This window comes from Balaenoptera physalus (genome assembly GCF_965194825.1).
Source record: "Balaenoptera physalus genome assembly, contig: HAP1_SCAFFOLD_1429, whole genome shotgun sequence".
In the NCBI taxonomy this organism is placed as follows: Eukaryota; Metazoa; Chordata; class Mammalia; order Artiodactyla; family Balaenopteridae; genus Balaenoptera; species Balaenoptera physalus.
The window spans coordinates 140,123-194,282 of record NW_028125367.1 but is presented as its reverse complement, the minus strand read 5'-3'; the positions used below and the strand labels follow the sequence as shown (position 1 = coordinate 194,282).

General features: G+C 45.3%; 1 protein-coding gene across 1 annotated transcript; it reads right to left on the bottom strand.

The window, feature by feature from the left end:
• Positions 1 to 29,758: 29,758 nt before the first annotated feature.
• Positions 29,759 to 46,134, bottom strand: LOC309653904 (NUT family member 2G-like; the record flags this gene model as incomplete). Its single annotated transcript, XM_082478662.1, has 8 exons — positions 29,759 to 30,801; positions 31,323 to 31,439; positions 31,831 to 31,971; positions 36,650 to 36,750; positions 37,204 to 37,376; positions 38,423 to 38,551; positions 39,505 to 40,281; positions 45,983 to 46,134. The coding sequence occupies 8 exons, from the start codon at positions 46,132 to 46,134 to the stop codon at positions 30,007 to 30,009; spliced, it is 2,385 nt and encodes a 794-aa protein (XP_082334788.1). The 3' UTR covers positions 29,759 to 30,006.
• Between the last annotated feature and the right edge of the window lie 8,026 nt (positions 46,135 to 54,160).

Below are 54,160 nucleotides of genomic sequence, written 5' to 3'. Positions count from 1 at the left end.
ATTTGTTTTGACCCCAGGGGCACAAGCCCTGGCCATAGATCAAAAAACAGCAATTAGTGCATTACCATCTCCAACCGCAAAGAGGCAACTTCGAGGCTTTCTCAGGATGGCTGTGTTCTGTTGTGTCTGGATTCCAAATTATGGCCTTATAGCAAAACCCCTATATGAGGCTCTAAAGGGAGAAGAAAGAGAACCCCTTTAATGGAATAAGGACCACCAGTGGGCCTTTGAGACTCTAAGGACTCAATTAAGTAGAGCACCAGCACTGGAGCTTCCAAATTTGGACCAACCCTTTACCCTATACATTCACGAGAAGTCAGGGATAGCACTAGGAGTCCTGACCCAAAAGCTGGGACCAGATCAGAGAACAGGGGGCTTACTTTTCAAAACAACTGGACTCAGTGGCCCTGGGATGGCCAAGCTGCCTGCGGGCAGTAGCAGCCACAGCCCTGTTAGTTAATGGGTCTTCCAAGCTCACCCTGGGACAACATTTAGATGTGTTAACCTCTCATCAGGTACAATCTGTGCTGGAAGTCAAAGGACATTGGTTGACTGGAGGAAGGTTAACAAAATAACAGGCCCTCCTAATGGACGCCCCCAACATTACCTTAAAGGTGTGTCAAACCCCAAACCCATAAACTCTGCTTCCAGTGGTCAAGAGTGGAGACTTATTGCATCAGTGTATAGAGACCATAGAACAAACTTACTCCAGAAGGTCTGATCTTCTAGATGAGCCTCTAGACAGCCCTGAGGTCGAATGGTTTACTGATGGGAGCAGTTTTGTAGAAATGGTAAACTGATAGGTGGCGTATGCCATAGTTAGCCTAGATGAAGTCATAGAAGCCAAGGCCCTGCCACCCCAGACATCAGCCCAAAAGGCTGAACTAATTGCCTTAACGAGAGTTTGCAATTAGGGAAGGATAAGAAATTAAATATTTTTACTGACTTTAAGTATGGGTTCCATGTTCTCCATGCTTATGCTGCCATTTGGAAAGAAAGAGGAATGGTAATCGCTAGAAGTTCCCCCCTAAAACATAAAGATTTGATTTTGACTCTTTTAGAAACAGCACAGCTCCCGACCTAGGTAGCAGTAGTCCACTGTAGGGGCCATCACAGGGAGGGGCCTTTTGTTAGCCAAGGGAACAGCAAAGCTGATCAAATTGCAAAACAGACAGCTCGACTGCAGGAGCCTGAACAAGTTATGGCCCTAGTGATTGGCCCCCTGAACTCCCTAGCTCCCCCACTATTCCCCACAGGAACGAGAAAATTCTGAGAAATGGAGCTATGAGCAAGGGAGCACAGGCTGGTATAGAAAGGAGGATAGGGTGCTAATCCCTGAGGCCCAACAATGGAAACTCACTAAGAGCTTACATGATGCCACCCACTATGGGAGGGGTGCACTATGGGACTTGATGCAAAAGGCTTTTTCAGGGAAGGAGCTTAAAAGAACAATAAAACAAGTAATGCTTGCCTGGAATTTATGTGCCCCTAATAACCCACAGACCTATCTACTCCCCACTTCGTTACTCAGGCCAGTTCAATGCCGGGGGACATGCCTGAGGGAAGACTGGCAGTTAGATTTCACGCAAATGCCCTCACGATCAGGATATAAATATCTTCTGGTGTCTGTTGATACTTTCACAGGATGGGTTGAAGCCCTCCCCACCCGACCTGAAAAGGCCATGGAAGTGTGTAAGTCCCTTTTAGAAGAAATAATTCCTCAGTTTGGATTTCCAAAGTCCCTCCAGAGTGATAACGGGCCCTCTTTTATAGCCAAAATCACACAGGGGCTCACAACGGCCCTAGGGAAAGACTACAAGCCACTTCTTGGCACCCTCAGTCTTCAGGGAAGGTAGAGAAAATGAAGAATACTTTAAAGAAAACTTTAGTGGCATTTCCCTGGTGGTCCAGTGGTTGAGACTCCTTGCTCCCAATGCAGCAGGCCTGGGTTCAATCCCTGGTTGGGGAACTAGATCCCGCATGCCACATCTAAGAGATTCCCGCATGCTGCAAAACTAAAGATCCTGCATGCCACAGCAAAGATCCCGTAGGCAGCAACTAAGACCCAGCACAGCCAAATAAATAAATAAACAAATAAGTAAATAAATAAATATTTTTTAAAAAATAAAGAAAACCTTAGCAAAGGTCTGCCAAGAAACTCATGAACCCTGGACCAACTTGCTTCCTATTGTACTCTTCAGGGTCTGTGTAGCCCCCAGGAGTGGTCTGAAGCTTAGCCCATTTGAAATGACCTATGGGAGGCCTTTTCTTACTACTGATGTTCTATCAGATGAGGAAGTGAACCAGACCCTGAGATATATTATTAATCTAGAACAAGTTCAGAAGGCAATCCAGGATTATGCTCACAAGGCACTGTCAGCTCCCACTAAAGATATAGAGGAAGGAGCAGTTCCTTCACAAATAAACCCTGGGGACTAAGTTCTTCTTAAAACATGGAAAGAGGGGTGCCCCAAAGACCAACAATTGCCAAGATGAAAGGGCCCTTCTAAAGTAATTTTAGCCACCCCTACTGCTGTCAAACTTCAAGGGATATATATCTAGTTGCGTATATTTGTCCAGACTAAAGTTTTACCTCCAGAAACCCCACAGGTCACAACCGAAGAACAATACACCTCTGAGTCAGTGGAAAATCTGAGATACCTATTCAAAAGATAGGCACCATCGACAGGTAAGTAAAATGATGTAGTGGGTTGGACTCCTATTTGAAGCCTTAACAAGACTTGGAACCTCTCTTTTTTCCTTGGCTGATGCGGTTCTTGACAATTGTCTGGCTTTTGTCTTGCAGAACAAGATGCAGCTTGTGCGATAACTAATACTTCCTGCTGCACTTGGTTAACTAATACTTCCTGCTACACATGGATCAATGTGACAGGACAGGTAACAGTTAATATTAAGGAAATATACACCCAGGCAGAGTGGCTTCACAATTTCAACAGGGGCGATATTGCCTCCACTGTCTGGTCAACAGTTAAAACAGAAGAAGAAGAAAAAAAGAAGCCCTCCCAAAGTTAACCTGGTTCCTTCCCTTTCCAGACCCTTTAGTGGCTATTGTTGTTCTTTCTAGCCCTTGTTTGTTTAACTTTTTGGTTAAGTTTGTGTCTTCTAGGCTCTAACAGTTTGAAGTAAGACTCATGAGGGCTCAAGGAATTCAGCCCATTCCAGTGGAGAGTGGCCCAGCTCCCTACAGGTCGTTGGAACAGTCAGCAAGGGATTTCTATACCTCTAGGGTAGGCTAGGGTCTGCAGACCCTGTCCAGCAGGAAGAAGTTTCAAAAGAAGAGACTTTTGGCCCCTCACCCCTTAAGAATAAGGGTGTAGAGTCTCTCAGGGGGAAATGAGACAGGCTGGGACCTGGGACCCTTTGCAGCAGTGCCGCAATGCTTGCATCTGGACAAACATTTCCTCAAGCCAAAAAATACAAAGAAACTATAAGGGACTAAAAATAACTGCGTGCATGCTCAGTTGGGACAAATTATGGACAAAAAATACAAAAAGACCAAAAAAGCCCAAATGCCACTTCTGAAGAGCCAGGAGAAAAAACAGGGGGTTGGGAGCAAAAACAGGGTACTGTGCATGCCCCCTGCACACAACATCACAAAGGGGTGGGCAAACCACCTAAGCCACCCCTCTGGCCCAACCCCTGGACACACCCTTACCCTCACCCCCATATAAGGAACCAGCTCACCCCCCCCCCCGCCTCAGGGAGCAGGTTAACAAGGGAAACTGTTGTTTGTTCTGGCTCCCCCCTTGCTGCAGCAGGGGCTCCAATAAAGCCTTGCTTGAATTTCTTGTCTGGCCTCTTATCGTTTTCTATTGATTAAGGAGGGCAAGAACCCTGGTCGGTAACACTTTCACTTCTCTACTTCTTTCTTTTCCACTATATACATTTTTTTATTGTGCCCTACTAATTCCTTTGTTGATTTTGTAGCTGTATTTTCAGTTACTTACATAGTGGTTGCTGTATTAGTTGGGGTTCTCCAGAGAAACCGAACCAATAGGAATCAGGAGAGAGGGAGAGAAGAGGGAGAGAGAGAGAGTGATTTTTATTATGAGGGGTTGACTCACATGATTATGGAGACTGAGAAGTCCCATGATCTGCCATCTGCAAGCTGGAGACCCAGGAAAACCGGTGGTATAATTTCAGCCTGAGTCTGAAGGTCTAAGAACCAGGGGAGGCAATGGTGTAAATCCCAGTCTAGGGGCAGAAGAAGACCAATGTCCCAACTCAACCAGGCAAATAAGAAAGAAAAAAAGGCAAATTCTTCCTTCTTCTGCCTTTTGTTCTATTCAGGCCCTCAACAGGTTGGATGATGCTCACCCACCCTGGGGAGGGCAGTCTACTGAGTCCACCGATTCAAATGCTGATTTCATCCAGAAACACCCTCACAGACACACCCAGAAATAATGTTTAATCTGGGCACCCTGTAGTGCAGTAAAATTGACACAAAGATTAACCATCATAGTTGCTATAATCATTACACTGTGCATCTTAATTTACCCGAATCTACTTTAGATTATTAAGTTTGGTAATAGAGAAACTCATCCAATATAGTTCCATTAACTTTCCCTCCTTTGTGCTGTTATTGTCATTTTTATTACATCTCTATGATATATCATCAATACAATATTTTAATTTAAACTTTATACATTCTTTAACCTTTTTAATTCAGTTAGTAGAGGATAGGGAAATATATTTATGCAGTCTTTTACAGTTACCCTTATATTTACCATTTCCTTGCTCTTTATTTCCTCCTGTAAATTTGATTTAACATCCTATATCCTTTTCTTTCATATGGAAAGACTTTCTTTAGTATTTCTTATAAGGCAAGATTGCTAGCAATGAATTATCTCAGTCTTTGTTAATCTGAAAATACCCTTATTTCAACTTCATTTTGAAGGATAGTTTGACTGGGTATGGAATTCTTGGTTGACAGATTTTTCCTTTTAGCACTTTGAGTATTTTATCTCACTGTCCTCCAGTTTTTTTCTTTTTTTTCTAATGAGAAGCCAGCTATTAATTGGAATGTTGTTCCTTTATGTAAGATAAGTCTTTTTTCTCCTGCTGCTTTCAAGATTCTCTCTTGGTCTTTATCTTTGATTTGATATGTCCAGATACAGATTTCTTTGATCCTACTTGGTGTATGTTGGGTCTCTTGAATTTTAGATTAAATTTTTTAACATCTTTATTGGAGTATAATTGCTTTACAATGTTTTGTTAGTTTCTGCTATATAAAAAATTGAATCAGCTATATGTATACATATATCCCCATATCCCCTCCCTCTTGTGCCTCCTTCTCACTCTCCCTATCTCACCCCTCCAGGTGGTCACAAAGCACCTAGCTGATCTCCCTGTGCTATGCAGCTGCTTCCCACTAGCTATCTATTTTACATTTGGTAGTGTATATATGTCCGTGCTACTCTCTCACTTCATCCCAGCGTACCCTTCCCACCCCGTGTCCTCAAGTCCACACTCTATGTCTGTTTCATTATTCCTGTCCTGCTCACAAGTTCATCAGAACCATTTTTTTTTTTGGATTCCATATATATGTGTTAGCATACAATATTTGTTTTTCTCTTTCTGACTTACTTCACTCTGTATGACAGACTCTAGGTCCATTCACCTCTCAGAAATAACTCAATTTCATTTCTTTTTTATAGCTGAGTAATATCCCATTGTGTATATGTGCCACATCTTCTTTATGCATTCATCTGTCGATGGACAATTAGGTTGCTTCCATGTCCTGGCTATTGTAAATAGTGCTACAATGAACACTGTAGTACATGTCTCTTTTTGAATTACAGTTTTCTCAGGGTATGTGCCCAGTAGTGGGATTGCTGGGTCATGTGGTAGTTCTATTTTTAGTTTTTTAAGGAATCTCCATACTGTTGTCCATAGTGGCTGTATCAATTTACATTCCCACCAACAGTGCAAGAGGGTTCCCTTTTCTCCACACCCTCTCCAGCATTTATTGTTTGTAGATTTTTTGATGATGGCCATTCTGACCAGTGTGAGGTGATGCCTCATTGTGGTTTTGTTATATTATTATTTTTCATCAAATTTGAAAAAAATTTGGCTGTTGTTTCTTAAAATTTTTTTTACCCATTTCTTCCTCTGCTTTCCTTCTGGGATTCCCATTATGCATATATTAATATGTCTGATGACTCTCTGAGAGTCTGTTCATTTTTCTTCATTTATTTCTCTTTCTATTTTTCAGATTGGATAATTCCTATTAATCTATCTTCAAGTTCATTTATTCTTCCTTCTGTCATCTTGAATCTTCTGTTGAAATTACTGAATTTACAAATTTTCATTTTGGAAGCCTTCAACTACAGACTTTCTACTTGGTTCTTTTTAAAAATAATTTCTATCCCTTTATTAATATTTTCTATTCAGTGGGTCATTACCATCATACTTTTCTTAAATTCTTTAAACATGGTTCCCTTCTCTTTTTTTTAGACATATTTATAATAGATGTTTTCAAGTTTTAGTCTACTAAATCCAATATCTAGAGCCCATGCAGTTTCTATTTTATGGGTTTCAATTTCTTGTCTCTTAATGTTTTTTGTTGAAAATTAAGCATTTTAGAAACAATATTACAGCAATTCTGTATTCTGATATGCCTCCTCCTACCTCTCAGATTTGTGGCTGTCTCTTCTTTTCAAAAATATGCCTAAATCAATTATATGATATCTGTCTCCCTGCTGATGTCTCTGTTCGGATTTTTAGTTTTTAAAATTCTTATTTTTATGTAACCCTATCTTTTTAGGGGTTAACCCTGTGTCAGCATAGCTTAGTAGTCAATTGAAAATGTTTACACTAAAACACTTTCCGTCAGTAAGGTTTCCACCCTTTCCCAATGTATCTGTATGTGGGTTGGAGAATGTATTAAGAATTCAAGTTTGCTAGCTTTTGCTAGTCTTTCTAGCTTTTATTTTCTATTGGACACCACCCTGTCTCCCCCATGCCTGCACATAAGCTTACATTCAGTCAGGAATGTGTAGATAGCTAAGGTTGTCTCCAATTTTTTCCCAGCATGTATGCAGCCTTACACATGTGTTCACACATCCAGACCACCAAGGACATGTGGGAGTTTATTATGGCCCACCCTAGTGGTCTCATTTTGGGGATTTTTCCGTGAAATTTTTGGTTAGTCTGCCAGTCTGCTGTTAACCTCAACTAACATCATGACTTCATACTACCTGCAATGTTGCCATTCCTCCTTGGTTTCCACCAAAATTGCTTTCTGACAATGACCAAAGGTATTGGGTATCTAGAGTTCTGTTCCAAATCAAGTCAGACCTCTTCAGCAGTAAACTTCTGATTTTCACAGCTTGCCCCACCCTGGCAGAACTACTGTTGCTCATGGAACCAGGGAAGGGGGTGTTGGTAAGAACTGACATAGGCAATAATGCCACAGCCTCCCACTGTTATTGCTCAAGGTTTAGTAGGGGTTTTTTTGTTATTTTTGTTTTTACTTCAATAAGTACTTCTCAATTTACTGATACCATAGTCAGTTTTTAGAGTCCTGGAATTGTTGCTTTTGATAATTTTGTCCAGTTTTATCATTGCTTTTCAGGAAGAGGATTTGATAAGCTCCTCATGCCATTATTCTAGAAATATCACCAATATTTCTTTCCAATAAACAGTACAAAAAACTATCAAGAGTGAATATGTTTAAATACCCCAATACAGTGCTTTTTACTTCCTGGAATAATTAGTCTTCTGTACGGAATTCCAATTAATTTCCATCCTTTAAATGTAACTTGTGTGGGCATGATCTGGCCAGTTTACCTCCGCCAACACAAAAAGAAAGCACTGCAACCATAACCAATTATTTGTCTGAATAAGTTCATTGAAAGTAAGATGCTCTGGGGAGGACACCATCTGATCACTACAGCACAGTCCTATTTTTGTGCACCACACTCCTTGCTCTAGCACTCTTTTACCCTTTCAGTATTTAACTCTCTTTTTCTTACATAACAACATATATATATATGTTTAAATTAATGGTGTGTTTTTGTCTCCTGATTATATTCTGAATGACATAAGATGAGAGAAAGGTAAGTGTATGGGAGGAAATTTATTTCTAGTTACCATGGGCATGTCTGTTGACACATGGAGCTGACTGGAATCAAGTTGGAAAGAAAGTTAAAGTGAGTAAGATTTTTGTCAGAGTCAAATTATTAAAAGAGGTCATCAACCTGTGCTAAAAAAAAAAAAAGCATTTATTTTGAGACATAAAACAATCCTTGTGCCCCAACCACCTATGTGCAGGAAATTGGCTGAGAAATCTCATTACTCCAAGAAGCATAAGGATATATTACCTGATGCCTTTTTAAGAAGTGGCCAAAGATAATGGATATCATCAAAAAGTCTATAAATAATAAATGCTAGAGAGGATGGGGAGAAAAGGGAATTGTACACTGTAGATGGGAATGTAAATTGGGGCAGCCACTATAGAAAAGAGTATGGAGTGTCCTTAAAAACTAAAAATAGAACTACAAAAGATCCAGCAATTCAACTCCTAGGTATATATCCAGAAAAAACGAAAATTCTAATTCAAAAAGACACATGCACCCCAATGTTCATAGCAGCACTATTTACAATAACCAAGACATAGAAGCAACTCAAGTGCCCATCAGCAAAAGACTGGAGATTTTTGAGAAGATGGCGGAAGAGTAAGATGCGGAGATCACCTTCCTCCCCACAGATACATCAGAAATACATCCACACGTGGAAGTGCTCCTATTGAACACCCACTGAACGCTGGCAGAAGACCTCAGACCTCCCCAAAGGCAAGAAACTCCCCACGTACTTGGGTAGGGCAAAAGAAAAAAAGAAAAAACAGAGACAAAAGAATAGGGATGGGACCTGCACCAGTGGGAGGGAGCTGTGAAGGAGGAAAGGTTTCCACACACTAGAAGCCCCTTCGCAGGCGAAGACTGCGGATGGCGGAGGGGGGAAGCTTTAGAGCCACGGAGGAGAGCACGGCAACAGGGGTGCGGAGGGCAAAGCAGAGAGATTCCCGCACAGAGGATCGGTGCCGACCAGCACTCTCCTGGAGGAGAGGCTTGTCTGCTCACCCGCCGGGGCGGGCGGGGGCTGGGAGCTGAGGCTCGGGCTTCAGTCGGATCCCAGGGAGAGGACTGGGGTTGGTAGCGTGAACACAGCCTGAAGGGGTTAGCGCACCACAGCTAGCCTGGAGGGAGTCCGGGAAAAGTCTGGAGATGCCGAAGAGACAAGAGACTTTTACTTGCCCCTTTGTTTCCTGGTGTGCGAGGAGAGGGGATTAAGAGCGCTGCTTAAAGGAGCTCCAGAGACGGGTGCGAGCCGCGGCTATCAGCGCGGACCCCAGAGATGGGCATGAGACGCCAAGGCTGCTGCTGCCGCCACCAAGAAGGCTGTGTGTGAGCACAGGTCACTATCCCCACCTCCCCTCCCGGGAGCCTGTGCAGCCCGCCACTGCCAGGGTCCCGTGATCCAGCAACAACTTCCCCGGGAGAACGCACGGCGCGCCTCAGGCTGGAGCAACGTCACGCCAGCCTCTGCTGCCGCAGGTTCGCCCGCATCTGTACCCCTCCCTCCCCCTGGGCCTGAGTGAGCCAGAGCCACCAAATCAGCTGCTCCTTTAACCTTGTCCGGTCTGAGCGAAGAACAGACGTCCTCAGGCGACCTACACACAGAGGCGGGTTCAAATCCAAAGCTGAATCCCAGGAGCTGTGCGAACAAAGAAGAGAAAGGGAAATTTCTCCCAGCAGCCTCAGGAGAAGCGGATGAAATCTCCACAGTCAACTTGATGTACCCTGCATCTGTGGAATACCTGAATAGACAACGAATCATCCCAAATTGAGGTGGTGGACTTTGGGAACAAGATAGATTATTTTCTCCCCTTTTCCTCTTTATGTGAGTGTGTATGTGTATGCTTCTGTGTTAGATTTTGTCTGTATAGCTTTGCTTTAACCATTTGTCCTAGGGTTCTGTCCATCCGGTTTTGTTTTTTTTTTTTTTTTTTTTTTAATTTTTAAAAATTTTTTTAATAATTTTTTTTATTTTAATAACTTTCTTTTATTTTACCATCTTTCTTTCTTTCTTTCTATTTTTTCTCCCTTTTATTCTGAGCCGTGTGGAGGACAGGCTCTTGGTGCTCCAGCCAGGCGTCAGGGCTGTGCCACTGAGGTGGGAAAGCCAACTTCAGGACACTGATCCACAAGAGACCTTCCAGCTCCACATAATAACAAACGACGAAAATCTCCCAGAGATCTCCATCTCAACACCAAGACCCAGCTTCACTCAACGACCAGCAAGCTACAGTGCTGGACACCCTATGCCAAAATACTAGCAAGACAGGAACACAGCCCCATCCATTAGCAGAGAGGCTGTCTAAAACCATAATAAGGCCACAGACACCCCAAAACACCACCAGATGTGGAACTGCCCACCAGAAAGACAAGATCCAGCCTCATCCACCAGAACACAGGCACTACTCCCCTCCACCAGGAAACCTACACAACCCACTGAATCAACCTTAGCCACTGGGGACAGACACCAAAAACAACGGGAACTAGGAACCTGCAACCTGTGAAAAGGAGACCCCAAACACAGTAAGATCAGCAAAATGAAAAGACAGAAAAACACACAGCAAATGAAGGAGCAAGGTAAAAACACACCAGACTTAACAAATGAAGAGGACATAGGCAGGCTACCTGAAAAGGAATTCAGAATAATGATAGTAAAGATGATCCAGAATCTTGGAAATAGAATACAGAAAATGTAAGAAACATTTAACAAGGACCTAGAAGAACTAAAGAGGAAACAAGCAATGATGAACAACACAATAAATGAAATTAAAAATACTCTAGAAGGGATCAATAGCAGAATAGCTGAGGCAGAAGAACAAATAAGTGACCTGGAAGATAAAATAGTGGAAATAACTACTGCAGAGCAGAATAAAGAAAAAAGAATGAAAAGAACTGAGGACAGTCTCAGAGACCACTGGGACAACATTAAACGCACCAACATTCGAATTATAGGGGTCCCAGAAGAAGAAGAGAAAAAGAAAGGCACTGAGAAAATATTTGAAGAGATTATATTTGAAAACTTCCCTAATATGGGAAAGGAAATAGTTAATCACGTCCAGGAGGCACAGAGAGTCCCAAACAGGATAAATCCAAGGAGAAACACGCCAGGACACATATTAATCAAACTATCAAAAATTAAATACAAAGAAAACATATTAAAAGCAGCAAGGGAAAAACAACAAATAACACACAAGGGAATCCCCATAAGGTTAACAGCTGATTTTTCAGCAGAAACTCTGCAAGTCAGAAGGGAGTGGCAGGACATATTTAAAGTGATGAAGGAGAAAAACCTACAACCAAGATTACCCAGCAAGTATCTCCTTCAGATTTGATGGAGAAATTAAAACCTTTACAGACAAGCAAAAGCTGAGAGAGTTCAGCACCACCAAACCAGCTTTACAACAAATGTTAAAGGAACCTCTCTAGGCAAGAAACACAAGAGAAGGAAAACACCTACAATAACAAACCCAAAACACTTAAGAAAATGGGAATAGGAACATACATATCGATAATTATCTTAAATGTAAATGGATTAAATGCTCCCACCAAAAGGCACAGACTGGCTGAATGGATACAAAAACAAAACCCATATATATGCTGTCTACAAGAGACCCACTTCAGACCTAGGGACACATACAGACTGAAAGTGAGGGGATGGAAAAAGATATCCCATGCAAATGGAAATCAGAAGAAAGCTGGAGTAGCAATTCTCATATCAGACAAAATAGACTTTAAAATGAAGATTATTACAAGAGACAAATAAGGACACTACATAATGATCAAGGGATTGATCCAAGAAGAAGATATAATAATTGTAAATATTTATGCACCCAACATAGGAGCACCTCAATACATAAGACAAATACTAACAGCCATGAAAGGGGAAATCGACAGTAACAAAATCATAGTAGGGGACTTTTACACCTCACTTTCACCAATGGAAAGGTCATCCAAAATGAAAATAAATAAGGAAACACAAGCTTTAAATCATACATTAAACAAGATGGACTTGATTGATATTTATAGGACATTCCATCCAAAAACAACAAAATACACATTTTTCACAAGTGCTCATGGAACATTCTCCAGGATAGATCATATCTTGGGTCACAAATCAAGCCTTGGTAAATTTAAGAAAATTGAAATCGTATCAAGTATCTTTTCTGACCACAACGCTATGAGACTAGATATCACTTACAGGAAAAGATCTGGAAAAAATACAAACAATGGAGGATAAACAATACACTACTTAATAACGAAGTGATCACTGAAGAAATCAAAGAGGAAATCAAAAAATACCTAGAAACAAATGACAATGGAGACACGACGACCCAAAACCTATGGGATGCAGCAAAAGCAGTTCTAATGGGAAGTTTATACCAATACAATCGTACCTTAAGAAACAGGAAACGTCCCAAATGAACAACCTAACCTTGCACCTAAAGCAATTAGAGAAAGAAGAACAACAAAAAAAAAAAAAACCCAAGTTAGCAGAAGGAAAGAAATCATAAAGATCAGATCAGAAATAAATGAAAAAGAAATGAAGGAAACGATAGCAAAGATCAATAAAACAAAAAGCTGGTTCTTTGAGAAGATAAACAAAATTGATAAACCATTAGCCAGACGCATCAAGAGAAAAAGGGAGAAGACTCAAATCAATAGAATTAGAAATGAAAAAGGAGAAGTAACAACTGACACTGCAGAAATACAAAGGATCATGAGAGATTACTACAAGCAACTCTATGCCAATAAAATGGACAACCTGGAAGAAATGGACAAATTCTTAGAAATGCACAACCTACCGAGACTGAACCAGGAAGAAATAGAAAATATGAACAGACCAATCACAGGCACTGAAATTGAAACTGTGATTAAAAATCTTCCAACAAACAAAAGCCCACGACCAGATGGCTTCACAGGCAAATTCTATCAAACATTTAGAGAAGAGTTCACACCTATCCTTCTCAAATTCTTCCAAAATATAGCATAGGGAGGAACATTCCCAAACTCATTCTACGAGGCCACCATCACCCTAATACCAAAACCAGACAAAGATGTCACAAAGAAAGAAAACTACAGGCCAATATCAGTGATGAACATAGATGCAAAATCCTCAGCAAAATACTAGCAAACAGAATCCAACAGCACATTAAAAGGATCATACACCATGATCAAGTGGGGTTTATTTCAGGAATGCAAGGATTCCTCAATATACACAAATCAATCGACGTGATACACCATACTAACAAATTGAAGGAGAAAAATCATATGATCATCTCAATAGATGCAGAGAAAGCTTTTGACAAAATTCAACACCCATTTATGATAAAAACCCTGCAGAAAGTAGCCATAGAGGGAACTTTTCTCAACATAATAAACGCCATATATGACAAACCCACAGCCAACATCGTCCTCAATGGTGAAAAACTGAAACCATTTCCACTAAGATCAGGAACAAGACAAGGTTGCCCACTCTCACCACTATTATTCAACATAGCTTTGGAAGTTTTAGCCACAGCAATCAGAGAAGAAAAAGAAATCCAAAACAGAAAAGAAGAAGTAAAGTTGTCACTGTTTGCAGAGGACATGATAATATACAGAGAGAATCCTAAAGATGCTACCAGAAAACTACTAGAGCTAATCAATGAATTTGGTAAAGTAGCAGGATACAAAATTAATGCACAGAAATCTCTGGCATTCTTATACACTAGTGATGAAAAATCTGAAAGTGAAATTAAGAAAACACTCCCATTTACCATCGCAACAAAAAGAATAAAGTATCTAGGAATAAACCTACCTAAGGAGACAAAAGACCTGTATGCAGAAAATTATAAGACACTGCTGAAAGAAATTAAAGATGATACAAATAGATGGAGAGATATACCATGTTCTTGGATTGGAAGAATCAACATTGTGAAAATGACTCTACTACCCAAAGCAATCTACAGATTCAGTGCAATCCCTATCAAACTACCACTGGCATTTTTCACAGAACTAGACCAAAAAATTTCACAATTTGTACGGAAACACAAAAGACCCCGAATAGCCAAAGCAATCTTGAGAACGAAAAACGAAGCTGGAGGAATCAGGCTCCCTGACTTCAGACTATACTACAAAGCTACAGTAATCAAGACAGTATGGTACTGGCACAAAAACAGAAACATAGATCAATGGAACAGGATAGAAAGCCCAGAGATAAACCCATGCACATATGGTCACCTTATCTTTGATAAAGGAGGCAAGCATATACAGTGGAGAAAAGACAGCCTCTTCAATAAGTGGTGCTGGGAAAACTGGACAGGTACATGTAAAAGTATGAAATTCCAACACTCCCTAACACCATACACAAAAAGAAACTCAAAATGGATTAAAGACCTAAATGTAAGGCCAGACACTATCAAACTCTTAGAGGAAAACATAGGCAGAACACTCTATGACATAAATCACAACAAGATCCTTTTTTGACCCAGCCCCTAGAGAAATGGAAATAAAAACACAAATAAACAAATGGGACCTAATGAAAGTTAAAAGCTTTTGCACAGCAAAGGAAACCATAAACAAGACCAAAAGACAACCCTCAGAATGGGAGAAAATATTTGCAAATGAAGCAACTGACACAGGATTAATCTCCAAAATTTACAAGCAGCTCATGCAGCTCAATAACAAAAAAACAAACAACCCAATCCAAAAATGGGCAGAAGACCTAAAGAGACATTTCTCCAAAGAAGATATGCAGATTGCCAACAGACACATGAAAGAATGCTCAACATCATTAATCATTAGAGAAATGCATATCAAAACTACAATGAGATATCATTTCACACCAGTCAGAATGGCCATCATCAAAAAATCTAGAAACAATAAATGCTGGAGGGGGTGTGGAGAAAAGGGAACCCTCTTGCACTGTTGGTGGGAATATAAATTGATACAGCCACCATGGAGAACAGTATGGAGGTTCCTTAAAAAACTACAAATAGAACTACCATACGACCCAGAAATCCCACTACTGGGCATATACCCTGAGAAAACCACAATTCAAAAAGGGTCATGTACCAAAATATTCATTGCAGCTCTATTTACAATAGCCAGGACATGGAAGCAACCTAAGTGTCCATCAACAGATGAATGGATAAAGAAGATGTGGCACATATACACAATGGAATATTACTCCGCCATAAAAAGAAACGAAATTGAGTTATTTGTGGTGAGGTGGATGGACCTAGAGTCTGTCATACAGAGTGAAGTAAGTCAGAAAGAGAAAAACAAGTACCGTATGCTAACATATATATATGGAATCTAAGGAAAAAAAAAAGGTCATGAAGAACCTAAGGGTAAGACTTGAATAAAGACACAGACCTACTAGAGCACGGACATGAGGATATTGGGAGGGGGAAGGGTAAGCTGTGACAAAGTAAGAGAGTTTCATGGACATATATACACTACCAAACGTAAAATAGATAGCTCGTGGGAAGTAGCTGCATAGCACAGGGAGATCAGCTAGGTGGTTTGTGACCATCTAGAGGGGTGGGATAGGGAGGGTGGGAGGGAGGGAGACACAAGAGGGAAGAGATATGGGAACATATGTTTATGTATAACTGATTCACTTTGTTATAAAGCAGAAACGAACACACCATTGTAAAGCAATTATACGCCGATAAAGATGTTAAAAAAAACAAAACTAAAAATAGAACTACCATACGACTCAGCAATCCCACTGCTGGGCATATACCCTGAGAAAACCATAATTCAAAAAGATTCATGTACCACAGTGTTCACTGCAGCTCTATTTACAATAGCCAGGATATGGAAGCACCCTAAGTGTCCATCGACAGATGAATGGATAAAGAAGATGTGGCACATATATACAATGGAATATTACTCAGCCATAAAAAGAAATGAAATTGAGTTATTTATAGTGAGGTGTATGGACCTAGAGTCTGTCATACAGAGTGAAGTAAGTCAGAAGGAGAAAAACAAATACCGTATGCTAACACATATATATGGAATCTAATTTAAAAAAATGGTTCTGAACAACCTAGGAGCAGGACAGGAATAAAGATGCAGATGTAGAGAATGGACTTGAGGACACGGGGAGTGGGAAGGGTAAGCTGGGACGAAGTGAGAGAGTGGCATGGACTTATATACACTACGAAACGTAAAATAGATAGCTAGTGGGAAGCAGCTGCATAGCACAGGGAGATCAGCTCCGTGCTTTGTGACCACATAGAGGGGTGGGATAGGAAGGGTGGGAAGGAGACACAAGAGGGAGGATATATGGGGATATATGTATAAGTATAGCTGATTCATTTTGTTATACAACAGCAACTAACACAACAATGAAAACAATTATACTCCAATAAAGATGTTTAAACACAAAACAAAACAAAAAAACCCCAAAAGATTGGCTTAATAAGGTTATTGAGTTATTGAGATGTTAACTAGACGTGGAACACAATTCAGTTCTAAGCTACTTTTGGATAGTAGACAAGAACTTTCTTTCTCAGTCTACTCATGTTGACTTCTGAATAATAGAAACAAAATGTAATAAAGAGGTAGTACACGAAAAATAATATACCTATCCCAATGCAAAAACGTTTTCTATTATAGTTCCCAGTAAGAATGTTAAATCAAAGGGTTATCGTGACTAGGAAGAGGGATTCAGGTTAAAAAGTTATTTGTAAGATTGTAGGATGAACTTCAAACATTAAATGAGACAGAAAGAGAAGATGAATCTCTCCTGAGACAAAGAGAGAAGGAAAGATATCTTTTGCTCTGGTTTTCTTCAGCATACACTTATGGTGCTTACTATGTGCTGGGCAAGGTTCTAAGTACTTTGCTTAGAATATTACTTTGTTTAGTCTGCATTAACAATCTTTGTGGTCTAGGCATTATGTTACTCATGCTCACTTGAGGAAATAGATGCACACAGACATTAGGTATTTTTTTCTGAAGTCACAGAGCTGGCCCAGGGCAGTATCAGGCTTCCAACCCAGGCTCATAGTCACTATGCTGCCCAGCCTGTTTTCCTTTCTAGAACCACATGCAATCGGCCAATGTCAAAAGCATTGAACATACTTTCCCTTCAAGAAGAAACATATCCATGAAATTCTCTCCCTGTACTTGCATGGAGCACTCAGTTCTCTGCAGCCCCTGAGCCCTTCTGCCTATCTGCATATCCAGGTAGACCAAAGAAAGCCTTAGAGATAGAATACATATATAGATATATATCATATATATGTATTGTACACTAAACACACCTAAATCTCCATTTCCCTAAATCACACGTATACACGTACATTCTTGGTCTCTATGAAGGCTAAGCCATTGTGTAGTGGCTTTGGGTTGGCTACTGAACCTTCTAAGTCTGTTTCTGTACCTATAAACTAAGAATAAATGCACTATCTACCTCACTGGCTGAACAGAACTTATATTTTCCTCCTACACACGTACATCTTGGTGCTTCTCATTCCTTAGAAAATTCAGCTGTCACTAACACATTCCCTATTCTTAACATGAAACACTTCTCCCTCTACTCCAGACACAGATGACTTGATCAGGGCACATGTATTCAGAGGAAGTGTGACCTTATTTAGGCTGAACATATTAGAGACACCGAAATCTAGAACCAGAGATACCAGGACCGAGATGGTCAGAACCAGAAGGTTAAGGAACTCCTGGAGTGAAGGCTGCATTTTAGGGACTGTCCTGCTGGGGTCATGAGCAAGTAAAGGGAACACGTGGAACCAGGAGGAAGTGGCAGCTGTTCTGAGAAGTAGAGATGGTGCTTCAGGCAGCTCTGAAGGTACAGAGAGGGTACCTTTAGGTCTGAGACATCATTCTGCTACTCCAAGCATGGGCAGGCTATCTCTGTCACTTTGTCTCCTAGGAAACCCCTCTGCTTTTGGCTTCAGACAGTGTGCATGAGATTGTGGTCACTTGCAATCAAGTGATTTCTAAACTTGTGGGCTTATTGTAAAGATTAAATGAAATTAGACAAGGAAGCACCCCCCAAGAGAGTTGTAAGGCAAGCAAAAGCACCATCCTCTGACATCTGATGCAAATTAAAACAAAAGGAGCAGAGAGCAGGCCACCCTAGGTTCCTGGAGCATGGGCCCATGTGTGGTGTGGTGAGTCCAAAGGGACAGGGGGTGGGGCCAGACCTGATGGGCAGCACAAAAGGTCTGCAGACTTCTCTAGAGATGAGCAGAGGGAGTGAGTCTGTGTTTGGGGAATGGAGAGGAATTGAAGTCATATGTTAAATTCACCAAAACTATTAAAAGATAGTTTGCTCCAGCAGAACCCAGCAGAGGTGGAACCCAGTGGAGGCAGAACCCAGCAGAAAATAATGACCTTTTAGGTTTGGAGTGTCCTTATTCACAAAAGAACCACAAAGGTGGGATCTTTGTTCACGAGCCGGGGGTCAGGCCAAAGCTCCTGCAGTGGGAGCTCTGAGTCCAAACCACTGGACTAACAGAGAAGCTCAGAACCCGTGGAATATTCATCAGAGTGCGGTCTCACAGAGGTCCTCATCTCAGCACCAAGACCCAGCTCTACCCAACAGCTTACAAACTCCAGTGTTGGAAGCCTCAGGCCAAACAATCAATAACAGAGGAACAAAATCCCACTCATTAAAAAAAAAAAAAAAAGTGACAGCAAAAAAATATGTCACAGATGAAGGAGCAAGGTAAAAACTTACAAGACCAAATAAATGAAGAGGAAATAGGCAATCTACCTGAAAAAGAATTCAGAGTAATGATAGTAAAGATGATCCAGAATCGTGGGAATAGAATAGAGGTATGGATTGAGAAGATACAAGAAATGTTTAACAAAGATCTAGAAGAACTAAAGAACAAACAAACAGAGATGAACAACACAATAACTGAAATGAAAAATACACTAGAAGGAATCAGTAACAGAATAACTGAGGCAGAAGAACGAATAAGTGATCTGGAAGACAAAATGGTGGAAATAACTCCTGAGGAGCAGAATAAAGAAAAAAGGATGAAAAGAATTGAAGACAATCTCAGAGACATCTGGGACAACACTAAACGTACCAACATTCTAATTATACTGGTCCCAGAAGAAGAAGAGAAAAGGAAAGGGTCTGAGAAAATATTGCAGAGATTATAGTTGAAAACTTCCCTAACATGGGAAAGGAAAAGGCCCTGGGTGTGTGTGGGGGGGTGTGCTGGGCCTAGGCTCAGTGTGACCAGAACGGGCCTTGTCGTGTGGAGCGTCAGGCCTGGGATCTGCAGGCTCCCCGAGGCCCACTGGGTGGGGGGAAATGCAGGCCGCATTTCCTTCTGGTCCTCCAATCCCCTGAGGGTCTCTCCCTGTCCCTGTTGTTCCCCTCGTTGTGAATGGGCCCCTCTGTGCATGGGAATCCCTCCCCTCCTCCAGCTGCCCCTCAGGGGCACCAGTCCCATCTGGCCTCCACTTCTCCTTCCCCTTCCCTCCCCCCATGTCCTACTGGGTCACTCAGGGGTTCCTCCAGTCCTCTTAGGTGTCCGAGGTCCCCCACCAACACCTGGTAGGTGTCCTAGCTGTGAGGAGACGCCAACTCTGCATCCTCCTACTCTGCCACCTTGACTCCAGCCCCCCAGCTTTTTTTCTGATGGAGATTTCCTTGAAGTCTAGGAGCTGAAATAATAAATAAAAACATGTAAAAAGAGGGAACAGCCACCACCAATTACGGCAGATTGGCTCTGTGCTGGGGTCCTTGTTCACCACTTAGCTAGGCTTGCTCTGAGCCTAGGGATTAGCCTGAGGTGAAAGCTTGAGGTCTTCTCAGGACTTTTCTGAGCATGTCATGCCTGGTCCTGCATGTGGCTTTCTAAATTCCCCTGCATACAGGCTGCTTTGAAAGTCCTAATTTCCCAAATAGTCTCACTTCCAGCTTCTACCTTGGGCTTTAAATGGTCTATTATATTTCTCCACCCAGAATCTCTTGACCCAGGCATCAGTTCATTTACAGTTGCCTTGTAGCTTTACAAGTAGCACCTGCCATTTTTCTGTGTTCTGTGTTATGCAAAACAGACAAGAGCATCTTGCTTCAGGCTTTCAGGCTTTCGGGTTTCCCCCTGACAGGTTGGAATAGTGGTACACAATAATTTGTAAATAAGGTCTACTCTGCTCCAACCAGTTGGAATTGGAGAACTGGAAACCAGGCTGCTGCTGGCTCAAGACTAAGACCACTGTTATGTTGGGAGGAGTGGAACAAGAGTAGGTAAATGGCCACACAACTTTCCTATCTCTTTGGAGATGATTTTTTCCAATTGGGCATTTGCTTGGTTGTGGAAACCTTTGATGATTTTCCAGAGCTTTTACAGAGTTGGTTTAGAAGCTTCTGATTGGTTTTTGTTTTGAATGTTTCTGTAGGGAAACGAGAGTTTGAAACTTCCTAGACCATCATTTTGCTGCCATCTTTCTTCCTTTAACTTTTGATATAAATTTTAGAATAAGCTTGTCTATTGTGACAAAAAAAAAAAAACCTGTTGGGAGTTGATAGGAATTGCATTTAAACCTACAGATCAATTTGGGAAGAATTAATATTTTACCATATTGAGTCTTCCAATCCATGAAAATAATATGCCTCTGTACTTTGTTTTTACCACTTGTTTAATTGTTTTCATCAGAGTTTTGTAGGTTTCATTATACAGATCTACATTTTTTAAACATTTATATTAAACATCTCAGTTTGAAGGCAGTTATAGTATACATTTATTTATTTATATTTATTTGTAGCACTTTTTATTTTTCTTAAACTGAGGTATAACTGACGTACAACATTATATTAGTTTCAAGTGGACAACATAATGATTCAATATTTCTATATGTTGCAAAATTACGACCACAATAAGTCTAGTTAACATCCACCATCATATATTGCTACAATTTTTTTCTTGTGATAAGAACTTTGAAGATTTATTCTCTTAGAAACTTTCAAATATGCAGTACAGTATTTTTAACTAGAGTTGCCGTGTTTTACATTACATCCACATGATTTATAATATTTATTTTATAACTGGAAGTTTGTATGTTTTGACTACCTCCAGCCTTTTTGCCCACCTTCCTCACGCCCCACTTCCAGCAACCACCAAACTGTTCCCTGTATCTGTGAGTCTGTTTTGTTTGTTTTTCATTATTCCATATATGTGAGATCATACGGTGTTTGTTTTTTTGTGTGTGACTTATTTTGCTTAGCATAACACCCTCAAGGTCTATCCATGCTGTCACAAGTGGCAAGATTTTATTCTTCTTTATGACTGAATAATATTCCATTATATATATATATATATATACCTCACATTTTCTTTATCCATTTATTCATCACTGGACATTTTGGTTGTTTCCATAGTTTGGCTATTGTAAATAATGCTGCAATGAACATAGGGTTGCATATATCTTTTCAAGTTAGCATTTTGATTTTCTTTGGCTAAATACCCAGAAGTGGAATTGCTGAATTATATGGTAGTTCTATTTTTAATTTTTGAGGAAACTCCATGCTGTTTTCCATAATGGCTACACAAATTTACATTCCCACAAGCAGTGCACAAAGTTTCCCTTTTCTCCCTATCCTTGCTACCACTTATTATTTCTTTGCTTTTGATAATAGCCATTCTAACAGGTATAAGGTGATACCTCATTGTGGTTTTGATTTGCAATTTCTTGATGACTAATGATGTTGAGCATCCTTTTGTGTACCTGTTAGCCAATTGTATATCGTCTTTGGACAATGTCTTTTCAGATCCTCTGCTTATTTTTTAATTGGAATTTTTTTGTTTGTTTTTGAGTTGTATGAATTCTTTACATGCTTTGGATATTAACCCCTCCCGTTATTGGATAGATGATTTGCAAATATTTTCTCCTATTCACTAGGTTGCCTTTTCACTCTATTGATGGTTTCCTTTGCTGTGCAGAAGCTATTTAGTTTGATGTACTTCCACTTGTTTACTTTTGCTTTAGTTGCCTTTGCTTTTGGTGTCAAATCCCAAAAAGAAAAAAAAAAAAAATCATTGACAAGATTGATATTAAGGAGCTTACTGCCTATGTTTTATTCTAGGAGTTTTTATGGTTTCAGGCCTTACATTCAAGTCTTTAATCCATTTTGAGTTGAATTTGTGTATGGTGTAAGATACTGGTCCAGTTTCATTTTTTGTATGTGGCTGTCCAGTTTTCCTAACACCATTTATTGAAGAGACTGTCCTTTATCTATTGTATACTCTTGGCTCCTTTGTTGTAAATTCATTGACCATATATGAATGGGTTTATTTCTGGGCTCTCTGTCTTTTTCATTGATATGTGTCTCCCTTTATACCAATACCATACTGTTTTGATTACTATAGCTTTGTAATATAGTTTGAAATCAGGGAGCATGCATTTTCCAGCTTTCTTCTTCTTTCTCAAGATTTTCAGGGCCTTTTGTGGTTCCATACAAATTTTAGAATTGTTTGTTCTGTTTCTGTGAAAAATGTCACTGGAATTTTGATTGAGTTTTATTGAATCTGTAGATTGTTTGGGGAGTATGGACATTTTAATAATATCAATTCTTCCAGTACATGAGCATGGGGTATCTTTGTGTCTTCTTCAATTTATTTCATCAATGTCTTATAGTTTCAGTGTACAGGTCTTTCACTTCCTTGGTTAAATTTATTCTTCTTTTATTCTTTATGATACAATTGTAAGTGGGATTGTTTTCTTAACTTCTCTTTTGGTTAGTTTGTTATTAGTGTGTGGAAATGTGACATACTTCTGTATAATGATTTTATATCCTGCAAATTTACTAAATTCATTTATTAGTTCTGACAGTTTTTCGATGGAGTCTTTAGGGTTTTCTATATATTGTGTCATGTCATCTGCAAATAGTAACCGTTTTACTTCTTTCTTCCCAGTTTGGATGCCTTTTATTTCTTTTCCTTGCATAATTGCCCTGGCTAGGACTTTAGTGGTCGTCTTTGTCTTGTTTCTGATCTTAGAGGAAAAGCTTTCAGCTTTTCACTGTTGAACATGATGTTATTTGTGGGCTTGTCATACATGGTCTTTATTATGTTGAGGTATGTTCCCTCTATACCCACTTCATTGAGAGTTTTTATAATAAATTGATGTTGAGTTTTCTCAAAAGTCTTTCTGCATCTATTGAGAGGATCATATGATTTTCATTCTTCAAGTTGTTAATGTGGTATATCACATTGATTGATTTGCAGATATTGAACCATCCTTGCATCCTAGGAATAAATCTCACTGGATCATGTTATATGACCATTTTACTGTATTGTGGAATTTGTTGTTTACTTTGCACATGTTTGTGAATTTTCCAGTTTTCTTTTTGTAATCAATTTCTAGTTTCATACCATTGTAGTCAGAAAAGGAGCTTGATATAATTTAAATCTTCTTCAATTTGTTAAGATTTGGTTTTAGCTTTACATATGATCTATCCTGGAGAATGTTCCATGTGTACTTGAGAAGAATGTATATTCTGTTGCTTTTGGATGGAATGTTATATATATATGTTAAATCCATCTGATCTAACATGTCATTTAAAGCCAATCTTTCTTTATCGATTTTCTGTGTGGATGATATATCTGTTGATGTAAGTACGATACTCAAGTCCCATACTATTATGGTATTGCTATTTCTCCTTTAAGGCCTATTAATATTTGCTTTATTTATTTAGGTGCTCCTATGTTCGATGCATAAATACTTACAAATGTTATATACTCTTATTGGATTGACCCTTTTATCCATATGTAATGTCCTTCTTTGTCTCTTGTTACAGTCTTTGTTTTAAAGTCTATTTTTTCTGATATAATTATAGATAGCTACCCCAGCTTTCTTTTGGTTTCCATTTGCATGGAATATCTTTTTCCATCCCTTCAATTTCAGTCTGTGTGTGTCTTTAGCTCTGAAGTGAGTTTCTTATAGGCCACATATAGATGGGTCTTCTTTTTTAATCCGTTCAGCCACCCTATGTCTTTTGATTGAAGCCTTTCCTCCATTTACATTTAAAATAATTATTGATAAGTATGTATTTATTGCCATCTTGTTAATTGTTTCCTGGCAATTTTGTGATTTCTCTGTTCTTTTCTTCTCTTGCTCTCTTCCTTAGTGGCTTAATGACTTTCTTTAGTTGTATGTTTAGATTCCTTTCTTGTTATCTTTTGTGCATCTACTCTAGGTTTTTGCTTGGTGGTTATCATGAAGCTCACATATAACAACTTATATTTTAACAGTCTATTTTAAGTTGATAACAACTTAAGTTTGAATGCATTCTATAGGTCAAAGTTTTTACTCCTCCCTCCTCACATTTTTTGTTTTTGATGACATATTTTACATGTTTTTATGTTGTATATCCCTTAACTAATTATTTTAATTATAAGTCTTTTTACGAGTTTTGTCTTTTAACCTTCATACAGCTTTATAATTCATTAATCCACTACCTTTACTATATACACTTACCTTTACTGGTGAGATTTACACTTTCATGTGTTTTCTTGTTACTAATTAGCGCCCTTTCTTTTCAGCTTAAAGAAGTTTTTTTAACAATTCTTGTAAGGTTGAGTTAGTGGTGATGAACTCCTTTAACGTTTAGTCATCTGGAAAACTCTTTTATCTCTCCTTCAGTTCTGAATATAACTGGGTGAAGTATTTGCTGGGTGAAGTATTCTTGGTTGGAAAGATTTTTCTTTCAGCACTTTGAATATATTGTGCCACTCCCTTCTGAGCTGTAACATATCTGCTAAAAAATCTGATGATAGTCTTATGGAAGTTCTTTTGTATGTAACAAGTTGTACTTCTCTTGGTGATTTTAAGATTCCCTTGTTATCTTTAACTTTGACATTTTAATTTTAATATTTCTTGGTATGGATCTCTTTAGGTTGATCTGCTTTGGAGCTCTCTGGGCTTCCTGTATCTGGATGTCTGTTTCTTTCCCCAGGTTAGGAAAAGCTTTCAGATATTATTTCTACAAATGTTTTCTGCCCCTTTTTCTCTTCTCCTTCTGGAGTTCCTATAAGGTGAATGTTATTCCATTTGATGTGCCATAAGTCCCTTAAGCTATATTAATTATTTTCATTCTTTTTTCTTCCTTATTCTCTGATTGGATGAGTTCCTCTGACCTGTCTTTGAGTTCACCTATTCTTTCTTGTGCTTCATCTTCTGTATTTCTAACTTCAGTTATTGCGTTCTCCAGTTCGGTGACTTCTATTTGGAACTTTCTTATATCTTCTATTTCTTTGTTGAAGTTCTCACTGTTTTCATCCATTTTCCTTCTGAGTTCAGTGAGCACTTTTATGACCATAACTTTGAACTCTTTATCAAGTAAATTACTTATGTTCATTTCATTAAGATTTTTTCCTGAGGTTTTATCTTGTTCTTTTTTTGGAGTATAGTCCTCTCTTTCTTCATTTTGCTTGACTCTCTGTGTTGTTTTCTATGCATTAAGTGAAATAGTCACATCTCCCAGTCTTGAAGAGCTGTGTGACAGATGAACCTTGCCATTTAACACTGTCTACTCTTGGTTGCCTCTCAAACCTTTGTGATTGTCTAAGCAGTTTATTTTTAATAGACTTGGCACACCCTCCCAGCAGTTGAGGGTGTGCCAAGACCAGTGAGCATCCCAAACTGGAGGATCTCAGTCAGCACCTAGATTCAGGTTGATAGGAAACCAGACAATTTGGTAACAGCTTTTAAAGAATACAAATATATTCGGTCCTGTGAGATTGCAAGTGTAAGCCTTGCTGGGCCCCAGAAGCAAGCAATCTGAAGATATTCCCTGGGGAGCAGCCACAAGAAAACAGGGCTTCAGATAAGTGTACAAGCTCCATTCTGGGAGATACCAGTGAACTGTAGTAAGGCAGAGTGAGGGTGGAAAGATGGTACCCCCAGCCTACCTTCCTTGAGAGCACATCCGTAGCCTCTAGATGTGTGCTGAACCTGAAGCCTGCTCTTAAGTCTTGTCCCTACTAGCAAATAGGCCTTTTTCATGTAAAGGCTGGGACTGTGTCTCAGTCTGATGTGTAGTGGTACATCCTGGGGGTGGTATCCTGCCAAGAACTGTCTCTCCAACTGTTACAGTCCCATGGGATGCAGAAAAGAGATCCCTCCTGGCCTCCAGAGCCAGGTGATCAAGGAGCATCCCCTGAGTGGAGACCACAAAAATGGGATCTCCCACCTTGGAGATTCTGGCTCTCTGGAGCACATCAGAAGGAAAGTGTGAAGATGATGCTTACTGGCTGGAGTGAGGCGGTGGGAAGAGTGCAAAGATGACACCATCTGAATGAAGGGGAAAAGGGAAAAGAAAAAAAGAAAAAGAAGAAAAATATATATATATAGCAAGACAGAGGAAGAGCAGGGAAGAAGGAGCCAGCTGGGTGGAGCACAACGTTGTCACCTGCAGGAAAGGAAAAAGGGGGGAAAAGATGGCACCTTTCAGCTTTATCAAGGCAGAGAGAGAGCAGGAAGATGGCACCCGCCAGCCTCTGTCCCTGGGGAGTATTCCAGCAGGCCCCTGTTCCTCAGATTAATGCTTTAAAATTGGGAAGTGAGTCTCTTTCACAAAAAGTCAGAGTGCTTTTCAAAGGGCTGCTTCTGCACTTGGCCCTGGGGCAGGTGAGTCTGTGCACAGGCCCTTTAAGAGCTGTTCCTCAGTTCACCACAGCCCTGTGGGTCTCATGGGATGTGCCTTGTTGGTCTTCAAAGTCAGATGTTTTGGGGGTCTATCTCTCAGGTGCCAGCCTTAAAAGGTGGAGTGCCCAATGTGGGGTCCAAACCCTTCACCTCTCAGGGAGAAGCTCCAGGTTTTGAGCTCCTTCCTGATTGTGTGTCTCCACACCAGGGATGGGATTTATGGAAAAATTGTGTCTCAGCCTTTCCTACCTGTTTTGATGTGGTTTCCCTCTGGTTTTCCTGATGTGAAGGGGTTGCTCCACCATCTTTTAGTTTTTTTCAGAGGAAATTTTTCCATATGTAGCTGTAGATTTGGTGTGTTTGTGGGAGGAGGTGGGTTCAGGATCTTCCCATGTTGCCACCTTGAACTGGAACCTATTTACTATGTTTTAAATTTTGGTTTTCAATCGTTCGGTTTGTTACTAGTATATGGAAATATGATCAATGTTGTGTATTAATGTTTACATTAATGTAAACAATGTACAATGTACATTGTTTACATGTAAACAATGTAATGTAAACAATGTTTACAATGTTGTGTATAGATCTTATATTCTGAGATCCTGCTAAAGCAATTTATTATAATTTATTATGAGTTTTCTTATACATTCCTTGGAATTTTCTATGTAGACAATTATGTCATCTGTAAATAATGACAATTATATTTCTTCTTTTCTAATATGTATGCCTCTTTTTTCCTTTTCTTACTGTACTACACTAACTAGAATCTAAAGTACTACATTGAAAACTAAGAGATGAGAGTGGACATTCTAACCTTGTTTTTGAACTCAGGGAAAAACATTCCTTCTTTCACTATTTCATGTGATGTTAGAAGTAGGTTTTTTGTAGACGTTCTTTATTAGGTTGAGGTAGTGACCTTCTATTCCTAGTTTTCTGAGCATTTTTAATATGAATGGGTGTTGAATTTCGTTAACTGCCTTTTCTGTATTAATTGGTGTGACAGTATGTGTTCCTTTAGACTCAATATGGTAGATTACATTGATGATTTTTTACCATTGAACCAGGCTTGCATCCTGGAATAAATTCCACTTGGTCATAGTCTGTTATTCATGTGGATTCTGATGATAGGTATTCTTGTGGATTTCTTCTAGTAGGGTAAATTACGGTTCCCCAAAAAGGTCCGTGTTTAACCCCTCCTATGACAATATGTGAATGTTACCTTGTATGGAAAAAAGGACTTTGCAGCTGTGACTAAGTAAAAATCTTGAGATGAAGAGATTATCATAAATTTTCTGGGTGGGCTATATATAAACACAAAGATTTGTATAGGAGGGACACAGGAAGAGTCAGAGTTGGAGAGACCATGTGATGAGGGAAGCAGAGATTAAAGTGATGCACTTTGAAGATGGAAGAAGGGACTAATTCCAAGGAATGCAGGCAGCCTCTAGAAGACAGAAAGGGAAAGGAAGCAGATTCTCCTGTAGGGCTTCAAAAGGAACAAGCCCTGAGACACCTTGACTAATAGACTACTGAGCTGCAAAAACTTTCTTTCACAAAGGGTCAAGGAGGGCTGGGAGCACATATGTGCTGCCCACCTGGACAGAGGAGGACCTGTGAGGCTGACCTACAGATTAGTGGAGGTGGAGAGACATGAGCCCCTTTCTTCTCCAAGCTCTTTGCAGGGTCCAGCAGAGAGCCATGCCACCTGCGGAAGCCTGCGGCCCCAGTTTTGCATGCTGATGGTGTAGGGGTCATGTTCAGGGAGTCCCTGTTGTCCTAACCCCTGCCTGGGTCCTGGGGAAGGAATCAGAACTCAGAACCTGGAGAAGAGCCTTTGGCCAGCAGGGAAGGGGGGTGAGGCCCAGAGCAGGTCTACAAAAGATCAGAGCATCTGAGTGCTTTAGGAGGAAGGGGCTTCAGAGGTGGGCCAGCACAGGCTGTGACGGAAGCTAAGCAGACTGGGAGGGGGGGCAGTTCGGGGAGACAGCAGGGGTCTGCTCCCTGCCCCTCATTGTTTGCTCGTCTCACCCTTATGAGCGGGTCATTTCCCCTGCTCTGATGATTCAAAGTCTCTGCTGGCAACCGCAGGACGGTGACTGAGGCCTCTACACTCCTCAGCATGGATCCCAGCTCCCACCCAGATCTGGGGCCACAGACACCTCTCCCCCACCCCTGCTGCCCCTGTGAGCAAGCTGTTCTTGTGAAACACCGTCATAGTTTGTCAGGAGGAACTGTTTTCTATGGGAATACAAATCAGTGTTGATACCAATACACACACATGTCCAGCCATGGGTGGAAAGGGAAGGGACAGTAGTTCTGGGGTGTCTTTGCACACCCCTAGGCCCCTAAGGCCAGTCCCCACAGCCACAGCCAGCTGGGTCTTCCTCCCTCAGTTGAACGAGATGCTGCTGCACAGAAATCCCACAAGTTCCACAAAGGGGCCCAACTGTCGTTTCCCTTAGACACACCTGTAACAGGTGCCCCATGAATTTCCCCACGCCCAGTCCCCTCGTTGCATCCTCACTGGGATTAAGAGGTAGCTGCCTCAACCACTCTCCACATTGCAATAATCCCAGTGGGACTAGAGAACGCTCCCGCTATGACGAGGCAGACAGTCCTGTCCCCATGGCCAAGACTTTTCCTCTCTGGTCAGGCCACCCACACAGGAAACCCTGGATGAGCGGAGGGTCACCCCAGCGCCATCGCCTGGCCACTTCAGGGAAGCAGAGAGCAGCTCCATAAAGACAAGGGCCGTCTCCAGGCTCCGTCCTAGAAACTGGTTAGTGTCCAGAGGGCTGAGAGGCACAAAAGCAGCTCTCCCTCCCCAGACGGTTCAGGGATGCAGAAGATGCTACAGATGCCCCAGAAGGCCCCTAGCCAAGCAGGCTTTAGAGAAGGGCATGATGAGGGGGTCCCTGGGGAAAGTGAGAGCTATGCGTTCCCAGGGGCAGCCTGAGGAGTCCTTGTCTATGTGGAGGAAAGGTTTGGCCACCTGTAGATCCATAGCTCCTGTGACCTCCCTCACCCTTCCTTCCTCTCAGGATCGCTCTCTGTGGAGCAGCTCCACACGAAGAAGATGACAGTGGCCTGAGAGCATTTCCCACCAAAACTATCTTTATTCACAATTTTCATACATCACTCCAAAGGTCCTGCCCACACCCACCTCCCCCACCTCCCTAACCCCCCACAATCCCAGGATCAGCACTGGGGTGAGGAGGAGCCCCTAGGCTCCCCTGGGGGCCGCCCTGGGGGGCTCGCCCTGGAGGGCCGGCCCGGCTGTTCCCTACTGGCTGCAGTGCTTCCTCTTCCTCTTCCTCCTCTTCCCTGTGACAAAAGGGTCACGCTTTCTCTTTCTCGGCTGTGAGGGGCGAGCCAGCCCCAGAGCCAAGGCTGGCCTCGCAGAGACCCCGTGGCCAGCCCCGGGGATGGGCAGCTTCTCAGCAGCGGCTGGGCGCCCACACAGAGCCCGCTTCCTCGACTTGGGAGCGGCTGGTGGAGTTGGGCTGGGGCCTCTTCTCTGAGGGGAGGGGGCCTGGGGAGCACTCTGGGCCCCCCAACCTCCAGGGGAGGCCAGGCCTGAGGCAGGGGCAGGACTCTGGGACAGCCGGCAAGGCGGCAGGCTCTGCGGAGAGGTCAAGGGGGAGGCCAGGCTGGGGAGCGCCTCCTCGGCCTCACTGGACGCGTCCCTGGGCACTCGGGCCTCCGGAACAGGAGACGCCTCTCTGAGAACAGACGCATCCCTGGGTCCCAGTAGAGGGCCAGTGCGCCTTTGACCCTGGGGAGGGGAGAGCCGTCCGGCCCAGAATGGAGAGACCTCCTGACGTCCTCGAGAGGGAACAAAGACTTTGGGCCTGAAAGGGCCAGTGTCTGCTCGGATGGGCCTATGAAGAGCCTCAACATCAATCTCTGGTGGGCAGGCTTCATCACTGACCCCTCGATGGCGGTCTTGGTCGTGCCTCTGGGCACCTTGGCCGGCGTGGGACTCAGAAGGACTTGAGCCCATTCCGGGTGCACTGTGGCTCGGGGCTGCCGGCCCACCCTCGTCCTCTTTCAAGGCCAGGAGTCGTTTCTGCACCAGCTGGTAGGAGGGAGGAGGACAGTGACGGCTCCACGCGCACGTGTGAGAGGAGGAGCACTGGGCAGTGGGACAATGGCCCTGGGGGGGAGGAGGGGACGGGGGGCCCCAGGACTAGACTCCAAATACAGACACGGTGGCATTCCTGCCATCCTCCTGCACCTTATTCCCAGCTGTGTGTCCTTCCCTCCGCTCCCGGCTCCCCATCCTCTCCTTCCTATCACCCTGCGCTGCACCCACCCCAGAGAGGGCCCTTCCCCATGCCAGGCCTCCGAGGCAGGGAAGGGATGGACAGAGCCATGTGGGCCTCCTGCTCTGGGGCCCTACCTCTCTCCTGCTCACTGGGGTCCCTCCGTGCCCTGGTCTTCCTGGGTGTCCCTTGTCTCCCCTGTTCTACCTGCGATCCCTCCCTCCTGTGGCTCCCCTGGGCCACCTGGTTTCCCCTGTCCCCTGGATCACCTGGGGTCCCCCCTCCCCTGGAGTCCCCTGGCTCCCTAAGTGTCCCTCTCCCTCCCCTGGCTCACTTCTTCAGGGGTGAGTCCTTCCTCCTGCTTCAGCTCCTCAGCAAGGGCCAAGACATCCAGCTGTGGCTCTGGGGAAAACAATTCTGCCGGGAATCGAGGATGAATGACTGCCTCCACCTCGGACAGAAAGAAGAGGCTGTGAGCATCCTTGGCCAGGAGTGGCCTGTGACACAAGAAGACCAGGAGGGAAAGTGAAAAGCAGAGACCCACCCCCACTCTCCTCCACAAGGCGGGGATGGTCAGCACACACACACACACACACACACATGCACATACACAGTCACACACAAAAGAGCACTTATACAGATGCACATACACAGACACACAAAGGCATACACACAGACACAAACATATACACACATACATCTGCGTAAACCTCCCCTAACACCAGGCTCAGGAACAAGGAGCTGAGCTTAAGTCCCATCGGCCTGAGCAGAACCCAGATCTTGGGTGCTGAGAGTTCCATGCCCTGGCATCTTGTAGACCCCAGGCTCCAGGCCCAGCTTACCTTGGTGACAGAGTGTTCCCGGGAACGCAGCTCGTCAGTGTAGCTCAAGAGACACGGGTCCAAGTAGGTGTCGTCCTCTTCCTGCTTCAGCTCATTTCCGTCCTTTCCACATTCTGCATGTGACTTGCCTGGGGCTGAGTGGACGGGCCCCACCATCGCCTCCATCCTGTCCACATACTCCCTCACAGTCTCAGGGGGAATCTCCTTGGGCGCCTTGGTCTCCGGGGTCCGCTGGGATCTGTGTGGCTTCGGGTGCGAGGGCTGGGCCCTGGGGCCGGACATCCTGGGAGCACAGGCTGAGGCAGAGCAGGAGGAAGGGAAGGAAGGTGAGGGACTCCCGGTCCACCTCCTGACCACCGAGCGCATGTTGGTGAGGGCATTGTTTGGGGGACGTTGATGTGGGTGTGGGAGGGGTCAGGACCATCTGAAGCCTCATGCACAGTTGGAGAGGGGAGGTAAGGGGGTCATCTAAGAGAGTCACAAGTAAGGAAGTGGGGAACCTCCAATTTTCTAGGGGTCTCCCCATCAAGCCCACTTCTTAGGCAGATTTCGTGTGGGGTCCTTTGACAGGGAGGTGTGAGAGGAGTTACAAAACTGACCAAGTCAATACCCCGTAGTGACAAAGGGCAGCTGAGACCCCACCCCTCCACATCCCGCCTCGGTGGCTGTTTTGGTTGAAAGACCAATGCCCCTGTCTTGAAAGGAAAGGATCCACGTGGGGACGGTGGCCAACCCTAGGCCCCTGTTACCTGTGCCTTCAGCTCCAGTGGGAACCTGGGTGCTTGGCTGAAGGTGCACTTTCGGGGCTGGGGGCCCCCGAGGATCCAGCTTCGGTGGGGCTGGAGGAGGCACGTCCTGCGCGCACTGCATCCACTGCAAATGCTGAATGTGCATCTCCTCCTCGGCCGCAAATTCCATGAACCTGGGGGGTGACGGAGGCACAGGCCACCCTGAGAAAAAGACCTGGGTTCTGGAGCCCAACAAAGGCAGCCAAGAATGAGGCACTGGGAGAGGTTGTGCCTTGGGGCCGTCAAGGCCCTGTGAGGTGCTGTCCACAGCAGAGAGCTGCTCCTGGAAGTGATAACAAGATCTGGGACCCTTCCTGCCTCACCAGCACTGGAGGGCATTCAACAGCATAGACCCAGGTCGCTGAATTGAACCAGGTCAACTGGACACATGGCTGACCCAGGGGCCACCCTCCTCATGCCCCCGTCCCCGTCCAGAACCACATGAAGGGCTGACAGCCAGAGGCTGGAACAGGCATGTGTTCCCCACAGGGGTCCCTGACCGAATCCAGGACCCTGGGCTAGGACTGAGAGTCCTGGAACATAGACCTGGAGACAGGGCCCAGGAGAGGCTGGACGATGTGGATGCTGAGCTTAGAGGAGAGGCCTTCCCTTCCTCTGAGAGGCGCTCGTTTGTTTGCTTTTGTTTCTTAAACCAAGGGGATTACCATGGAGCAAACACTGGAAGGGCCGGAGACCCTTGGGCCGACGACAGCTGGCTTCCCCAGCCTCTTCAGGGATGCCAGGGTACCCACTCAGGGCACTTTTCATGAGGAGAGGTGGTCCCAAATCTATGTTAGTGGCCGCCAGCCACCCACCACTAAGGAAGCAGCAGGCTGGCGGGTGGAGCTCTTTCCCCGGCCCAGCCCATATGGCCGGAGTTGGACCCCTACTGGACTCACAGCTTCACCCTGCCCCGTCCTGAGACCTTCATGTCAAGGCAAGGGTAGGTCAAAATCAGGGGAAGGCAGAGCTCCTGGTGGAGGAAGGACAGAAGTCTCAAACTCTCAAGGTGAGGGAGGGGTTTCTGGGGGACAGTAGGGCCCCTGGGCTGCGGGGCCCCTGTGCTGGGTGACAGCCCTTCTCCTCTGTCCTCTCTGATGAGCATCCCCACGGCCAGACCCTGCCCTCACCCACTCGCCTCACCCTCCACGCAGCCCCTGGGCCCAGGACGCTGACTCACTTTTCCGCCCTCTCGTAGTAGATCATCCGGTCAAGGTTGCTCAAGCGCCGCCATTCCTGCACGGCCCTCCGCAGTCCCTCCTCCAGCGGCATGTTGGGATTCAGGCGGGCCACGGATCGAAGCACTGGACTGTAAGCACTCGGGGTCAGTCTCCGGGCCCAGCCCAGCCCCCACCTGCCTGACCCCACCCACCCATGTGGACCACACATCACTCAACCCAGAGTGACTGAGCAACAGGAGGGTGAGAGGCGGGCGTCTGGGAGGGCAAAGACAAGCCTTCCCGGCCACTGCTGTCACCGCCTCACACTCACTCAAGGACGACCACCCACTCCCAGGCTAGAGCTCGGACATTGTGCCTTGGGGAGCTCTTTTCCTCCTCAAGGCTGTATTTTCATAATAAAAATCATCATCGTCAATGAGGCGTGGCATGTGCCATGCAATCTGCTAACACTTCATAGATTAGCCCAAGGCGTCTTCTGCACAGTCCTCTGAGTGAAGTGTAATTGTCCCCTTTTTACGAGGGACCGGAGGTTTAGGATGGAAATTCCTGCCAGGCTCACAACTCTAGTGGGAGAGAGCCCACGCCCTTAGGAGATCTCTACCATCACCCTGTTCCTAGTGGAATTCTCCACAACGAAGTGGAGGCATGCATAAAGCGCTCTCCTGGGCCCCGCGCTCCTCCTCCTCCTCTGAAATGACCTCCCCTGGCCATGTACACTCAAGTCCTGTATGAAGGACACGGCACCACAGGAGAGTGCGGCATCCACTCCTTGGCTCCTCACCTTACACCACGACCCTCTCTGACTGCAAGTCTTCAGTCCATATTACCATGAGAATCATGGAAGAGCAAGCTGGCCAGACTCACAGGGTGGTGGGACCCGTTGAGATAGGGCACATTTCAGTCCTGATGTCACGGACTGGCAGGCCCACCCATGTGACCGACAATGTGCCTTCTCATAGCATGGACATCGCCCTCACACCTTCCTTCCAGTAGCCCTAGAAACCTAACGTGCGAGTCCATCCCCAGTTCCTCTTTATCTAAAAGCACCCATAAGCTCAGGACCCTCTGAGCGTTCACTCACATGAGAAAGCAGGAAAAAGCTTCTGCATCAGGACTCAGGTGAAAGTGTCTCCGGGCCAGGGGCTTGATGTGCTGCCAACGTAGGAAGTTACTGTACTCTCTCTGGGTGTTAGAGGAGCCATCCTGCGAGGCGTTGGGCTGGTTGGTGGCCAGGCGGCCCTCCCTGGAAGTGCCATGTGGCCATGGCCCAGAGTTCCCTGGGCGAATGATAGGGGCCAGCTGGGCAGCTTGTGGTGGAGCTTGAGGAGGAAAGCCTGGGGTCCAGCCTCCCTTGCCAGCCTGACGTCCTCGAGAGGGAACAAAGACTCTGAGCACGAACGGGCCAGTGTCTGTTCGGATGGGCCTATGAAGAGCCTCAACATCAATCTCTGGTGGGCAGGCTTCATCACTGACCCCTCGATGGCGGTCTTGGTCGTGCCTCTGGGCACCTTGGCCGGCGTGGGACTCAGATGGAATTGAGCCCACTCCGGGTGCACTGTGGCTCGGGGCTGCCGGCCCACCCTCGTCCTCTTTCAAGGCCAGGAGTCGTTTCTGCACCAGCTGGTAGGAGGGAGGAGGACAGTGACGGCTCCACTCGCACGTGTGAGAGGAGGAGCACTGGGCAGTGGGACAATGGCCCTGGGGGGGAGGAGGGGACGGGGGACCCCAGGACTAGACTCCAAATACAGACACGGTGGCATTCCTGCCATCCTCCTGCACCTTATTCCCAGCTGTGTGTCCTTCCCTCCGCTCCCGGCTCCCCATCCTCTCCTTCCTATCACCCTGCGCTGCACCCACCCCAGAGAGGGCCTTTCCCCATGCCAGGCCTCCGAGGCAGGGAAGGGACGGACAGAGCCATGTGGGCCTCCTTTTCTGGGGCACTACCTCTCCCCTGCTCACTGGGGTCCCTCCGTGCCCTGGTCTTCCTGGGTGTCCCTTGTCTCCCCTGTTCTACCTACGATCCCTCCCTCCTCTGGCTCCCCTGGGCCACCTGGTTTCCCCTGTCCCGTGGATCACCTGGGGTCCCCCCTCCCCTGGAGTCCCCTGGCACCCTAAGTGTCCCTCTCCCTCCCCTGGCTCACTTCTTCAGGGGTGAGTCCTTCCTCCTGCTTCAGCTCCTCAGCAAGGGCCAAGACATCCAACTGTGGGTCTGGGGAAAACAATTCTGCCAGGAATCGACGGTGAATGACTGCCTCCACCTTGGACAGAAAGAAGAGGCTGTGAGCATCCTTGGCCAGGAGTGGCCTGTGACACAAGAAGACCAGGAGGGAAAGTGAAAAGCAGAGACCCACCCCCACTCTCCTCCACAAGGCGGGGATGGTCAGCACACACACACACACACACACACATACACATGCACATACACAGTCACACACAAAAGAGCACTTATACAGATGCACATACACAGACACACAAAGGCATACACACAGACACAAACATATACACACATACATCTGCGTAAACCTCCCCTAACACCAGGCTCAGGAACAAGGAGCTGAGCTTAAGTCCCATCGGCCTGAGCAGAACCCAGATCTTGGGTGCTGAGAGTTCCATGCCCTGGCATCTTGTAGACCCCAGGCTCCAGGCCCAGCCTACCTTGGTGACAGAGTGTTCCCGGGAACGCAGCTCGTCAGTGTAGCTCAAGAGACACGGGTCCAAGTAGGTGTCGTCCTCTTCCTGCTTCAGCTCATTTCCGTCCTTTCCACATTCTGCATGTGACTTGCCTGGGGCTGAGTGGACGGGCCCCACCATCGCCTCCATCCTGTCCACATACTCCCTCACAGTCTCAGGGGGAATCTCCTTGGGCGCCTTGGTCTCCGGGGTCCGCTGGGATCTGTGTGGCTTCGGGTGCGAGGGCTGGGCCCTGGGGCCGGACATCCTGGGAGCACAGGCTGAGGCAGAGCAGGAGGAAGGGAAGGAAGGTGAGGGACTCCCGGTCCACCTCCTGACCACGGAGCGCACGTTGGTGAGGGCATTGTTTGGGGGACGTTGATGTGGTTGTGGGAGGGGTCAGGACCATCTGAAGCCTCATGCACAGTTGGAGAGGGGAGGTTAGGGGGTCATCTAAGAGAGTCACAAGTAAGGAAGTGGGGAACCTCCAATTTTCTAGGGGTCTCCCCATCAAGCCCACTTCTTAGGCAGACTTCGTGTGGGGTCCTTTGACAGGGAGGTGTGAGAGGAGTTACAAAACTGACCAAGTCAATACCCCGTAGTGACAAAGGGCAGCTGAGACCCCACCCCCCCACCCCCCGCCTCGGTGGCTGTTTTGGTTGAAAGACCAATGCCCCTGTCTTGAAAGAAAAGGATCCACATGGGGACGGTGGCCAACCCTAGGCCCCTGTTACCTGTGCCTTCAGCTCCAGTGGGAACCTGGGTGCCTGGCTGAAGGCCCACTTTCGGGGCTGGGGGCCCCCGAGGATCCAGCTTCGGTGGGGCTGGAGGAGGCAGGTCCTGCGCGCACTGCATCCACTGCAAATGCTGAATGTGCATCTCCTCCTCGGCCGCAAATTCCATGAACCTGGGGGGTGACGGAGGCACAGGCCACCCTGAGAAAAAGGCCTGGGTTCTGGAGCCCAACAAAGGCAGCCAAGAATGAGGCACTGGGAGAGGTTGTGCCTTGGGGCCGTCAAGGCCCTGTGAGGTGCTGTCCACAGCAGAGAGCTGCTCCTGGAAGTGATAACAAGATCTGGGACCCTTCCTGCCTCACCAGCACTGGAGGGCATTCAACAGCATAGACCCAGGTCGCTGAATTGAACCAGGTCAACTGGACACATGGCTGACCCAGGGGCCACCCTCCTCATGCCCCCGTCCCCGTCCAGAACCACATGAAGGGCTGACAGCCAGAGGCTGGAACAGGCATGTGTTCCCCACAGGGGTCCCTGACCGAATCCAGGACCCTGGGCTAGGACTGAGAGTCCTGGAACATAGACCTGGAGACAGGGCCCAGGAGAGGCTGGACGATGTGGATGCTGAGCTTAGAGGAGAGGCCTTCCCTTCCTCTGAGAGGCGCTCGTTTGTTTGCTTTTGTTTCTTAAACCAAGGGGATTACCATGGAGCAAACACTGGAAGGGCCGGAGACCCTTGGGCTGACGACAGCTGGCTTCCCCAGCCTCTTCAGGGATGCCAGGGTACCCACACAGGGCACTTTTCATGAGAAGAGGTGGTCCCAAGTTTATGTTAGTGGCCGCCAGCCACCCACCACTAAGGAAGCAGCAGGCTGGCGGGTGGAGCTCTTTCCCCGGCCCAGCCCATATGGCCGGAGTTGGACCCCTACTGGACTCACAGCTTCACCCTGCCCCGTCCTGAGACCTTCATGTCAAGGCAAGGGTAGGTCAAAATCAGGGGAGGGCAGAGCTCCTGGTGGAGGAAGGACAGAAGTCTCAAACTCTCAAGGTGAGGGAGGGGTTTCTGGGGGACAGTAGGGCCCCTGGGCTGCGGGGCCCCTGTGCTGGGTGACAGCCCTTCTCCTCTGTCCTCTCTGATGAGCATCCCCACGGCCAGACCCTGCCCTCACCCACTCGCCTCACCCTCCACGCAGCCCCTGGGCCCAGGACGCTGACTCACTTTTCCGCCCTCTCGTAGTAGATCATCCGGTCAAGGTTGCTCAAGCGCCGCCATTCCTGCACGGCCCTCCACAGTCCCTCCTCCAGCGGCATGTTGGGATTCAGGCGGGCCACGGATCGAAGCACTGGGCTGTAAGCCCTCGGGGTCAGTCTCCGGGCCCAGCCCAGCCCCCACCTGCCTGACCCCACCCGCCCATGTGGACCACACATCACTCAACCCAGCATGACTGAGCAACAGGAGGGTGAGAGGCGGGCGTCTGGGAGGGCAAAGACAAGCCTTCCCGGCCACTGCTGTCACCGCCTCACACTCACTCAAGGACGACCATCCACTCCCAGGCTAGAGCTGGGACATTGTGCCTTGGGGAGCTCTTTTCCTCCTCAAGGCTGCATTTTCATCATAAAAATCACTATCATCAATGAGGCGTGGCATGTGCCAAGCAATCTGCTCACACTTCATAGATTAGCCCAAGGCGTCTTCTGCACAGTCCTCTGAGTGAAGTGTAATTGTCCCCTTTTTACGAGGGACCGGAGGTTTAGGATGGAAATGCCTGCCAGGCTCACAACTCTAGTGGGAGAGAGCCCACGCCCTTAGGAGAGCTCTACCATCACCCTGTTCCTAGTGGACTTCTCCACAACGAAGTGGAGGCATGCATAAAGCGCTCTCCTGGGCCCCGCGCTCCTCCCCCTCCTCTGAAGTGACCTCCCCTGGCCATGTACGCTCACGTCCTGTATGAAGGACACGGCACCACAGGAGAGTGCAGCATCCACTCCTTGGCTCCTCACCTTACACCACGACCCTCTCTGACTGCAAGTCTTCAGTCCATATTACCATGAGAATCATGGAAGAGCAAGCTGGTCAGACTCACAGGGTGGTGGGGCCAGTTGAGATAGGGCACATTTCAGTCCTGATGTCACGGACTGGCAGGCCCACCCATGTGACCGACAATGTGCCTTCTCATAGCATGGACATCGCCCTCACACCTTCCTTCCAGTAGCCCTAGAAACCTAACGTGCGAGTCCATCCCCAGTTCCTCTTTATCTAAAAGCTCCCATAAGCTCAGGACCCTCTGAGCGTTCACTCACATGAGAAAGCAGGAAAAAGCTTCTGCATCAGGACTCAGGTGAAAGTGTCTCCGGGCCAGGGGCTTGATGTGCTGCCAACGTAGGAAGTTACTGTACTCTCTCTGGGTGTTAGAGGAGCCATCCTGCGAGGCGTTGGACTGGTCGGTGGCCAGCCGGCCCTCCCTGGAAGTTCCATGTGGCCATGGCCCAGAGTTCCCTGGGCGAATGATAGGGGCCAGCTGGGCAGCTGGTGGTGGAGCTTGAGGAGGAAAGCCTGGGGTCCAGCCTCCCTTGCCAGCCTGACTAACTCCAACAGCTGAAGCAGTCACAACGGTCCCCATCACAGGGGTTGCTATGAATACGGGTGCAGGACATGCAGCACTCCTGCTGAGGGCCCCTGGAGCGCTCCAGTTGAGGGGGGCCTGAGTAACGACAAAGGTCTGAGACTGGGGGGCCTCCACTGTCCTCCCTTGTGACCTCACTTGGACCGTGAGGTTGCAAGCCCCAGGGGCACTGGGGCCACGGCCACCATTAGCCACCATAGGCGTCCTGGGGAAAGCTGGCAGCAGCAGGCTGCTGCCAGGAGGGAATGCTGGGGTGATGGGACGTGGCAGGTGCTGCTGCCAGGGTGGCCGGTGCTGGGCGCCAGGAATGGGTGGAGGGAAGGGCACTGCCGTGAAAGTAGACAAGGAGGCACCGGGGTTCATGGTCACATCCGTTCCCAGCACTGGACATGCTGTTGAGGCAAAGGAAAGGAGTGAATGGAGGAGGAGAATGGGCAAGTGGGACTGAGGCTTTCTGTGGCATCAGAGTGTAAATCTCCACAGGTGAGGGACACTTGGACAAGGGAAACTGTGCAGCGTGCAAAGGTCTTCAAGTGATTTTCATGCCCTGACCTCCAGTTGAGAATTATTCCACTGGTGACCCCGCGCCCATCCACCAAGGTCCCTGACCCCTGTCTGCCGAGAAGAAATCACCTCAGCAAGCACTGACTTGGAGAGCCTCCCTAAGGCACCCCCTGGCACCTAAGCCTCACAGGCTGTCTCCCAAGATCTGGAACTGTGTGGACATCTGCTCTGTGAGAAATGCCCCTCAGCCGGCGTACTAGCAGGTAGGGACCTTCTCCAAGGTAAGTTCTAGGCACCCAAAAGCCCTTTGTGGACAGGTATTGTGTAAAATATTAGGGCCCCACCTCCTCCTCAGTCCTCCTTTTCCTGATGCTCAGTAGAAATCCCCTCTTTCTTTCCTAGCCTCACAAAACAAAACAAAATGCTGGAAAATATCTCTCTAATGGAATCCCGATACAAACCCATAACACCTGCCCAGAATGCACCTGCATCTCAGAACAACCCACAGCAGACACGTAACATGGGCCAGGTCCTGCCACCCCCTCCCCAGTACCCAGTCACTGTCATCACTCAGGGGTTTTGTTCCTAAGAGGCGGGGGTGGGGGGAGTGGTGTGTGAGAAGTTGGCGCGTGTCCCTTAGATTCTGTCATTTCACAGCCAGTGATGGCTGCAGAGGATTAGACAAGGGCCAGGGAATTGTCATGTTACATTGGTCATGGGAGTACAGACCGCCTGTGGTCCTTCCCCCTCCAGCTCCCAATAACGGAAAGACAATCTGAGAAGCAGGCAGAAGCCAGTTGCCATGGCGATCAAGTTGTCTGGATCACATCCTTGTTCATGAGAACAAGGTACACACCACGGTGCACCTAATTAACCAGAACAGGTGTCATAGGACGTTTAATAATAACACAGAAGATCGTCTTCCTGCCCCTGGGCTACACTCCTTCCCCCTTTAAAAGAGGAAGCAGCCTTCACAGACATTCCACCCGAAACAACCCCACTCCACATCTGTCCCCTGTCCATGAAGGAGTGACAGGAAATATGAACAAACTCTTCCTCTCAAGGCAGCCTGAGGGTCCACCATGAGATACTGGACGAGGTGAAGTAGGTCTGAAGTACTGCGATTCCACAAAAGGAAGAACAATTCAGAGCAACTCAGGAACCTGAGCCCTCTTTTGGCTGAAGTTACACGGTTGCCCATCCCCTGTTGAATCCAAAGCAACAGTTGCCTGAACTGAGAAGTGAGCTTTGGGCTGGGAGGAGTGGACGAGGTGTGGGCTGCGGCAGTTAGAGTAACCTCCTGCCTAGCTCTCGGAGAGGGCACTTCACTGCAGGTGTGGCCACACACAGCCCCACTGAATAGTTTTCTCACCAAGACCATCTCTCCCCACGGCCCCCTTAGATACAGTATGCTCCTGTTCAAATCCCTTAGAAAGATATGGTGAGGCAAGCTTCAGGTGCCTCAGGAACACAAGACACGTCTAGGCTTTCCTCATGACCCTCCCTGTGTCACCACCAGGACATCACACACATCCTTACACACACGTTTCAAAGTGGCTTGTCTCCCTTCTAGAAAGAATCAACCTGCCTGCTGCCATCCTTTCTCCATAGCCAGGGCAATTCCTCTTGATCCGCCTCCAATGACCCCTCCTCCCCAGTGCAGTCTCAGGTTTCTTCAGGCTCCCCAGTCTCCCCAGGTGAAATGTCCTCGTGTGTCCAGTGCTCTCTTCTCCCTCTACGTCAGTCCAACTGTGTGCCCACCGTGAAGTGTCACGTGTGAACCCAAAGGATGTGAGGGATGGCAGGGTCTCTGAGAACACACCCCCAGCCTATAGGCTTACCTCCTTCTGAAGCCATCCTGCAGGCTTGGGCACGGACTACTGCTGCCTGGTAGCCTCAATGAGAAAAGTCAAGACCAGGACCCAGAGAGTGACCTGCTTCAACAGACGCTCAGGATCCAACTGAAGGAGGGGCAGGTTTGAGTCATAACAGTAGAATGTGGCTGAAACATTCTGCAGTGGGGGAGGGGCAGAGGGCACGTGGGTCTGGGTAGGGTGGGGGTAGGGAGACATTCCACGAGGGCTCTGGCAGGTAGGCAAGAACCGGAAGTTCCTTCCACCTCACACAGTGGCAACACAATTGGCATGTGCCTCTTTACGCAGTTTATAGACTGTTTTTGATTCACGGCACTGAGGTTGGACTTGATGTTCCCTTCCTTTCACTTCTTTTTCCATCAACCTAGTTTTGTGTCCCTCAACACACTCTGCTTCCTACCTGGCTCTTGACTTACTTCAACAGAGACTAGACTTTCTGAACAAAATTCAGAACTGTTAGTCTGATAAACACTTGGGTATTTATGGCCACATGGAACTGAGTATTTGAAATTAGGATTGTCTCAGCAGATCCAGTGTCTTTGACTGCTGTATGTACATCACTCCTAAGGGAGTGGTCCTTGTGCTCCAACCAACATCCAGCAGGACCAGCCTTACTAATGATCCTTTGTGCTGGAAAGCCCCCGTCCATCAAAAAACCGTCATGCAGCCCCCATGTCCAAGACCAGAATTCACTAAATATCTTTCTCATAGTATTCCATGGTTGTAAAAGATTGAGTTTTTTACCTTTTAAATGATTTTAGTATAATATTTTAAGCGAGCAACACCTCCTCATGGTTCAAAATTAAATTGTGCAAAATGGAATATGCAGTGGCGAGTCCTCCTCCCACCTCTTTCCCCTGTCAACCCAATCCTCTTTCCCGGAGGAAACCAGTGTTATCTCTTTCACAAAAATCTTCCCAGAGATACGTCATGCAACTAAAAACGAAGGCAATCTGTTTTCATTTTTTAAAATTCCTTCATTTTTTTTCTAGATGAAAATTCATATATGTTCCAATATATCTGAGGATATTTCCAATGATTGTCTTTGTACGGGTATCGTGGCTCCTCTCTTTCTGCACTAGATTCCTAGAACAAGACTTTCTAGTCTCTTAAATTTCAAAGCACCTGAAAGAATAGGGTGGCTCGATCTAGTAAAGAAAAGTAACAAATGCCTAACTGAATTTGACTTTTGAATTTCACATAAACAATGAATTCATTTTTAGTACAACTTTGTCCCATGCAACATTTTGGACATAGTTTTACTGCAAAGTCTTTCCCTGTTTATCTGAAATTTACATTTAACTCGAAATCTGTATTTTATCTGGCAACACTACCAAAAAATCAGAACATACTAAGCTATTATCAGTTACTCATCCTTATGAGAAAGAGAACTTGGAGGGATGAGACTCAAGTGTGCACCTTGGCTCCAACAGAAAACACAACTGTAAACATACACAAAATCTGCAGGCTCTTTGGATGAAATGGATTTGGAAGAGCCATCATATAGCACTGGACATCTTGGCTTAGTAGGGGTAAGGACAGAAGTAAGGAACAAGAAGGCAGAAAATCTTCTTCTCTTTCCTTATGTTAAAGGGACTAAACATCCTAGAGCCCTGGTTTTTCTAGGTGTTAAAAGTCCACTACCCATGAGATGGATGTGCACCTTGACACAATGCCAAGAGTTTATCCACCAGTGTCCAATCCCCATTCAGACAAGCCCACTTCCATCGAAATCCTAGCCTGCAAGCCCTGCTTACAAGTTTGTTAATTTCCTGTCTGCATTACATACACTTGCTCTTTACAGTCTAGGCTCATCGTTGCATATGGCCCCATCTGCATGGGAATCATGGTAGCATTCCTTTTGCAAAACTTGTTTGATTATTATTTTCATATTGAGAATCCATGTCAGTCAGTTTACCACTATCAAAATGATATGAAAGAGTATTCGTGTTTTGTGTTGTGAGAAGAGAGGACTGTTAGGAAACTTGTCAAGGGAGATGAAGGCTGAAAACCTCAGAGGATGGCAACCAAATCTCTTGGGAGACGAGATTCTCTCACTGCTGTAGCTGCAGTAGAACTCCAACTGATTGTGGGGTGTTGGGGAAGGAAACAGAGGTTTCGAAGGACTGTTCCACAGTGTGAAAAAGACTCCTGTTGGTGTTTAAGAAGTTCCTTGCCCCTTGTCAGGAAAAACTGACTCAGAAGAAGATGAGAAGATAAGGTGAGAATATTTCAAGCAACATCATGGTGAAACTTTATATCTAAAGAAACTTTAGACATAAAGTTTCTAAATGAACTTTATATCTAAAGAAACTCCTGTCGGGGACTGAAAAAAATAAACAGTTTGGGAATATCGCTCAGTACTGGAGCTTTTACAATGAAGGAAAACTCAGATGATTTTCAACCAATAACTTCATACTAGAGGGATGGTGAGGCAAAATATTGTACCCAGGCACTCGAGAAAGGCAGGCTTCCTTGTTGCTTCCTCCCTTTGTTCAGTCATTCAACCAATTATTTACAAGATTCTCACTCATAATTCTGATACAGTATTTGAAGGACTCTTCTCAAGGCCACTGATACAAAAATTGCACTGTGCAAAAATTAGCCAGTCCCAATTCTGCAATCACTTTTGTAATACTTCAAAATCCTACACCCCAGGGACAGAGATAATCAAATTAGCCCAAATGCAATTTGGGTAGAGCAGTCATTGAAGGGAGTATCTAAAAGTCCTTTGGATCATGATCTCTGACTATTCCTGCACAGAGGCTGCGGGCAGGCATTGACTACTGAGAAAAAACAACTCTGGACATGCATCACAAGCCTCAGAAGACAGTTCATCTTCCACTCAATCACGAAACATTAAAGAAACGAAGAGATACCATGTTTGTGTCTTGTGGAGTTTTCAAGTCTGGGCACTTGGAGGCGCTTAGTGCTGTTAGACGTGAGGGGTCTTCAGAGGCATCCTGTTGAGTGAGAAATGCTCTAATCTTGCAATTGACCAGAAAGAGGATCTGATGATTGAAGTTTCTTTGGGAAGTATTACAAAGTCAGGTCAGTAAGTTGATCCCGCTACTATTTTTGTTGTTGTTGTTGTTTTTAATGCCAACTGAAAGTCTGCAAGATATTACAAAAAAGGAGGGAGGGAAAGTGAAATTGTTCCCATACTACCTGCTGTGTTGAAATTGACCCAGATTGTCCGCTCTCTCTCAAAGTTATTAAAAAAAAAAAAACCGTACAAAGGAAACACCTGTGAATCAACATTTATTGAAAAACCTCCATGTATTAAATACACTGAGAAAAAATATTCTAGTAGAGTAAATGCGTTTGGAAAACCTCTAGGAACGGAGTCAGGAGACAGTATCTTAAGAGTGTTTCCCAGGTCTGAATTCTTTGCTAGAATTGTTCTTTAAAGGAAACTTCAGGCTTGCTAGGAAAAAGGACCTACTGTTTTTTGAAAGGCATAAAGAAGAACAAAGGAACTGCAGTCCAAAGGGCATGAAAGCACTTGCCCCAAATTGAGGCTACTGTGCTTAGAGCAGAGCTCTCCAGAACTCTTTGTAGCTAAGTGCATGGGTTTCACGTGTGCAATATAAAAATCAGGAGTGCACATCTCACAAGAGCTGGCTTTAAGAAGAGACCGTCACGAAGGTTCCCAGCGAGGAGCGTCGCCAGAGATGCTCCCTAGCGTGCCCGACCCTGCATTTCTCTCCTCTCCTGCAGAGACCTCCTGGAACAGATCCCCGCGTGCCCCGCGCCTGCACGCCTGCGCACGCCCACTGGGGCGGGGCTCTCGGGCAAGCGGAACTCCGTCCTCCAACAGCTCCTGGCGTCTGTTGGGGCAGTTGGCTCGGCTCCAGAAGACAGGAGCGCATGTGCGAGTGCGGAGGTTGGGGCCCCAACGGCCGTCCGGCGGGGGCGGGGCCTGTCATGGCCGCCTCTGGAGTCAATTCTAGGAACCCTGAGGTAAGGGGTACGGGGACTTTTCACCCCTCAGGTGTCACCGCTCTGTGCTGTTGTTCACCTTGTGGGTTATTTGTGCCCTTGTCCGTGTAAGGAGACTCCCCACAATGTGGATTCACGCCCCCATAGAGCTCGATTCCCTTGAGGGGTTTACCCCAGGGTTATTGGCACCGCTGGGGAGCCGGCTGCATGAAGGGTTCAGTGATTGCGGGGCCTACAGTGGGGGGTAAGTAGTGTGTGTGAGCTATTAAACAGGTGCCGTACTAGGCTGCGCGTTCTGAAGAGTACAAAAGCTAGAGGGACGTTCTTGCGAGTTGAAAACCCTCATCTGGTTCCAAAGGTGTAGCTCAGGTGATTGGAAAATGAGTGAAGATCGAAGGAACACACTCATGGTTTCACTAGTGTCTTCCTTCTTGTCATAAAAACATCAATCAACACTTATGTCCAAACTGCATTCTTTTGTCAGTGATGGGAGCAACTTTGCTGAATGTGGTAGTAAACATGTATTTGTAGTCTGATGTCAAATCATGATTGATTTGCAAGCATAGATGGGGTCTGTACATATTTAATTGGTTGGTGGGAATCTGATATGTAGTCAAATGTGTGGGTTGGTTTTGTCTGTGGATGTTTGTGTCTGAAGGGAGGTCATGCCTGTGTTTTTGTGAGAGTGTGTAAGAGTGAGTGTTGTATTTGGAGGGTGTTGAGATGTGACGCAAGCATACTCAAGGAGTTGGTGGTGAGGTGTTTGTAATTTGGTGTTTGGGGAATATGTTTACATGTGTTTTTATCACCCATGAATTTGGGGATTTATGTGTGTCTAATGGTGGATTTGGAAGGATTATCTGCATATGCGTAAGGGTAATGTCAGGAAAAGCAGTGGTGTATATTACTTTGGGTGTCCAGTCTGTTTATTTTGTATATTTGGGGAATGTAGGATGATCATTTGTGTATTCAGGGCATGTTGTATGGTTATGGGGTGTTTGTGTGTGTGCATTTTCAGGAGCTGTCTATGTATATTTGGATGTGTAGAGGGCAAGTCTGTGACTATTTTCTGGGACTGGTGGATGTTGTATATGTAGGTATGTCGTGTTTGTATGATTCTGTATTCTGCAAGATGGCAGAGTTAATTCTGTGTGAGAGGTTGGGAATGTGGGGTTATGTATATGGCAGTAGTGTGGTACTGTATGTGTATTTGGAACAAAGGGCATATAGGGTGATATTATTGCATATTTGTAGTGTTCTGGGTAATTGTGGTTCTATTTGGGACTTGTGGAGAGTTATGTGTTAAATGAGTTTGTGTGTGTATTCAAGGGGCATGGCCACTTGGAGGAATATTTGCTGAGGCTGTGCATTTGTAATTTTCAGTAGGAGCCTCTGAAGCTTATGTATTTTGGGAAGTGAGTATATGTGTATCTGATAAAGAGGTGGGGTTCTATGTTTCTACAGGGAAGTTGGACAATTGCATTTCTATGTATTAGAAATATGTGATATGGGTATTTGTTAGTACTTGCATATGTGTGAGCTGGCTCCTAATAGCTAGGGATAATTTGATATATGGAAGTTGTTTCATAAATGGTTTGCTGGAGACACTTGCATGTATCTTACTTGCGTATTCTAATCTGTGTGTGTGTCCATCATCAGGTTCATGCATTATCAAAGTTTGTTCATAAGGTATGGAGTTGTTAGGAGTATTCAAAATGTATTTCTTTCGAGAATGCTAGGGTGTTTATACATGTGTTTGGTAGGAGTAAGAGGTGGTCTGTCTATATATTCAGGGTGAGGGTAGAAATATATATATATATAAACACCCCCCCACACATATACAGTTTATATGTTGGGGTAGTGGTGGGGAGCTTGTATTCTGGAGAGGTAGTATAATGTATAGTGTTTGGGAGGGGATCTGTATGTTCAGGGCTTGGGAATATTTGCATGTGTGTGTCCATAGGTGTGTGAGAATTGTGTATGTATATTAGTAAGACTGCAGAGGTTGTTGGTGTTTTTCTGTTTTGAGGGTGTCTGAGCATTTGGGGTGTATACTCATGAGGAGTTTGTGGGTGTGTGTATTTGTGATTTGTGAGTATATCAGGAGGCTTAGAGTCCTCTATGTGTCTATTTCAAAATGTAATGCCTGAAGAATTTAGTGGTGTTGCTTGTATGTGTGTTCTCAGTATTAGTGAGGTGGACTTATATGTAAGTCCTTATATATGACCCTTGAACACCACACGTTTGAACCACACGGGTCCACTTATAGTGGATTTTTTTTCCAGTAAATACTACAGGACTACTACACGATCCATGGATGCAGAACCACTGCATGGAGGGTTGGCGCCCTAACCCCCAAGTTGTTCAAGGGTCAGCTGTATTTGATAAGAATAGGTTATTTGTGGCTCTGTGTGTTTTTGTGTTCCTGGGGCTTCTGGGGTATGTATTCTGGGGGATGTGAGAGTTTAGTTTGTGTGTTTGGAAACCAGTAGACGGTGTAGGTTATGTGTGTGTGCAGGAATCCTGGAGTATATGTATTTTAGGGCTGTGGGATTGCATATGGGTCTTTTTTGGGTTGCCCATGAGACAGTTGTGTACTTGGTGACCTTGTGTGTTTAGGTACTCAGTGTGTACATCTGGATGGCATATTGGTTGCACGTGTTTGTTTTCAGGCCCATGTTGTGTGTGTATATATAGTTGTGAGAGTGGAATGTGAATATTCAGGGTGAGTAAGGTTTTGTCTATAAAAATTTAGGTAGTAAGAGGTAGTCTGTTTGTGTATTTATTCAGGGTGAGGGTAGAAATGTACGTGTGTGTTCAGGATATATATATATATATATATATATATATATATATATATGTACAAACACATATGTGTATGTGGTATCCTTTTGGTTATATATCTGTGATGGGAGTTGAGGGTTCTACTTGGGGTGTAAGTGGATTGTGTGCACAAATTCATAGGAAAAGGTATGGGATGTGCTGGAACTGGTTCATACTATCCTGGGATAGTCAATGGTGCATATCTCTTCCCAGCTCTGTGTTCAGTGATGTCAGGTGGGTAGCTTGAAATTGGTCATGCTGGGAATATTTGTACCACGTAGATAGCAGAGGTGAAGTCTTTCCCACCTTTCTCGAAGACTTTTTTAGCACTTACCAGCACACCACTGATGTGCGTGTTTGGATGTATGTATGTATGAAGCAAGAATATTTGGGCATCGGTGGGTACGTATGGGACACCCATGTGAATTGTGAGTGGGGCATCTGGGGCTATGGGCCCCTGTATATGTGCCTTGACCCTGGTAATTGTGAATCATTGCATTGCTCCTATCAGGTTGGTCTGTTCTTTAGGGCCAAAGAATCCCCATAAATGTTGTTGATTCCCAGTAGAAATCATGGAGATGGATACAGGGGTGTCTGTACCTTAGGCAGGTGGACACTCCTTCAGCATTTGTGTGGTCCTAGCATCTGGGTCCCTAGAAGGGGGGGCCTGGTGGACAGATGGCCATGCAGAGCAGAACCTTCACAGGTGTGTTGTTGGCGTGACAGGCAGCAGTCAGAAAGTCACGGGGCTTCCTGGATACGAGGTCAGATGACCAAAGGCTCTCCCAGGAAAATACCCTGAGAATCAGTTGGACAGCTACAGGCGTTACTGGCTCTTCTGGGGCACAGCTGACATGCAAGGACACCCTCCACATGGGGTCCAGAGCCACGTTTCCCTGAGCCCAACTGCCCCAGGGTGGTGGGAACTGTTGCGTATCAGGCTGGTCAACTGTATCACTAGGTCTCAACCAACCTGTCTCCATGGAAACCTAAGTCCTCAGGGATAGGCAGGACCTCTAGGGATCAGTGAGCTGACAAGGACAGAGGTGAGGAGGCTTTGTCCCCGAGGGAGAGTTGGGGACTGAGACCTGGAGAGCCTGGGGAGTCCCACTCTGAGGAGATATGGCTCTGATGTTCCCAAACCCTTTAGACATGTTCTCTGTTCTTTTCTGAAGGCTCAAGATGCTTCTAGCAGTGGGAAGCTTATCTCAGTTTCATGTTTCTCTGATAGGATGAACTGATCCTTTTATTCACTATTCCACATCGAGCTGCAAACCCATCAGATGGAACCACGTGATCATTGTGGCCACCAGCTGACCCCACAGCCACCTTGTGCCTCCCTTGGACCCACCCAGGAATTTCTGAGCCTTCTTTATGGTGAGTCTTGTGGCCTTTTCTCTCTCATTGTGAATCCTCCTGCCAATAAAACATGCTGTGAATGTTAACAAAAGGAAACCCCAACTAGAATTGGAGTCTGGAAGGCCCGTAGAGGGAGCTCTCATGCCGTGTCACTCATCATCAATTACCCCAAGAGGAAGAGGTCATTTACTGACCCCAAACAGGAAGTGCAACCACTTTACTACCCCAGCTGGAGGAGGGAAGACTTCCTTCCTGGCCAGCAACAAGAAATAGAAAATAGAAATAGCTAATAGAATATTCCGCAGTTTAGCCAATGAGAAGCCACTGTCACCTGAAGTTTCACTTTCCTCCAGTGAACTTTCATTTTTTCCCTTGATGATGACTTTCTTTCCTTGTCCCACCCTCTTTACTTTAAAAGCCTTCTGGGACTTTCCTGGTGGTCCAGGGGCTAAGACTCTGCTCTTCCAATGCACGGGGCATCGGTTCGATCCGTGGTCGGGGAACTAAGATTTCCACATGCCATGTGGCGTGGCCAAAAATCAAAAAGCCTTCCATGTTGTGTAACCCGTTGGAGTATCTCCCTTTCTATCAGATGAGATGCTGCCTGATTCATGAATCGTTTAATAAAGCCAATTTATTCAAACTTCAAAGTAAATCTTCAAATTTACTCAGTTAAATCTAGTTTTTTAATACATTGGTGGCATTCAGAGGTAGCCACTAACAGTTGAATATGTATCCCTCCAGAAATGTTCTGTATAAAAATATGTATGTGCACTTTTCTAAAATCCACTCTTATGATTCCTCCTGCTAACAGAATGATTTTATGATTAAATGCTTATCTTTTTAAAAAGAAAAAGATAAATATATTGGTGGCAGTGATGGGATCTGAAGCAAATTTCTGATAACATTTGGGACAAGGAGAAACAGGTGTGGTGCCCACAACTCCTTTGAGTTCACTGTCTTTCTTGCCATTCCTGAAGGTTGTTGGTAAGCTCCTGTTGGTTTGAGCTCCATTCTCTTTGATTGAGTTTGTGCTCGCAATCTAATTGGCTTTCCTTTACAGGGCAGGTCAGTTTGGCTGGTAGAGGTTTCTCCCTGAGGCCAAACCCCTAGCCTTTCAGATGGAAATTCCCAGGACACAGTAACATCTCTTGGTTATTGCCAGTATATTTTTGAGTGGTAAACCCTAGCTCCTAATTTTGTTCCCTGGATTCCACATTGGGCACTGCTGGCAGTGTAGTCTGCACCTCCCCATCTGTTTGGCATCAGCCCTTAGTTTCCATGCTTGGAACTGTTGGTGGCGGCTATAGTTCTCCATTTTGTTAGGCATCAGTTTGCAGTCCCCATTCCTTGGGATTTGCTGGTTGGATCTTTTTCCTCAGTCCAGGGATCCCTGGGGATTGGTGGTGGTGCATACCAGGCCTTCTTTTGGCCAGGACATAGTAACATCTCTTTGTTACTGCTGATATATTAAGGCGCAGTTCTTTTGTGTGTTCTTTTGGGTTGACAAAGGCTAGCTAAGGAACTGAGATCCTTTATCACCAAAGAGTTGAGAATGCCAGCTTCTGGCACACCTGCTTATTTTATATTTGAGAATTATGGTCCTGGAGGCTGTAGATATTTAGAAAGATGGCAAAATTATACTAATATTGATCTAGAATTACAATGTTCATTGTGGGGAATGTTCCAGTTAGACAAGATTGTTCATTTAAGGAAAACACTAGAGAGCAAGGGTTCCCAAATTGGACAGGGAGAATGAGATGCCTGCTTTAATTGGTATGTAAAAGTTTACAGAAGGTTTCAAGATTCCAAAATAGCTTCGTTTAGAGACTTAGAACAAAAAGCTAATGAAAAATTAAAGAGACAAAAGGTACCTGAAACAAAAGACCATAGGACGGATGTGACTGCAGATTTAACTCCTACTGTTCCCCCCCCCCTTTCCTTTTTCACCTGAGTACTCTTGTTTTACTCATTTTCTGTCTGAAATACTTTTCTATTCCAAAGAGAATATTTAACAATTGCCATTTAAAGTAAAACTAGCTGAGGTTGCAGGTGAGCCCCCTCAGGTGTCCTTTACCTCTTGGTCAAAGACTGAACTGAGAGCTATAGTCAAAGAATTCTCTAAACCTAGGGGGGAACCCCCAACATTTTTTGAAGAATTTAGAGTCACTGTCACGGCCTATGTCCCCAAACTGCTAGATCTTTATCCGCTTGTACACATGTTGGTAGGACTGGGGGAAGCCCCAGAATGGACGCGGGAAGCAAAATGACATAATCCCTAGGATGATATTCAAGATCCTCAACCTAAAAAGGCTTGCAGAATAACAACTATCCTTTTATAAGCTATTCCTAAAATCTTCCCTGCTCACACTTGGTCTATTATTAATTGGCCTAATAATGATTGGCCTATTATTCACTCATACAAACAAAAGAGGGGTGAATCTGTGGAAGACTTTAGAGCCAGTTTGTAGGCTCTCTTTTTACAGCATTTGGGGTTGCAAGCAATAAAAAGGCCACTCAGCCTACTTTAACTGCCCTCTTTGTAAATGGATTATCTTCTGAGATTAATGGATTGATAAAAGGGCAGAAAATAGGCTGGGAGGCTGTAGGCCTGACTGAACTCCTGACTATAGCTGAGCATTTTGAAAGGACCTTGGAGCAAGATCACAAACAGAAATCCACCAAGCTCATAGCCTTACAGTTACAACAGCTCTAAGGCAAGAGACACAAAATAACACCTAGGCCTCCCCCGTTACAACCTCCTAGGCGTCCATGATCAATTTGATGACCCAAAGTTGATGTTTCATTTGTAATCAGTGAGGACACTGGACAAAAAGGTGTCCTCAAAGGTGCTATGCAAACTCTTCACAAATGCTCTCGTATCTGTCTCAAAGGGAGGGCCCCCCCATGACCCTCTCCCCTAGTTGGCAGAACTCCAGAGGTTCTCTGGTAAACTATTACCAGCAATTACCTGAAACAGCCCAGGAACATAGAATGAAAATTAATGAAAAACTGCCAAATTTCAGTTGATACTGGAGCTATGCTTTCTACTTTAAACCCCACTCTCATATTTTACTTTGAAATCTACATTAAACCCTAACCCTAACTGTAAACATAATTACCTAACCCTTTAACACCCTACCCCTAGCCCTAACCAGAGCTGTGCTTTCTACTCTAAATCCCACCCTCAAAGAACAACAGGTCCCTCTGAGTCAAGAGGATGTTTCCATAGTGGGAGTACCTAATAAAGTTCAGAGAGAATTTTTATCTCAACCAAGATTCCTTTTTGCTATGCAATATAGCCCCAGTTAATCTATTCGGTAGGAATCTCTTTTCTAACTTAAAAGGGCCAGTACATTTTGCCTCCAGTGGAGATCTCACCTTAAACTTTCCTGATCAACCTGAACCTGATTATTTATGTTCCTTACAATCTGTCCTGGACATAAAAAAGGAAGTTCAGCACAAGTTCTCTAATTTGATGGAGATGCCTGCAAATTTGGGGGCTACTTCTGACGGTGTTAACATCAGAAGAATAAAAAAATGCATACCTATAAAGATTCAGATACATGTAGCCTAACCTCTCCCTAGGTTTCCTCAACAACTATTAAAGCCTGCGGTCATAAAAGGTCTCACACCTATTGTAGAAGACATAATTTCCCGGGAGGTAGTCATTCCTGTACTCGTCCCTGCAGCATGCCAATCTTGCCTGGTTGGAAACCTGGCAGGATGGCGATTTGTCCAGGACTTGGGAGCTGTTAATAAAAATAGTTATTCCCTGTTTTCCTGTTGTTCCAAACCTAGCCACCCTTCTGTCACAAGTTTCAACTGACT